At 43.9% G+C, this 72,089-nt stretch overlaps 1 protein-coding gene across 4 annotated transcripts; it reads right to left on the minus strand.

Moving 5' to 3' along the window:
• Positions 1-3,126: 3,126 nt before the first annotated feature.
• Positions 3,127-52,599, minus strand: runx3 (RUNX family transcription factor 3). Of its 4 annotated transcripts, XM_080042872.1 has the most exons (8): positions 52,413-52,596; positions 51,915-52,012; positions 33,818-34,059; positions 32,892-33,048; positions 31,251-31,355; positions 18,001-18,147; positions 11,839-11,913; positions 3,127-6,310 (listed from the first exon to the last, which is right to left on the minus strand). In XM_080042872.1, the coding sequence occupies exons 2-8, from the start codon at positions 51,970-51,972 to the stop codon at positions 5,838-5,840; spliced, it is 1,257 nt and encodes a 418-aa protein (XP_079898998.1). In that variant the 5' UTR covers positions 51,973-52,012; positions 52,413-52,596; the 3' UTR covers positions 3,127-5,837. The 4 variants fall into 4 exon arrangements, with proteins under 4 accessions (XP_079898998.1, XP_079899000.1, XP_079898999.1 ...); XM_080042874.1 differs by lacking the exon at positions 18,001-18,147 and having other exon boundaries at positions 52,413-52,598; XM_080042873.1 differs by lacking the exon at positions 11,839-11,913 and having other exon boundaries at positions 52,413-52,598.
• Between the last annotated feature and the right edge of the window lie 19,490 nt (positions 52,600-72,089).

Genomic DNA, 72,089 nt, shown 5'->3' on the forward strand with positions numbered 1-72,089 from the left:
CGTTGCACTTATCAGTACGATCAGGAATCTTCTTTGTAAAACTGCTACCTTGTCTATATGGGGGCAAACATGTTTTAACCTAAGATTTAATCAGTTTCTTCAAAGTGTTATAATTTTGGCATATTTATTTACCAAACGACTTTTAGACACAACACAGTTTTAAGCGGAAACTTATTATTTAGGGCTGTAGCTAACAATTATTTCCATGGATTCTCATTTTAATTTGTTTAATCTGCAGACTATTTTCTTATATTGTTTATAAAGGTAATATCTTACAATTGGGAAGCATTAGTCCAAAGCCTGAAAGATATCTAAATACTGTATCTAACACACGCAGAAGCAAATCCTATACTGGAACGTGACTAACTGTCTTACAGCCTAACTGTACAACAGCTGTGCCTTCTGACCTTCTATCTTTAAAGGGTTGCACATCATCTCTGTCACACACACAATGATGACCTTCAATGTGCGATTGCAGCTCTCTCGATTGATCTGATAGAGATGCAGATTTCTGCAAGTGCCAAGCTTTCAGCGATCCTCTGGGTTCTGAGCGTGAACCGAGTGCTAGCCCCATGGAGAGGTGCTCTACTGTGGGAACTGGGAGCTGCCTTTTGTATCAAAGCACAGATGGGTCTCTGTAGACCCAACATGGATGAGAAACTACCTTCAGTGGGATCCCTCTTTACTGGAAGAGCCCTTTTCCCTCTCTCCTCATCTCTCCCTCCATTGCCCCGCTCTCTGTCGGGGAGGCAGCACTAGTCATCAGTGTGAGAACGGTTGCATCACAGCTCTCGTGGTTTCTTAGCCCCTGGCCCCTGTGTTTCTCGGTCAATCTGTGGGAACCCTGATTTTGGACGGCAGCCTCTGTTCCCACCACCAGTCTGGTTAGAAAATAGACTTCTGGTCATGTACCAGGCACCCAAACCAAGCCGGTTCTAGCCCGCTCCTTCTCACGGGTTTGGGGGGAGGAGAGGTCAACGGCTGCAGAAGAGGCCCTAATGGGTTTCGTATGCAGGTACCGCAGAAGCGACACGGGATACTGTGCTCATGAGAAATGAGAGGGTTTTAACGATTCTCTGCTCTTTCCAAAACACTCCCTCTCTCTCTCCCATATCACTCTCTCTCTCTGTCTGTCTCTCATTTAAAGTTATAAATAGTGTTTGAATCTCTCATCTTTCTGATCCACTGAAGATAAAGGCGTGTGAGGAACAAGGCTCCATTAAGTTGCAGAAAAGGAGTTGTGTTGTTCATGAGAACAAATTATTGACATTTCTCATTGTTTTAGTTTTTCTTTCCTGTGACTTTCACAATCATGCCTCCAGTTCTCTTTATTGTTCATCCACTTAAAATGCAATTTTCTATGTCGTCTTATAAACCAATTCATCATGCCTTTGACTACAATTAGATCCAGACGCCGCAGCCTCATCCAGGGAAACATTTTCCCCTCTTTCCTGGAGAGTTACAATTTTCGGAAGAAGAACAGCGTAGCGGGGAACAGAGAGAAGTTGAAAAAAGCAGCTCAGCTCATGTGCGTCCATGACAAAGACGGAGCCAGATGAGCGCTCCTCTGCTCCCCACATGTGGACGAGAGAGTCGGGTCTCACAGAGTGTGTGAAGACAGCTGGAAAATTCCCCTGAGCCCAATCTAATTGAAAGCTTATCATCTTCTCTTTGTGCTTCCTGAGCGGTTGTGTGTGTGTGTGTGTGTGTGTGTGGGAGGTAGGGGGGCAGCGACGCAAAGAGATGAGACCTGGAGGAGATAGTTGGGAATGTTTCAGACGGTGCAGATCTGTCATACACTGTGAGGTGGAGTTCAGGCCGTGTGTGTAGAGGGTGGTGTGAGATCTGTCAGCAGGGGATTCTGTGTGTGTATGAGCCTTCTTGTGCGTGTGTGGAAATGCTTTGAGTGTGCAGACTTAATTGAATGCAGTGTGTTTCAAGGCTGTGTGTGTGCGTCCTAAGGCTTTGTTGTTCTGCCAACATTGCCCCCATAGAAGGCCTGACGCAGACACAGCAGCGGCAATACAGAAGGAAAGAAAGGATCGAATTGAATGGGCAGAAAGGATAAGAGTGTAGATACCGGAGAGTATAAACATGGAAGATAAAAGTAATGCAAAGAAGAAAAACAAAGCGTTCAAAAGTGAAAGTCCTTTCATGGTACATCAACAGTTGGCATTAGTTTAAGAGTGAGGCATTGTGGGTATTGTATTTCAGGTTAACCACATGAGACATCTGAAATCAGACCACCCCACAAGGTAGCATCTCAAGTGTTTAATCTTTGCGGCTTTGCTTCAAATGGGCCAACCAGATGCCATCAGCGCCACATAAATTAAAAACCACATAGCTGGTAAGAAAGACGACCGACATTCCAAACTTCTCCTGTATTGTTTTTAACAAGTGACAGCTTGCCGACGTGCGCTAACATGGAGGCTGCCAGGGCGGTGTTGGATTCCTGAGTAGCGCTTTATTTACGCTCTGGGTACCACCGCGTTGACAGCCGAGGCATTTTCTTACCAATGAGAAGTCTGGCTAATTGTCAGCGAGAGTCTCACTAATGGAAGAGAGGAGGATAATCACTAATGGGGTTCATTTGGAACGAACAACCAATGAACAGCCAGAGTTATGAGATGGAGGCACTGGCTCGTATGGCATTTACTTACTGTTTGTGGCTAAAGAAGCAGAAGTTAGGAGAGCAGAATGTACTGGCATGAAGTTGGGTCGCATGAACATTTATGTTTTTTTCTTCTTTTATTTTCACTTGTGAGTCAATGTGATGGTGTCTGGGTTTCTCGAGGTGAATTACACCCTGTGTTTAACGTGCTCGCCCTCAACACCTCCCCCTGTCAAACCATAAAACTCTACACAATTTGGGCACTGCGTTTCATAACTAAAAACTCTTATGGTATGCAATTGTTTTTACAGCAAAGTAAATAATGTAGATGAAGGCAGCCATAAATACTGAACCTTAATGTAGTATAGGCATTATATTCTCAAGAAGGCAGGTGGTACCTTTCAAGCTCATATAAAAATAATGCGTTGCCATAATTCTCTCCTGGAACTCTTTTAAATTATTGTCTTAATATATGTCATGTTCTTATTTAATAAACAGCAGTTGGGAGAACAGAAATGAGACAAGTTTTTTAATTAAAATGATTCAAAACTACATTATCCGCAAACTTTACAGGCACTCATAATGGAAGCATTAACAATATCATTACATACATAGATGAGATTCTTAAATTAACATATCAGTTTCAGATGTACATGCTTTAAGCATAAACAGAAATGAAAGGAGCAAGATGAATGCACATTTTGTTATATGAAAAGAAAAGGGGGGCATCTTGTAAAAAGTTAAAAATAAAAAAAAGTATTGTGCTCTTCAATCCAACATACAGTAAAATACAAGTCACTTGTAAATTTTTGGCTTCCTAGTTTTGCATAAAGAATTATATTAGAGATCAGTCAAGACGGGATTCATTTGCCACACACCTTTCCCACCGTTAACATCCTGACAGTATTACAGGCAGTTGTCAATATCTTTGGTTTTTTATTTTGAAGGAACCACACAGGTATAAGTACACATGTGGCTTCTCTAGCTGCATGATTTTTGCCCATAATAAAGTAAGGCCTCTACCGTATAAAGGCTCCAGAGGAGAGAGCAGGGAGAAATGCTTTTCATCTCAATCACAGGGGTATAGGAATGAGACATTACTGTTTTTTAAAAAAGAGGAATAGGACAGAGTGTCTTAATGTGAGATCTGCAAAACACCTTGCATAACCTATTAGTACCTGAGCTGCAAATGCAAGCCTTCTCTGGATCACTATTCACTTTGAAATTAAATCTCACTTTAATCGCAACTTAAATACCCATCATTCAGAGTCATGGATGTATTATAGTAGACATAGGAAACCTGCTGTGGGTGATCTTTGCAGGCGTATGAATAATTGGCAGAGCCATGAGCCCCTGGCACTGATGATCAGTAAATTAGAGTAAAAAAATAATCTGGGTCATAAAAGCTTCAAAGCACTAACTGATTATCCAGAACAAAGGGACCTGTGCACAACAAGGGCAAGGTTTTCTTTTTTTGCATAACTGCCCTTGGTGTTGGTAAGAAGATACCACTAAGAGACCTAACCCCCCTCCTTCTATCCCTTCATCCTCACACTCTTTCTCCATCAGGGATGGAGGGATCAAGTGTAACTGCAGGGGAAAGGCCCTCTGAATAGGGGGAATGTGCACACACACCTGTGGTGCAGGAATGTGTGTGTATGTGTGTGTGTCTAATCATTAATTACTTTGTGAAGTATTTTTTTAAAAGGACACTTTAAGTGTGTTCAGCAAATATACTGTACGTGAAGGAATATTTAATAATTAGTTTCAGTTATTATAACAAAAAAAAGAGAGATGAAAGTTCAAACATAGTGCAAAAATTAAGCGAATGGCTTATTTAGCGCTGGAAGGCAATTTTGGAAATAGTTTAAAAGATCATGGCTCTAAATACACCGTCTCACTAACAGAAACTGTTGGGCGTGGTTCATAAGGAATAAAGGTTTTTAGTGCATCAAAGCTACATTAGAAGACAAAATAATTACATTAAAGGTTTTGTTTTTTTATAATTTAGTAGCAATATATTACACAAATTCCAAATTTATACTTAACAACAAAATATGGTATATATATACTGTAGATATATAAAAAAAGTAAAGGTAGAGAGAAATGCTTAAGGATTTTTGGTATATGCACACATTTCCTCACAATTTGGCTCAAATAAATATAAAAAGTAAACTGTGTCATCCAGTTGAACAAATTCCAGACTAGGACTTTTCTTTAGTCAGAAAGGGCTTGAATAAGAAATTGAAGGTAAAAGTATAGAGTAGACACAATAGGACTGAAATATTCCTGCAGAAAAAGAAACCAATAAACACCCTTCTGCGTTGGTCTTTGACATTCCTCCAAACATCAGCCATTGTCCCGTTGAAACTCAATACACTGATGACGCAGCAGAGGAGAAATCATTTCTTAAACATGTGAGAGTCCTGACCGATGAAAACGCTTTTCTTTCCAAGATGCGGCTATCGCTTTGACACACCCGCTGCATACCGAAGCACCAAAGGCTAAATGCGTCCATTTGGATAATAAATTAGACAATGAGGTGCCGAACACATATTGTGAGCACATGAAATAGCCCTGAATGCAAATGATGTCACAATATTTTTAGCAATATTCAAATCTAACAGGTAATTAAAGCTTTTCGATTTATTTTCTGATTGCTACAGCAATGCAGCCATGAAAGCCTTGGAAGGACGTCGGAGTCATTCGGGAGCAGACATCCAGTCCAACTGCTCTTCTTCACCCATCAAGTGAGTTAGATCAACCCAAACAGTCTGTTTTATGAGTGTCTGCTGGGACTTTTCAGTTCATAGGCTGTACCTAATGATTGTCTTTTGTTTTTCATGAGTACCTTTTTTACACCAGACAAGTGATCCTGAAACGTTACTATGGCTTCTCTGGGTTTACCCTCAAGTCTATTTACAGTTTCAGCTGAACATCATCTCAACTTGTATGGCTTTGAAAGTCCTTTTTTAAGAGTACATGTTTTAGCACAGTGCAGGAGTTTACTCAAAATGTACGAAATACATGAAAGTCTCGAGAGAGTCGGTAAAACGCAGAAAGTCTTTATAGCGAGTGCCGTAGAAATAAAAGACAAACATGCAGCATTTCTTCTTTTTTTTGTTTGTTTTTTCTTCTTTCAGTGTTCATTATTTTTTTGATCATCTTCTTCCTTACTCTTTCCTCCCTCACTTCTCCCCCTTCTGATTGTCTAGCCGTCTGTAAGTCAATAAGGCCTCCAGACGGACTCATCCAAACGGCCTGAGGCGCTCATGGCGGTTGGGGAGTTGCTGTGGCTGCCGTCGGCCTCCACCCCGTCGCTCTGGGCGTTGAGGCCCTGGTTCATCAGGCTGTTGGTCCCTCCGCTGCCCGAGCAGGACAGCATGCGGGTGGGGGAGCGCTCGCCCCCGCCGTTCCCCGGCGCCACCATGGAGAACTGGTAGGATCCAGAGCCTGCGCCGTAATACAGGTAAGAGTTGGACTGGAAGTTCTGGCTTTGGTTGTTTGAGTAGGGGGGCGGCAGGTAGGTGTGATATCTAGAAGAGGCTGACATGCTAAGGCCGCTGATGCCAGTGCTGGAGGTGTTGGTAGAGTAGGGGAAGGCCCCGGGGTAGTGCATGCGGGGGTCTGAGAAGCGAGGGTCGGTCAGCGGTGACAGAGACGGGAAGCTGGTCCTCTGCTGGAAGAGATCTGTTGTCCCTGTGGGCAAAAAAACAAAGAAACAAAATGTTGGTTGACAGTCAACATTCAGCCATGAATGAAAAATACTGCTGTGACTAAGAAAAAATGGGCTCAGAGATTTCAAATTTTTCTATTATTCTAAAAAGAAAACTACCCTCATCTCCAGAGCAGCAAACTTCCCCAAACCCCCAATTCTGAGCTCAAGTTTCTTGTGATATGCCTGTCCATGGAAATGTTTGCTCAAAGTAATGAACTGAGACATTTATTTTGCCTAATAACAGTCATCAAACACTGACAGCACATCATCCCACAGCCCTGTGCACAAGACCAAAGTTATGAAAAGGCCCCCCTCGCTACGACCCTCCTACCACTCGCTCAAAACCTAAAGCAACGTACAGTATTCCGTATTTCTCGGAGCAATGAAAAGGGGCATTGTCGGTGCTGGGGGGTGCTTAGTATAAACACAGACGGCTTGTTGCGATGTGCAACTCATCGTAAATCATACTTGAGCGACGGAGGCAGACGGTCACAATCGGAGACAGACAGAGAAGCAGGAAAGGAAAATTAAGGGAAGAGGGGAAGAGAGACAAAGTAATAGGGGTTGTTTCTGTGCGAGTATCCGTCAAACTAATGTGTATCACATACCAGGACCTGTCAGAGTTAACTGCTTAGTATAATCTCACAGGTAAGCGAGAAGCGAGCACTGTGAACGCAGCTGTTCGGACTTCAATTTCACTGCAAACTTTCAAATTTATTCAGCTGACAAAGGGGAAATAGAAATATTGCCCAAAGGTTTAATTTGGCAGTTTGCGTCGCTGAGATTTGGGGCCGCTACTGTCACCAACCTACTCCTTAAGTCAAACACCATATTGCCCCCCTCACTTAACTGAGGAGTATTATTGGCCTATCTCACATCCTGAGCGTTGGGTACACACGCATTCACAGTTCTGCTGTCGTGTAGGAATTCTGAATGCTGCCTGTTGCCACCGTCCTGGTACAGGGACTATTATGTTCCATATTTCTGCTGCATAACGTAAGTTAAAGGGTAGTATAGTATATAGATAGTATATATACAATATAAATGTTACAGTTTAAAGATACTGAGGAAATGCTTGGTAGGCCTCTATTGTATCTGCCTATGGAATTCTCTCTTCAGTTTTTAGGTTGAATGTCACTAGAATGCAACTGTCACGTAACACAGCATAGCTGTTTTGGCTCCAAAACACTGGATTATAATTCTCATTCAGACGGTATGAAAAATAAAGTCTTGCCTGATGAGTTAAGCGTGTCGAGTCTTTGCTCTTATGACTCGCAGATATTTTGGAAGGAGTTAAGGTGGCTAACAGCCAGACGCAAACAGTCTTGATTCTGTAAACGCCCTTCACCTGGTTTTCACCACAATGACGAGGGACAGTTCCTCATACCTGATGTCAACATACAGTAAGCTCCACGCCTCAGCCCATGGTTACTTGTTTGTCCGCATGTTACTTCCATGGGTCCAACGTGCCCACATGGCTGCAAGTGTAAAATGTGGATTTGGATGGCAGAGAAAAGAGAGCTTGTATTTGTGAAATAGCAAGCGCTTGCACGCCACAGCCCTGAGGGGGGGAGAATGCCAAACTTGCGTGCCACAGTCTTGTTGAAATGTCTTTTCCCTATGTCTGGAGAACTGGGTCCATTTTCAGCTACAAAAAAAATCTGTTCCTTTGCAATTTCCATGGCCCCAACTATACTCTTTTTTTATTATTTCTTTTTTTTCAACAACACATTTCTGCAGTTGAATTTCCTCTTCTTTTTGGGATGAGGGAGTCTAGTGATGGTGGGGGGGCTGTTTCTTTTTCCAGAGTCTTACCAGGCACCGGAGTCGGGCTGCATATCTGATTTCACGCGAGGAAAATCCAAGCCGTCAGCTGCTGTTGATTCGGGTGAAGTGGAGTCGGCCCACTAATTCCTACCGGACGCCCAAAAAGCCTTTGCTCTCTCACTGTCTCTCTCTGTCTCTCTCTCTCTCTCTCTGTCCCTTCATCTCTCTCTGTCTGTGCTAAATTTAGGCTTGAGGCTGAAGCTGGGGAGGGGATGTTCGGCGTGGGGACTTGATGGCTCTGGCTGCTGCAGCCCACCCCGCATATGATCTCCATTTAATTGGAGTCGGTGGAAATGTGTTGGCTAAACTGCGGCGGGGATCGACTCCTGTGTTCTGTCAGGGGAAACTGGACTGGACACTTATCACAACACCTTAATGGGCTTGTGCAGTATCAAGCGCTTGGCTTGGAGCCAGGGGCAGCTTGCTACCACCTTCAACTCTCTACAGCACAGTAGCTCCCTCTGGAGGACAGGGCTGAACAAACTGTTTTGTAATTGAGAAGCAAAGTTTTGCCGTCTGCTTTTTCTCCTTCTTAACCATGTTGCATACCTCACTGCATCCCCACCCTCCCCCACCCAGTATAAGTACAGGCTTCGCCGTTGTGGCTGCGGTAGTCGTGGTGTATCTTTGGCAGAGAGGTTCTTCCTAACTGAGCTTAGTAGTAGCTGCCTGTAACCTCTGCGGCCCAAAAACCACACATGATCTCCATTAGGCTCATCTGAAACGTGTTGACTAAATTGCAGGGACAGGAGAGGGGATGGACCCCAGAGGGTGAGCTGGCACAGTCCGCTGTCTGTGATGTTCCCAGTCTGAAGCGAGGTAGCTGGGAATCGGGGCTTTTATAGAGAACATAGTGTTCCAGCCTTTTCTTTCCTCCTCTAGCTTTGAAGCCTAGCGCCACGGACTTCTTTAATTCCGCAACACCAAGGGTGGAGTCATCCTCTTTCTTTTGCTTAGCTCAAGAAGTCCACTAGTTCACAGTCAAGCGTGTAACCCAGATAGGATGGGAGGTTTGCCTCATTTGCGTATGGGAGAAACAGATTTTGGTTGTTAACATAAGGGCACTCGTGTCTGTGTGTGTAATTGTGCGTTATGTGAGTTATGTGTGCGTATGCTTGTGTGTCCGCATGTGGTGGCTGGCCATGGGGAGATGCAAATCCAGGCGCTCACCTGTGAAATGTTTACTCAGGCTTGATGCAAACTGTGACGGCCAGCGCCAAGGGAATGGTGTCTCAGGCAAATAAGTGGAGGGAAAGAAAAGGGAGAGAGAACCCCCCCGGCTCTCCAAGCTACAGTACGTAAAGATACACCGTGCTTTACATTGGGATTGTTTTCTAATCTTCTCCCCCATATTATCCCTAATGAGACATTGCTGCACTGACACTCCGGTCAGAGGTATAGACTGTCTGTTTGATTTATTGACTGGTTTGGGTGGTTTGAACAATGGATGCGATGGAGATGAGCCGACATTGTTGATAACAAGGTGATGATGACGTTGCAACACTAAAGAATAGGAGACCCAAATCAACACAAATGATCTCCAGGTGTTTTTTTAAGCAGCAGTGCTTTGGGGCCGGAGCATCATGTCCAATGCAAATGATAATCACCTCTGGACTATGGCACCATGGTCAACAGCCCAAAAGCCTCATCCATGTTAGGCACTACTTCATCATGTGAGCACAGAGGATTTTGCATGTCCCCAACTTGTGACATGCAATACAAGCAAGAGTATAGGATGTTTGTGATTACAAAAAACTGAGATTTTCCTAATGCACCAACAAACAAGGTGACCTGATTTATATGTTTGTTAAGTAAATAATTTTTCTTTGGAGTGGATGTGATACTTTGTCGTAAAACACTGACTTGATGTGTGTTTTGCTCACCCTATATTATGTTGACGATGTTGACGATTGTAAGGGTAAAGGTATACAAGTACCATCATAATATATTTTACTATACTGTCATTGGCATCAAGTTTAGGCTGTACCGCCTCAAATATATGCTTTTACTAACCATAACTGTCAGTCACATTTTTCACACCATCATTATGGTCTTGTTCGGCAGTGAATCTCTGGCTAGAAAAAGCCCTTGCACGAGCAATATCATATGTAAAAATTAGATTGCCCCGTCTCAATACTCTGCTTCAGGCATTGTGTTTTATCTGACTGTAGAAAAGAGAGAAAAATCCATTAGCCAAATAATCGTTCTTCTATGTGTGTGTCATCACAGTGTGAGTAGATGACTCAGCACGTCTGGTGTGGTGTGGTGGTTTCTGGGTAGGGGATGATGGTAGACGGAGGGGGCTGTTAGACAGCAGCAAATATCAAGATAATCAAGAATCAAATGAAAGAGTGGGAGGAAAGGAAGAAGAAGAAGGCAGGCAGGGTGGCGGCGTCATAGGAATGTGCTGGGGTGTAGTAGGGCCCTACGGGCAAAAACGAAACAGACTCCAAAATTGTCACAACAAATGACACACCCAGTGTAATGCCCGCATTTCCAGCTTCTCCTCTAATGTGTTGTTTGTTTCAATTTGAAAGGCTGTCATAGTGTCTACTAATTAAATTGAATTAAATTGCAAATATTTTGTTTGTTCTGAGATGATCGTAAAGATGTACCAATGAAAGCCGTAAACTCTTTGTCAGTCCAAATTGCCTTAATTATCTCTTCTTTAATTAAAGAAATTGCTTGTGAGTGACCTCACCCCTAATTCTGCTTGTTGATTGGGCTGTGCATTATGAAATGTCGCAGCTACCAACAAACACCCACGACAACAACTTTCACGACCACAATAGCACAGAAATGCACATGTGCAGACTTTCCTCAAATTCACATCAAATTTGTGGTCAAACTGAGAGAAAGGCTTTATGTGAAAAAAGTTTTAGAAAAAAGGCTTGAAAGAGTAGCCAAAAGCATTGGTTACACAGTCTACGGAAGGGGTGTCCAACCTTTTTTCAACTAAGAGCTACTTTGAAAAAATTATAGTGGCCAAGAGCTATTTGCATCAAATTGCTTATATTTGTTTACATCGCACACATCAACTGAATTAAGCTTTTTGTTTGTACATGTGTGAAATTTTATACCTAATGCTTATCAAAAATAATTTCCCATCAAAGGTCCAAGAAAACATCACTACTTTACACTTCTTTTGGGCCACATTTACATCACTGAAAATTGACATCAATGTCTATACTACATTTCTAATTGTGACGCAAATCAGTGTTCCCCCCAGGACATGTCTCAGTCAAGGTGGTCACTGCCCAGGTGTAAAATGTTGGGGGTATTTGGCTCAAAGATGCCAATACTCATTAAAGAAATAGACAACTTTTTAATGAATACAACAGACAACTAACCTTACAGTTGTGGAATTTTGTTTGCTATGTGCATGTACAAATGTTGTACAAACATGCAGACATTACAAAATACAATTAAAGAAAACTTCTACTGTTTTGGTGCAATATGCAGACAAACTAAAGACATATAATGGACCATACACTTAACATTTGTACCCACATCAAAGTGCAAATTCAACGTTTTGGATGTTGGGCTGTTGTTACCGTTGTTGGATTTTAAACTTAATTTTTTTTTTTCAATAGTTGGTCAACCTATCAGGCGAGCTACTGGTTGGAGACCCCTGGTCTACGGCATTAATATAGTAAGAAAGAAGGGCATGGCAATGTCTCACCTGGCCATGGTCTCAGGTCCTCCTCCACTTTGCATGTCTTCAGAGCAGGGGTGTCCATTTGCTCCTGCCACAGAGCTGGTGTAACACACAATATGAATAATAGGTTAACACTAGAATCTGCTTATTGAAAATAAGTCAGTTGAAGAATTCTGTTCGTGCAGGAATGCAGAATTGTAGTATTTTGTGTAATTCAGAAGTTGTTTATGTATGCAGGGTTAGGAAGTCACTGCCCCTGCCATAGAAATCTGAAGCAGTGTCCAAAAAACTCTTCATGACAGACGTGTCAAAATTGTCTTGACATCTGGCGGTTTGGAGATGTGTCTTCCTGTCACAGGTTGGCCTCTGCTGACTGAGCAGCGAGGAGTGGGAAGAGGAGGGGCGGTTTTTCTCACCAGAGTGAGACCAGGCTTGGAAAAACATGCTTGATGGGAGCATGGGAGATATTTTTGGGTCTTTCAGACGAGACACTGGAGGGGCAGCGGGGACCTGTGAAGTGCAGGACCCTCGCTAGCCCGTCCAGCCAAGCTGTCAGGAAGCGAAGGAGGGTCGAGGACCTACTGGCCCAACGCGTGGGACCCTGCTTCACACTCAACGGCCACACCGCAGGAGGGCTGAAACAAACAGGGGCTGTTTGCTCTAGGTCTGAGACGGTTCACTCGTTACAAGGCAACTTGCACGGAGCTCTGTGGACATGGGCAGTCTCAGTGCATTAGTTGGACAGATGTCTTGTCTATATGCCTCTGAACAGTGTCACATATCTAAAATCTATATAATTTTCATCATAAAGACGTAAAGCTGCATATTATATAACCATCTATCCTCAAGTTGCTTTACTTTTAAAGACAGCAGCAGTCAGCCATGTGGTATCACTATGAGTCTACCCTCCGCTGCTGAGATACCGCAATATAGTAAACTCCTAACCTCCTGTAGTGGCAATTAGGACCTAGAAGGATGCCAGAAGGAGAGAGGGGGGTGGCACTGGGCGGTTCACCTATAGCCACACTGGGCTCAGCATGTGTAAGATCTGTGCTTCCCCTGGAGCTCCTCCACTTCCTCTGCAAAGGCCCAAATCAGCACTCAGTCACCGAGAGGTCCTGCACTATGCCTCACAATGGCAAATTCTTACACATAAATGGCCTTATTCAGAAAGGCTTGCAAGCAGCTGGTGCGATTCGCTCAAGAAAATAAACATTTCCTTCAAATATTTTGATTGGCCTGCAGACAACGTCAATACCAGAGGCACAGATTACCCCTGTTAATAAGAGGACCAGCCCCCTGGGCGGAGCTGAGGAGTGGGAAAGGCAGGGGCTCAAATGGGAAGAAGCAGTGGCGACTGCGTCACTAATAAGAAGCTTTGGGGTGGTGCCAGTGTAGTTTTGGGGAGGACACAAATAAACACATGTACTGCTTTTGAAGTGCATGTGTAGATGAAAGGGGTGGCTGAGAGGACGTTTGAGCCAAAATGGCATCCATCCTTGTGACTCCGGATCCAGCAACGCCTCTGAGACATGTAATGCGCCCACCGTAATGAAGCGTGTCATTGAGACACAGTGAATGCCGGTCCTTGTGCTGGCTTCCTGTTTCGCTTAGGCCTTAGGCGTCGCAACGGGGAGAGAATGTGAGAGAGCAAGCAAAAGAGAAAGACAGACGCCAGCGAGGAAAGGAGAGAGACAGAGAGCGTGTTAGCAAGGGGGGGAACACGGCCTTGGCTCAGCTATGTGGGACATTTGATATGTCTTTTGAGCCCTCACTTATAACGTGAGCAAAAACAAACACATGGGCTGAAAAATCCTATGTTCTCTTTGAGAGCTCGTCGGCCTCCCACCCTTGCCATCTCCCCAGACTCAATAGAGACTGTTCATGGCACACATGTAGTTTCTGTAATTGCTGAAATGTAAAACTCAGCCTGACTCTGATGTGAAATTATAACTTACACAAACAGTTGGGTCTGGTAAAAAACAACTTGCTCTCACTTCTCTTTTTCTCCCTTTTTTTCCACAAAGAAGGCAGCTTCAAAAGATTCTTTTTTTGTTGTAGAACAAAACATTTTCAGTTTGAATTATTCATCTCAGGGTCACAGAAAGAGAGTAACCACAAGTGAAGCTTTCAGGCACCATAACAAATAAACTCTGTGGCGGCCATTGACATATTATGTAAATAGCTGAGTGCAGAAGTAAAACAGAGTGTCTAAAGGACTGGTCCAGATTCCTGCTCGTTTTGGTTGTATTGGCCTCTGAGGGCCAGCTTCCTGCTTGGGTTTGGCATAAATCAGTATGAAACCGAACTTGCGTGACGGCTATACTAAAAAAGTCCACACCACAGCTACCTGACGGTGCTAATTTCCTGTCTCGCTCTTGCTTCTAATTGGCTGATCATGTCATCCTGGATGTGTGAATTAGTGTGCAGCGGCAGTAGCAGAGTGCCGCCTCGAACCTGGGGGTTCGGCCAGCTTGTTTATGTGGAGTAAACAGTGTGGTCACTGTGGACGAGGCGGGAGGGGCACGGCTGCATCAGGCTGGTCCTCCATCAAACAGGACTTTCTCAAGTTAAGTCCAGTCCAGAGGCCACAGCCTTAACATACTGAACAAGAGGGCCAAAACACAGCTGTAGCAGATATGTGCCAGTTGTGCAGGAGGAAGCCAGAGGTACCAACACTTGTGTCATTAATATGAAAGGTTTGCTTGGTTGTTGTTTTTTTGTGGGGGGTTGGGGGGGTGTTAAATAATTTGCAGGGTGACTGCAGTGAGTACATTTAAAAATTAATCGTGTGATATATTTTTTCTGCAAGATTCTACTGATATTTTTTATAAAATTGCCACATGGGCACACACACACACACACACACAGACACACACACACACACACACACACACACACACACACACACACACACACACACACACACACACACACACACACACGCACACACTTTTGGGCCTGCATCAAAGCTTTGAGCACTTGACTTGATGGCAGAACGTTATGCTGCTAGTATCTGATATTCATCTACAGAGAAGAACACACAGGTGTTGGAACAAATAACATGTTAAATGATACCAGCTCAAAAGGGCCAAGACTTTTTTTTCTTTTTGGGTGATTAAATTGCTGCTGTATTTTTTTCTTTTCCCCCACTCTCTTACTGTTCAAACACATTTAAGTTAAAAGAGTCGCTTTGGTCTGGGCTGTAGGTTGAAGGCTTTGCCAGGAGCTTGTTGAGCTTTGTCTGCATTTTAAAATGGAACAAGGTAAAACTGGATGCTGTTTTCCACTATGAGGAAAATCAAATTTTCTCTCATCTGTTTGCTTTCCTTAAGAGTGGAAAGAGCTGTGTAGATATCACAAATGCAATGTCACAGTTTGATGTTAAAGGATGAACTACATTCTGTATCAAAGGAAGAAAAAAACCCTGCCACCCACAGACACATATAGTATACACATGTACCTCACTTGAGGTTTTGAAAACCAGAATAACAATTTAGTACTTGATTGTCTGAGTGTCAGATTTGCTTGACTGCACTAGTTGAACTGTGCATTTTCAACCACACACACATGCATGCACGCAAGCGCACACACACACACACACACACACACACACACACACACACACACACACACACACACACACACACACACACACACACACACACACACTAGCACTCCCTCCGCCCCTTGCTAAGAATCATTCCACATGTCTAGCAGGCTTACCTGTGGCCACAGAAGAACAAAAACAAGCAGTGAATGCAGAGTCTGCCAGCGTGCAGGAATCCTGTCACTGCATGTACTGTAATGAGCTCTTAATTACCCTGTCTGTCTGCGGCACTAACAGAGAACTTGCAACACTAGCACAGAAGTGTGTATATGTGTGTGTGTGTGTTTTGTATTTTCAATGTACCTGTGGTGCAATCATCTGTGTGTATGTGTGTGTGTGTGTGTGTGTGTTTGTGATTTAAGAATCCTGGGCAGCATTGAGCAGATGTCTGGAGACACGTACTGTTGACAGGAAAACTGAGACAGTATTTCATACTGAGACTAGTAAGTGAAGCAAGGAGGCTTTGGGAGGAGATGACGCTGTATTTTGTTCTTTAGGTGTCTTCAAGGGGGAAAATGCAAGGTTCCAGGATAATGGAAAACATCTTTTGTAACATCGAGACGGGAATCCATTTAATTATAACGTGTTGATGGGTGATCTATCACCCGGCAATTTTCAAACAAACAGGCCCGGGGATTTAACGTATCTGCAAAATACAAAAGTGTCTGGCAGGCCTGCCAAGAGCAGAGACGTGTGTGCTGTTTATACGTAAACACCTCCCTGTGTCTCTGAATGGGATTTATTACAACATGTCTATTTTTGTTTGAGCTTCGTTTGTAATACCATGGTGTTGTTGTCTGCACACGATTCCTACACATACGGGAGCGCTGTGTGTGATGTGTGACGTGACATTCATTTCCATTGGGCTGCTCAGACAACTCCCAACAGATAGACCAAGTGGGAGGAAAAGGGCCCTCCGCTCTGTTATTTAATTATTTTACCACTCTTGCCCTGCGGTATTCCGTCATGATGGTAATACCACAGATTAAGGTGTGTGGTTTTTACAGCTCTTCCCCTCGTCTGTCTCACTCTACACACACTTCTTATAGGCGGCCTCCAGTCACTGGCAGCTGTAACGTGAAGCTCAAGGCCTTTACCGTCTCTGACAGTTCCAACCGATGTTAATGTGTTGTGTCTGCTCCCTGTGTATGTACTGTACGCATGTGTGTGTGTGTCTTGCAACATTGCAGCCCTTTGAAGCCCGACAAGCCTATGACGCTCTAATTCCTGCCCTAATCCTGTGTGAGGCAGACAAGAGCAGAGCAAAGAGCTGCTCTTGGTCTACTGTCTGGACCAAGTCTGTACACCTCTCCCTGCCGACCGGCCGCACTTCCCCCCACAAACTTCAAGTCAGCCCTCAAAAACTCCCAGTATAAGCTTAGCTGCAGGGGGCTTTTTATTGGCAGACAATGTACAGAGCTCACGCCAACCTCTAAACCATCAGAAAATTATCATCACAGTAGCTGTATTGTTTTGAAGCTCCGCCACGTTTATTTTCAGCGCAACCGGTTAGTGGTGTTCCTAAAATGGCCGGTACAGTCTGTGCAAACGGACAAAATCAATATTAACAGTTTATCAGGACATGGGGGAGCTGGGTGAAAGACCCTGTTTTTCTCTGCAGTCAGCTGTTAGATAGGCCCATACTGGTGACTCAGCGCTGGCTAAGCTAAGCACAAGGCCAAACACCGGTGCATGGCTGTGATACACACTGATAGAGTAACACCCACATACGGCCCAGCTCCCAAACAAGCCCTCCTGTAAACAGCAACATGCTGATACAAAGGTAATGAGATTCATTAGCTCACATGAGAACTAGAGAGTGGGTGGGAGAGGAGTGTATGTGTGTGTGTGTGTTTTGTCTGCATGATTTCAGACATGGCATCCTGTTAAAGAGGCACTGACATATGACGGAGAGCGAACACTCATCCTCACTCCAACCATCACCCACGCAGCTGTCCACAGCACACACATACAAATGCATTTAACAACCCCCTCCCCTCCATCGCACCATCTCAGTCTAAGTCGCAGACCCCCCCACCCCCCCTCGCCCCCGCACATTCGACCAGTCTGAGAGTGACGTGATTGCCAAGGTAGCGGGCGGCTGTTACATTCCAGAGGCTGTAGTGTGCGGCGTGCGGAGGCCAGTTTCAGCACCCAGGCCAAGCTGGGTTGGCAGCACCCGCCGTGCCACCTGGCCACAGAGTCAACCCTGCATGCTGTGGGGCCCGGACCCACCAACGCAGGGCATCCGGGGACAGAACTGACATGAGCTTCCCCTCGGACGGCCAACACATACATGCTCCCAGTTTGGTGGAACAGAGCTCGAAAGCCCCCCCGAGGAGGAAACGCACATGAAGGGCTCTTGGCGGAGTGCATTGCGTGCTGAACGGAGTGTGCTGTACTGTGTGGGTGTATCACAGATTTGTATTACTTACCCTCTGGCCAAATTAAATATGTTTTCATCAATGGGGTTATTTACTTCTAGTAACTGCTGTTCATCTCAGATCATTCTACGGTGTGGTGGTGATTTATGGGAATGTTGGTTGCTTGTGGTTGTATGTATCAGTGGTCCTCACCTTGTGTGGTACTGAGGTGGGTTTGGTGGATGGGGCGGGGATTATTGTTCACTGGGCCTATTCGCATACTCCGCTGGTAGCGCTCGATCTCTGACAGCCTGTCCGAGAACTGCATCTTCTGGGGGTCTTCCATCTTCACTCTGTGCCCTGAAAACAGCGACATGAGGAGGATGGGTAAGAGAGAAATCAAGGACTTTTCCAATTTACCACCTACACAACCAGGAAAATTTAACATAATGGCACTTCTTATTTCCAGAGTTGTACAAAATTTGCAAAAACAATTACAACAGTCCTCTTGGAAAACCCTTCCTTGTCCCAAATTTCTGAATGGAGCCAGGCAGTTTGACAGCCCATGGCAAGATGCTATTGTTCGCCTGTCTAAACTCTAATGAGTAGAACATTGTATTGGGCTGTGAAGACCATCAATACCCTACACTGCAATTCATAAACACTCACACATTATAAATCGAGGCGAAGAGACACTGTCACCATGTTTTCAGCTTCCAACTACAAAAATATTATTTGAATGTTAGCAGACCTTGAAATACATTGGCTAGACACTAAGTGTTACCCAAGCTGCACCTGCTGCCGCGTCATCCGCAGATAACGATAGCATAAGTGGTTGGAAATGATTGCCCAAGGAATTCTGTTTTCCCTCAAACTAAAGTCTAGGAAATAATAAACTCTGAGTTGTTATATAAGGCGTTTCTAAAAACTGACAAAGTGATCTTTATCTTGCCACCTCGCTTAAAAAACAAAAAATACTGAGTAGATCTGCCCCTAAAAAACACCCCTCTCTCTCTCTCACTCACGCACGCGCACGCACACACACACACACACACACACACACACACACACACACACACACACACACACACACACACACACACACACACACACACACACACACACACACACATACATTCAGGTCTGACTGACACAGCACTTAGTCAGAAGGAAACACCCAGACAAGGTTAGCAGACCATATAGTCATCAGTTTTATATATAACGGACAAAACAGAGAGAAAGACAGAAAGAAAGAGAGCTTTTGTAGGTCTGAATGTGTTAGTGTTTGTGTGGGAGGTGAGAATTTACTCTGAGTAGGTGAAGCGTATCTGCTGCATCTCTTTTATCCACACCCGGGAAACTAACCAACACACTTAGCGCCCCTATCACTTTGATTTCCCGTTCAGGGAGATGGTAAGAAAAAAAAGAAAGACCTCTGATCATGCCTTTTATGTAGACACGCACATGTATGCAGACATGTACAAATACACACACACATACATGCACATGCTCTACATGTGAACACACCTTAAATGTCAGACGTGAGTCCGGATGAGGGCTATGCCTCTAATGGGAGGAAGACATTTTAATGTAACTATCAATGCACCAAAACTGTGTGTGAACCAGCATGTATACATTCTGTGGTTTTCTCCCTGGCATCTCTACAGAGTGGCCTAATGTGAAGTAATGGCTGGATTTGAATATTTTATCACTATATAAAGGGGGCAAGGCAGACGGACCAATATGGATTTTGCCCGTCCTTTCTCTCCACTGACCCATGGGCAATATATCTTTCCTCGGAGGCTGACCCATGGGTAAAGTTTCCTCTCGTTTACCGCTCTGTCCATTTATTTGTGCCCACCACCTCCACTCCATTCTCGCTTTACGAACCATATAGAAATACCTAGCAGTGACCGCCCCCAACACACACGTACACAGATACGCAAAGTGTATGCAGCGCGCATTGATGCACAGACACAATGTCTGAATGCAGATCCTTCCCATCCATAGTCAAGTGAAATCAATTACATTTTTATTTATACAGCTCAGTATCACAAATGGCAGATTGTCTCAGGGGGCTTTTCTATCCGTAAAGCATACAACACCCTTTATCCTTTTACTTTCGAAGTTGCAGTGTAGCACAGAATACTTAGGTTCTTTTTTTCCCCCCACACCCACTGATCAACAGTTACGTTGCACTTTTCGTGTGTGAGAAAAAGAAAGAGTCAGTCATGACTAATCCGTCTGAGTTCTCTTTCTGTTCTCCAGCTGTTTTTTTTCTCTATCTTAAGCATTAGGACGTTGGAAGCCGAATGGAAGAAACGCTGTGTATGATTTCACCCACTGGCCCACCAGTTTGCTCCGTGTCGTTACTCTGAAAACATATCCTGGGCGGAAACACGCCCGGCACACACACTCTGTGATATCTTTTTTATTCACATGTGGCAAGTCTGCCTTCTCTTTAAACTGTGATGGAAGGAATGAAGGGCCTGCGTTCTCTCTCTCTCTCTCTCTCTCTCACACACACACACACACACACACACACACACACACTCTTTGAGTGCCAGGTCTAGGCTCCATCACCCACATAGACACTGTGGCAACTGTCTGTTCCAGGCCAGAGCAGGGGCGGTCAGGGGAAGCAGCCCTCCAAATATAGCCGCTATATGTGTCCTTGTGTAGTTATTAAGAGATTTACACCACCTCAAACGGCTGAGGTCAGGGAAATGATACATCCCACTGCTCTCTTGCTGGGAAAAAAAAAGACTGACAGTATGGGGGAAAAAATTATAATTGGTCAGTTTTTTTGTGGCCAATGGTGGTCCGAGATGAATTGGCTGGCTCTTTAGGGATGAACGTGATCATTCAGCTGCCCACAAACACACACACACACACACACACACACACACACACACACACACACACACACACACACACACACACACACACACACACACATACACACACCATTTGAGTGTACGTAGCTTTGAATCTCGTGGCCCAGTTCCAATTGGCAGGGACACAGTGTGTTTGGCGACACACTGTTCAGAGTTTAGAGTAGGGGCTTTGGTGGGCTGTGAGAGGGTGATTTTTTTGGGGGGGAGCGCAGAGCAGAGGCTTCATTAGAATGAGGCCTGGAGCTCATTAACCCAGGCCCGTAGTTGCTGTTAACACCAATAATCAACTGGGAGGTGGCTCAAAACTTTTGGTTTCTCCTTCTCCTCTGTTTTTCTCTCTGCTTTGTCTCTTGGATACTTTAAAATGAGGCGAATCGGAAGGACAGCACACTCACACATACTTCCTCTACTCTTTCTTTAAGACACCTTGTTTAGGTTTTTAACTGTAGCTACTAAAAGAGGACTGCACCAAAATTATTTATGTTTATATATCCACTGAACAATGCTGTTCATATTTAATCAATTCAGAGGCTTTATATGCAACTTGTCTTAATTTCTTTGGAGTTTGGAAATACAGTAGTCCCTTGATGAGTCAAACAGTTTACATTAACGTTAGAATACTGTATGAAATTTAAAATGGAAGTGTATCATGTGAGCTCTCCTGTAAACTGTTCGCTTCCAGTCGCTTCACTGCACATTGATTCTTGTTGAAAGAATACAGCGTTGTTCACTAAGAAAATAAGTTTGTAATGTCCATCTAAATAGCTCCAGCCTCTGCAAAAGTAGCACCAGAGAGACTGAACCTGTGTCTTCCAGTTAAACTTTGTGTTAATGCGCTGTCTTTGGCCGGTTGACCCTGCCTGTAGCCACAGTGTGTCTGCTCCGACCGCCAACATTTGACTTCTACTCTGCAGGGCCGGGGGCCAGAGGGGTGCCGGCGTTGCACACCATCCCCATTTCAGAGGGGTTTCTGTGGTCGGATGAATATTTAATGTGTCAGGGTGCACTTAGGAGAGAAGGCCCTTGTTTTTCTCTCTATGATATCATAACCACAAGATAGAGCTGGGAGATGGGGGCCAATGCACACATGAGGCCTAAACAGCAGCGCTCAATATGCACCCAGAGCCGAAATGGATGCTAAAGGTTGTAGATTTACTAGCCTCCTCTCTGAGTAGCGGTCGCATCATCTGAAAGCATTATGGAAGTCTATGCAGAACAAATAAAATGCTTGATATAAAATGTCTGGCATTAACGATGTACTGAAAGGCGGTGGCTGTGTTTTGAAGAAACGGGTGTGCCTTTCTCAGCTCCGCTTTGTTTTGTGTGCGTATGTGCCTCTTTATTTCCTGATCGTGTTTTATCTACGTGCAGACTCACTGGAAATGTTGCTTTGTTTTTGAAGCGCACAGAGATAGCTTCAAGTGATCTGAAAAGTATGAAGTTATATTTTTCATGAGAAGGCACCCGCTGCTTTTAAGACCAGACCACATGAACAGCCAACTCCACAAGTCTTGCCCTGCCTTCCCTCTACAAAGCATATGTCAGCTCAACACAGAGACAGTGTTTGCTCAGTAAGGTGACAGTCAAGCCTTAAACACTGACACCCTAGCTGAACGATCACCCAATATGACCTGTTTCCTTCCTTAAATCCCCATCATTTCTTTTTCTCTCCTCTCTTTCTCTCTGTCTGTTTGTCTCTGTCTCCATTGAAAGAAAGAAACATATGTTCCCGTCCAAAGGGAGACACATTAAACACAAGCTCTTTTTAGTAAAGGGCTGGGCGCTTTTCCAGGGGCTACGTGAAACTCTATCTAGACGGCAAAGGGCAATACGTGCTTTGGCCCCGGTCCAAGTCTGCACTGAATATATTTGAAGTGTAAATATTTGTATTCGACATATAAATGGACTTGATAGGCCCCTGATAACAGACTTGAATTGACTTGGACTGCAGGTATCAAACTTAACGCTGAAAACTATGTCTGGACTGTGGAGTCTATGTAAGTGCGCTATAGGATTACATACAAAAATGTCTGGGCTGTGTGATTCGAATAGGAAGGCTGCTGTGATAGCAGCTGACGTTGTGTAGGGTTAGAACATGTTTGAATGAGCTTTTGTTGTGTTGATGAGTCAAGGCGGTAGTACCACAACTTGAAATGCATCTAGCTTTCCTCTTAGTAAAGGTAATGCTTTGTGTTAATGTATTGAAAGTAGATGTGAACACAAGAGCAGCCTCCTTATCTCACGTTTGAAACTGCAGTGCAATGTGGGGTGACAGTTGAACATATGTTGCAGCGAGGCCTACTTGCCTGCGAGCACACTTCCGCTCGCCCTCAACAGACACTGGGGACGTTTCACCATCTGTTGAGCAAAGTCTTGTACACCTGTCTTCCTCTTCCTCCTCTCTAGCAGACCTGAACCCCCATACGTTTTCGTTCCCACCCTGCTTCTTTTCGCCGCTCTCTCTCGCACTTCCCTTTTCTTTCTATTATTTGCACCATAGCGCGGCTCAATGAGCATCTCTGCAGAAGTGTATTTGGCACCGTGTTTCCCAAGGCCACCAATCACACAGTTGGGTATTTTCAGTGGGACGAATCAAAGTTCTTGTTTTGAGGCTGACCCTGAAGGATGTGGCTTTTACCCTTGGCTGGTGATTGTGGCTGTCTCGTCTGGGCCTAAATGAGTCGATGCTAGCCACACACTACTTTACACTCATTTACATAACACTCTTCTAACACTTTCGGTATGAATGCATTAAGTTTTACTACTATATCATTACCCCGGATTGTATGCACACAGATTCATTTGTGAGTGGCAGCAATGAATACAATAACAAGGCGGGGTTTTGTGAAAAACAAAATATTTCCATCTAAGCTTTTAGGAGGTCAGTAAAAGTTTTGGCACACAATTTTTATCTGTAGTTCAGGCTTTCTGACCACAGCTTAGGGGATTGTCTAGTCCCCAAGGCAGATGCATCAGTCTCTCTGGGGACATCAGCAGTGTGAAAATCCCCTTTGCAGGCCTGAAAACAAGCTGCACACAGCGGAAGTTGCTACATGAGACTGTTTGAGCAAAGAGCGCAGCCTTCCTTTTCTGATAAGGGGATAAAACTCTTTGCGTGTGTCTGTTTCTGTGTGCGTGTGTGCGTGTGTGCGTGTGTGTGTGTGTGTGTGTGTGTGTGTGTGTGTGTGTGTGTGTGTGTGTGTGTGTGTGTGTGTGTGTGTGTGTGTGTGTGTGTGTGTGTGTGTGTGTGTGTGTGTGTGTGTGTGTGTGTGTGTGTGTGTGTGTGTGTGTGGAACAGAAGCAGTGCCACACAAGGACAACCCTACAGCGAGGCAGGTTGAGGCAGGCAAAGAGAGTGAAGGGGTGCCAAAATAAGACCCAATGCACCCGGATTCTCTAACAATACAACAAGACCCGTAGCAAGTTGAGAGCAATCATCCCTCTTTTGTTCCATCATTCCATAGTGTGTGTGTGTGTGTGTGTGTGTGTGTGTGTGTGTGTGTGTGTGTGTGTGTGTGTGTGTGTGTGTGTGTGTGTGTGTGTGTGTGTGTGTGTGTGTGTGTGTGTGTGTGTGTGTGTGTGTGTGTGTGTGTGAGTGTGAATGTCTCCTACTCGGGGGTTGAGGCATGTTGGGGTTGATATGAGCGGGGCTGTTTTTCAGGCCTTTTTTGGCTGCTTGCCTACAGACTTTGTAGATTTCCCTTTTTCTTTGGCCTTGTCGAGCACGAGAAAAAGCCTATCTGAATCTGGTGACAGATCATATTAAAGCAAAACGCTGCTTCGAGTGTGTTATTTTAGCACTAATGGTGAATAGGGTTGTTGTACGTGACCGTATACGTGTGCATGTTTGTGTGTATTTGGTAGCCAGGTTGTTCGAAGCAGGACGAGAGGTGGGGGGCCTCGCAAGGCTGTGGGAAAGGAAAGCAAACTGCCGCTGTCACATACATCAATGCAACGCCAGCAGATGTGTCAAACGGCTCTGCATTCACACCTCTATGCATAATAGCTCACACACAATAATGTGCAACAAGTGTGCATTTGCCCCTTTAGAACCAACACACACACACACACACACACACACACACACACACACACACACACACACACACACACACACACACACACACACACAGTTCCACAGAATAACAAATGATATTTCAGGTGGGTCAAACTAAATGTGTGAAATGTGTGAATTTTCCACTGTACATACTTTACTACAGGTTACGCTGTTAGTGGGCTGTTGCCTGTAGTGTTGAGGTTACAAAGATTGACCTCTCTGTTTCTGTGATGTTTGCAGCCTATTTTTAAGAGCCAAGTCTTCCCTCTGTGTTTACTCTGAGGATTACAACCTTCTCCACTCCTGGAAGCAAAAGAAAGATCTCGCTACACCTATTATTTGCTCACTGTTCCTAAGCATTAAGGCCTGAGGAAATAAATATCCAGAACCGCAGGATGGTGGTACACGGCGTCTTTTCCAGTAACCAGCAGGTGCCTTCTTCCCACAAAAACCGCCCCCCCCCATCCTCCCTCCAGTCACCACTGCCCCAACACAGAAAACGGTTTATTGTCATAATGCAGCGGGGGTGAAAATATTCCTCCACTCATGGGCCATTTATTTTTCTAAATGCAGAACGGAACTTTTATTGAATTACGGCTGAAAGGTCGTAATGGCTCCCTCCTGTATGGGTCAGTGTAAATAAGGAAGAGTGAGAACACAGAGTGGGCATTTTACTTCCCTTCATAGGTAGGTAAACAGGAAAGACGCTTGGCTGGTGGAGTTTAGAGGGGAGTTTTTTGGGGAGTAGGCGTAGAGACGGAGAGAGGGAGAGAGAGGCCGGGGTAGCGACGCTGGCCGAGCTCGTCAGAGATTCTGAGAAAATGTCTTCTGCTTGCATCATCGCAGTGAATTAACAGTGCTGTCTGGGGCCCTCTCTGTAAATAATTCGGTAATAGGTCCTGCTGTTCTTTCTGACGTCAGCAAATATGGGGTGGAATTATTATTTTTTTCTTAATGGAAAAAGAAAGGGCATTTCACCCCGGGCTATTGTGCGTGTCTCTGGCAGTCATCAACTGGCCCGAGGAGGAGACATTGCACCGTTTGAAAACTTAAGACAATGTTCTTCTTTCTCCCCCTGTATTTTAGCACAGACTTGAGCATTGCCACTACAGCAAACATGCCAAAGAGCAAATAGAGGCAGCAAGGTGAGAAGAGAAGGAAAAAGGGCCAGTAAAAGACTTGTGGGTATATTTTTCTTTGTTTATATATCTCAGTCTAGTTGAGGTATTTAGACTAATTAGCTCTGCTTTCACAGGAACGCCTTAGCACAAAAGCCTGAGTAGGATTACCAGCAGCTGTGTGTGTGTCTGTGTGTGTAGCCCTCAAAGGGAGTTGGCCTCAAGGCTTCTAGATGTGGTTAAGGTGGCAACAGTGGTCAAAGAGCTTCCATCCCAGTCCTTTGTTTACTCTCCCACAACAAAATTAGATTATATTACAGATGCTTTCATGTCTGTCCTATCTCGCTTTTACTTTGACAGCAAAAGTCTCAAATTCATCCATATGGAACTTAAAAACAAATACAAATGTCAAATTACAAAATAATTTATTAACAATGGAGGGTTGTTGGTTGCCTTTAAATCGCAGACATATTGCATAACTACTGGAGGGCACTGTCCTCATCACAAGCCTCTGACCTCAGAGTTTGGTGAGTGTTGGGCCTCAACACACAAGTTCCTCTCTGAAATCAGTCCAAACTTATTCAGTGTGGACTGCTTCATTCCACTGGATTTATCAGTTGGCCAATATTTGTTCCAATTCTAATCACTGAGGCCATGTGTGACGCGTCTGGACTGACCCCAAGCAAGAGAAACACCACAAACGACGGCAGACGCCACTGAGTGTCATATTTTTTTGAAGAAGTTATAAAATCCCCACGTTATCCGTTCAAATCTGGCTGTCACTGGTTATTAGGGCAGACTGTCTTCCTAACCAAATCGTTAATTTGTTGGTCATAAGTTTGATGGTTGACTCTAGCCACTGTTTGTAGGCATGTGTGTGTGATTGTGTGCAATGCGTAGGCAACTATGTCTCCAGGTTATACATCTGGGAGTCATGGCGAGCCATTAGCAGTCAGGAAAGCACCCAGCATCAGACATGCCACTGGTTTTCCCCTCCCCTGGCACTGATTCACCTGTAGGCCTTTCTTTCAAAGACACCCATCTCCATTTTCAAACATCAAAGTGGCCTTTGAGAGAGCAATTCGCAGCAAAGCAGAGCCTTTCATGTGATTTGTGGAGCATGGGCGTGGTCGACTAAAAGAGATGGACGCACCTGGCAGGTGTATGAGCTGAGCACCCACACACGCAAATACATACGCAACAACATGCATGCCATCTTTTTTGTTGACTTTGCAGAGACTGCAATATCTCAGGAAAAATAACACAGCAAATGTCATTGTTTGTCTATTTGCATACTTTGTACAGTCTGTGTGCCAAATGCAAATAAAATCAACTCGCCAACTCCAACATGCTACCCCACCGCCCCGACTCCCCCCACCCTCCTACGCCCACCATTCTCCTACTAGAGCTGTGTGAACACACCCAGCCGAGTAAACAGAGGCAACAAAACACGACAGCACTTGTGCGATTTCGGTGGATGTGTGGGCCCATGGGTGAAAAGCTGTGTGAGCTCCCTCTCAGTGTATGCAGATATTGCATGAACACAGTATAATTTTTGTTGTGGTTAGGGTGTATTCATGTGTATACATTTCAAGTCTTATCATACAAATTGCGACTTTGACCTCACGGAGGCACCGTGCCACAAGCTTCCACATCCTCAATGAACCGTCTCAACCCAAAGGCACACATGGGGGCTAAAAGATAGTTTCAGCAAATAATGTGAATGAATAATAAACCACAGAATCATTTGCTGATTTTGTTCCACTAGGTTTAAAACCTTTTCTTACTGATTCCCCTGTCAAATTCAGCTCTAAAATATTCCTTGCAATTTTAACATCTCTGAATCTCTCTCACCCCCTCACAGACACACACACGCACGCACAATTTCAATTGTCTTGTATCTTTCTAACATATCTAAATGATATCTGTGCAAACTTTCTGCAGATTCATAAATGTCATTTTTTTTATTAATGTAGTCACACATTAAATGGATCTATGCTAATGATTATAAATGTTTTGGTTCTAATAGTTGACACCCCCTCCCTCCCCCAACGCTGTGAAAATTATTTCTGAACATCATTTCGCAAGCTCAAAATATTTCCATCCCTTTTTTGATCTCTCTGAGCGAGCCTGACCTGCGGTGAGTTCATCTTTTCTTTCCCGGGGACTGATTCATTTCAGGTCGAGAGATACAGAAATACAAACAGCCCCTCCCCCGTGGGTAAATAGGCAGTGGCTGATGTCATATGTAAGTGAGGAACTGAGAAGAGCACCCAAACTATACTTGTTGGATTTACTGGTGAGAACAACCCTGCAGGGTGCAATAAGTGTGTGAGCGGACAAGGCATCTTATGGCCGCAACAATCAGGGAGGGTCCAAACACTTAAGTCATCTGCTTTCCTTTTCTTGTGTTTCTCTCTTTTGTAACTCGCTGTGCTCTCTCTTGCTGCTTGGATGCGGTTGTATTGTTAAAGCTGCTGCTCTGACAGTTGTGGAAGGAGAGTTTTCAGTTGCAAGAGTTTTGCTTTTGGTTTGGCCACAGCATAAGTTTGATCATATAGTCTGACGGATAGATCAGGGGAGGGGGGGAAGATGACGAACGCCGGATGTGTGATGAGGAAATCCGCGGCAAGGGTGACAAAAATACTTAGCTGCACATTTTGACTACTTTGTGTTGGGGAACTGAACAAGGCTGTGTGTGTTTTTTCATAAACGTGTGTGTGTGTGTGTGTGTGTGTGTGTGTGGGCATGTGAAAATACATTATAGTGTAAACATTTGTGTGTGTGTGTGTGCTCGCTTATCACAAGTGTTGTCAGAAGGCATGGTGCTCTCTGATATGTCGCCACAGGTGAGGCACCGCTGCAGTCCTGTCCGTCAGGTTCTCCCGGCAAACATTAATAAAAACCTCCCTCCCTCCCTCCCTCAGTGCCAGCTCCTGCCGTGGCTCGGCTGCCAGCCATGCAAATGCAGGCCCTACACAAACAGGCCGTAAAAGCCCCGTGCAGGCCGGGCTACACACAGCCTGCCAGCCTGCCAGCCTGCGGACAGGTGAGCACAGCGAGGCCAAGTCTGGCTTCGGGGCTGTCTCCACTCCACCAGCGACAAAGCCGAGATGTAAAAGCAACTTCTGTGGCATTGATAAAAGAAAAAAAAGACTGGGATCAAAGCACCGTTGGAATATATAACTGCCTCTGAGGATTAGATTTGTAATGAAAAAATGCTGTTAGTTTTATGTGTTGGCAAAAGTGCCTCTCAGCTCTGGCTCTAAACATTGCACAGCCGATATAATGTGGAGCCTTGTGGTTAGAGAAGAATGTGATTATTTTTATGACCCTAATAATGTCTGAATGGTAGTGTGTGTTCCTGTGCTTTGACTGATATTATACCCTTAGAATGTGCTTCTTGTTTAAATATGAGAGGTCCTTTATCGCATTTCGCAAGCGATTTCTATTTTGAGGCTATGAGTCCTTCGATACACTGACACAGACTGAAAACGCATCCAAACCTCGGATCTGACAGCTCATACAAACCATTATAATGAACAGTATTAATGTGCTGCCTTTAAAAAACAGTTATTCCATAAACTGCAATCAGCTGTTTGAATGTTCCGGTTGACACTGGATCTGTTTTCACTGTAGACTAACTGGATGTATTATTCATATTCCAGATAAGCTTTGTCTTTTAGCCGTTTTGACATTTACACAAATCAAAGACCCTCTGGTTCCATGGAGTTAAGCTGTAGGAGGATCCAGTTAGCACACATTGAAATCATATTCGCAATTGGATTTTTATTTTTTATTTTAAATCAGCCTTTGCAGAAGTTTATTTTCTACCATGATATAAATTTCCTCTCAGCGCCGTGCAGCAGAGTTTAATGGAGCCCTAAATACCCCCTGCCCTATATTAAACAGTGTCACTTTATAGCACCTAGCGCCAGTGTAAAAGTAGCACGGCCACTTTGACGCCTCAGCTGGAGCCGTGACATGTTGACAGACAGACAGGAGACAACCTTAATGTACACAGTTATTTCAAGTCGAGGCACTCGCAGATGCACATGAGAACGCATTTATGCACAGACACACACGTTAGGCTTTTTTTCCCCTTCTTTTAACTAAAGAAGATCAAATTGAAACCATCCACACACACACACATACACATGCAGTGTTTATTATTATCTATTCCCTCCCTCCTTTGAAGTCACTGTTCTCTTTTAATGCCTCTTCAAATAACTTCAAATCTCTGCCAGCCGTATCCCCCTCGTGTGGCACTTGCAGCAACTCTCTTTCCCTGCTGTGGTCTGTTTTGACTGGGCTAACTGCACCCCGTCCCAAATATCTGCCCTCCAAAGACATGAGCACAAGTCTGTTCAGAGACGTCTACAACCCTGGACTTTCAAACTAGTATAAACACTGTGCCTTCCGTAGGTACATCATGAAATCCTACCCATCTCTTCTAACCCACATTCGAGCTCGAGTGAAAGTCATACTCCTATGTGCATGTATGCACACCAGCAGCATTCAACCACATGAGAATGCAGCTGCGGGGTGAATGGCGGCGCTAACAGCTTTAGCACGCGGAGGGCCTCGCTGCCAGGGCTAGCAGTGGCCTGAGTCTGCCCTGTGTTAAATCAACTAGCCACTTATGTGGTACGGACCCTCTGACCAGCACTGGGGAAGGTGAGGGGTGGGTGAGGAGGAGAGAGAAGAAGAGGGGGAGGGGGGAAGGAGGGGGTCGATTGAGCTGAGCCACCTGCGGCTTGGAGACACACTCAGCTCCTCTTAGTGGTCTTGGGTTATGTCTTAATATGCTTTACAGTTTCCTCTGACTGGGCCCTTCCCCATGCCCCTGCATCACACGCACGCACGCACACACGCGCGCACACACACACACACACACACACACACACACAAACAAACTTGCACTACTATACTTGTGAGGACATTGTGCTGCCCTACATTCATTCTCTAGAGGTTTACCATAACCACTACATGCCTAACCCCAACCTTAACCTAGTCTTAATGCTGATCCTCACACCAAAACCCAAAAATAAATCATGTGGAAACCGAATTTTGTGAATATGTGACCGTGTGAATATATTTCTACCTGTGCAGTGTGGTTTATGCACAGGGCGCGCGCGCACGCACGCGCACGCACGCACACACACACACACACACACACACACACAGTGTTGGTTTATCATATTTTATCTAGCCTATATGACTCGCAGTTCTTTCGGCACGTATGACACCCACCACTTTCAGATCCAAGATTAAGGCTAACCGGGTGGCTCTGCAACATTCACATAACACCGCAATGCACTTTAGCAACAACAATAGTAGTGTTGGTGGGCGTGTGGGTGAGTGCGTGTGTGTGTGCGTGCTTGTACTCACTTCGCGGTTCCCGGGGTCCATCCACGGTGACTTTGATGGCGCGGTGGTAGGTGGCCACTTGAGGCGGTCCGGTGAACACGGTGATGGTCAGAGTGAAGCTCTTTCCTGCAGCACAGGCAACATGTCCGTGAGAGTTTTGAAAAGACCTGGCGTTTTACATTAATAGAAATAGAAAATAATTTTCTCCGAGTGATCTGTAAACTATTTCTCCTCTTGTTTGCAACAATACCTCGCTTGTTCAACTTCAAATCATCACCGGCTTTTGTCCCGATGCAGCCTTTGAATTAAGTGCAGGAAGAAAAGAAAAAAGGCAGAGACCACCTCTTTTGATGGCCTGACTGCGGGTATGATTTAGATTATTGGGCAAATGTGTTCCAGATTGTCCGAAAGGGCTTACAGCGATAGTTTATTGTTCAACAAGGCAGGATCTTGCTCCCATCTGCATGAAAGTCCGTGCAGGGTGTGGGGGTGGAGCGGAGCTGTCTAGTGCAGCGGAGTCCGGTGCTGGTCCCCGGCTCTGAGAAAGGCATCTCTTGTTAAAAAGAGACGGCGTGGGAGGACAGACGAAAACCAATTCTCGGGTGGGGTAATTGTCTACAAAAATGAAAGGTATGGGCTGCTTTGTTGTAATATTTTTTATGGAGACGAGACCCATCAAATAGTAGGGCTAGTTATTTTAAAATAAAAATGTAAGCTGAAATGAGGCCATAAATGGCACTGATAGGAAGCAGAGAATTCCCTCCTAGTTGAGGATTTGGGTGAGCAATAAGGCTATTATTAAAATTAAATGTAATTCGGGGCATTGTTGTGTATCTGTAGTTTTGATTCACTCAATAGGCTATAGCACAAACACAGTATTGCTCAACAGAAGTGCATTTACCAACAACAGTCCATCATGAAAACAAGCCTGTTCACGTAGGCTATGCTCTTGTTATTATTACAGTAATTAGACACAATGCACATTATAAATATCAGGCTATACGCTTGTTGGTGGCGGCGATTGTCTGACAAATCGCCCCGGGACATTACATTCGAAGTGGTATTTTTTTCCCCAATATTTTTCAGATCTACACCACTGTGGAGAATTATTTTTATTTAATTTGGATTAATAAAATTACAGCCACGTCGCAACTGTTCATCGTGACGCAGGCCAGATGTTTTGGATGACACCCATGGACGTCATTTGGCACAAGTGTGGGCACTTGCATTATACCCGTACCTAAGCGATTCCACTTTCACAGTTTTTATCTCTGTAACACACGCCAGGCCAACATTTACATAAAAAAAATATAATACAGACTATATTTGAGTGCATCAGCGTTTCCTATGTGCGCGTCTGTGCAACATATTTGGCGACCTAGACGTCCAATAATTGTTCACATTCACTCAAAAATAATAACATGCTGTCAGATGTCAGTCGCGACTCCACTTAGACGCAGAAATATGATCCATCGTATTATTATAAGCGCGTTTCCAAACGTTGCTGCAAATGGCATTCCAGGCAGTCTGAGCCAATCTCTCTGTCCCATGTGTGCAGGCCTAAGTTTGTGTGGGTGTGGGTGTATATGTGTGTGTGACAGAAAGAGAGAGAGAGAGAGAGCGAGAGAGAGAGAGAGAGAGAGAGAGATAATTTCAGCTCACCTCGTCCACTCCTGCCCACAAAGCGCAGGTCGTTGAAGCGTGCCACCTGGTTCTTCATCACGGCGGAAGCGTTCCTCAGCTCGGCCGAGTAGTTCTCGTCGTTCCCGGCCATAACGGTGACCAGAGTCCCGTCGGGGACATCGCCGAGGGCCACCACCTGCAAGACACAGAGCGGCCGGTCACTCTGGTTCACCAAACCGAGTGTAACCTACACACACACTGCGCGCGTAAAACCGCATCCGGATCCCATAATATGAGGAATTAGGCTATATTTTAAGATTTCACTACCATGTCAAAGATAAACCATTTGCACAAGTTGCATATCTGGGAGGTTACATTAAAAAGACACCCTCCAGTGTAGACTAATGACATTGAAATAGAAATTATATTCTAAAATGTATATAACGTGTTTTATCAGCCTACCTACTCTATTACTGTTATTTATTTGTATAATGCATCAGATCTGATCCAAATCCAAATTGTAATATTTCCGGTGTAAGACAAATGTTAAGCTTTTAAATTATCAAAATAATATATGTAATAGGCCTACATAAAATTATGATGATGGAAAAAATGATTTCAGATTTATTTACTCTGAATTTTTGTAATTTCTTATCTGTAACACTCTCTAGGACTGTTAAGTGTGTTATTATTTTGAATAATGCCGTTTAAAGCCAATAAAAGCAGAGCTTATCTATGTGTTTAAATACCTTAACATCACACACATAAGTAAAAGGAAGAAAGAAACCTAAAAGCACAACTTCAAGAGACGCCTCTTATTTATTAAATTACCCCCTTAAAATCTATTTAAATCAGACTTTTTTTGTTGTTGTATTTTCTCATGTATTTCCCGCAGTTAAAAAAAACACAGTTTGTGTCATGAAAATATAGCCTATTAAATGATAAGAAGAAGCCATGTGTCTTGCCTTGAAAGCCACGGGGAGCGTCTTGTTGCACCTCCAGTGAGACGGGAGGACGGAGCAGAGGAAGTTGGGGCTGTCGGTCCGGACCAGCTCGCCCGCGTGGTCCGCCAGGACGTCCACCACGTTCCTGGTGTCCGGTCTTGACCTGAGGGGCCCCGGGGTGGACATGGCCCCGTTGCCGTCTCCAAGCTTACTGCAGGGGAAGGACGTGGAGGGCGGCGTGAACCGTCTGGTGGTGGGCGGCTCTACGGGAATATGCATCACAACAGCTTGGGTCAGTGCCACCTGACTGGGGTAGTATCAGAGGAGCGGACGCTGCTGGTCTCAGGAGTTCCACTGTGTGAGCGCACAGGATGGAGGCGAGAGCGCACTAAAGTCTGAAGGGGGAGAGAGAGCCTCGCTGCCTTAACACAAACAACACGCGCTGATGACTGAGAGCTAGATCATCTGCACAGGACGTGTTAGCCCGAGGAACATCAGGGTTCCTTTGTTTTTCACTGACTGCAGCAAAGACGCAAACACAAAATCTCCAAAGTCTGTCAGTGGTGAACTTTTATCGGCGCCCTTATCTGTCGCACACTTGAGGGACAGTCTCAGCCGCGTGTACACAAAATACACCGCACTCTACCAACTCTCAACTCAGTCAATGAATAATGTATGGCCGATCAGTGACAATCTGTTGGCAGTAATCAGGTAATCCAGCCGCGATGCAAAAAGTGTATCAGTCCAGCGGAGTGTCTGTCTCGGCTGAGGTTTTTGAAAGAAACGAATAGACTACAAAGTCAAACTTTGCCAGACGCCTTCAGATTTCACCACACTGGAAACAAGAAAACAAAGCGCAGCCTATAACTAATCGTATCAAACTCAAGTGGAAGTGCAACAGTGTCCTTCTGTTGCGTAAAAAAGTTCTCGCAACTTTATCCTGGTTGGAAAAGTCACCCACGTTATTGTGGCATGAGAGGAGCTGTCCTGTGGCTCCAGTGGAGTTTCCTTTAAAGTTATCCTTTAGCGCAGGGTTACAGGGCGCGAGAAGGAGCCGTGAGGCTGAACGGAGTGCAGAGTGCTGCGATATTATTTTACCCGAGTCATTTTAGTGTTTAGTGGTTGGGAGTGTGGAGATGATTTCCACCAATGAATCTGCTGGGTTGGGCTTTCACCAGACCAATCAAACTCCACGTTGCTACTTCTTCAGCCCCGCACTGTTGTTACACACGAGCTGAATTATTGATACATATCTGTGCTCTTCTCTCTGCTTGTGTTTTATACGGCGTAGACAGACGTTAACATGATGAGGGACAGAAGATTTTTTTAAGGAAAAATAAAAGGTACACACAGTTTTAACAGAACGACATCAAAATAAATATTTGGACTAAGTTTATTTTTAAATTACAGCATTTACAGGAAGCACCGATGGCATGCTTATACGAGTGTTAATGTGTTGGATTTAAGTAGCCGATTTGTAAAAAATATTTTGGATTAGTGAAAGCAACCTCTGTGTTGTTGTGAACGATTAGTTATTGAGGGTGCCGGTTGACTTGATTTAATTAGATATACACAAAGGTGCCGAGCTTTATCCCCGTCTCACTGTTGTCACAGCACCTTCTCTGACCTACTTTTATGAGAGAAGATTTATCTAAAATAGGGATTTAGACTGAACAGGCCTGTGGTTTGACTCATATTTATATGGAAAAGCTTTTATGTCTGGCGGTCTCACACCTACTTTCCAGGTAGCATATAACATTTTCATCATGTGAAATTATGGGTTTAAAATACAGATCCGTATCACTTTAATTGCCGGAGTGAATTATTAAGAACATTAAAGCGAACAGGCAAACGTGCTTTTCCCCACATCAAACGCAACGACAGAGTGGCGTGTGTGTGTGTGTGTGTGTGTGTGTGTGTGTGTGTGTGTGTGTGTGTGTGTGTGTGTGTGTGTGTGTGTGTGTGTGTGTGCGTGCGTGCGTGCGTGCGTGCGTGCGTGCGTGCGTTCATTAGAAACCTGAAATGTTGAGGGTTACATTAAATGACGGCACACCCCGCCATGCTGCTTTCTGACACTAGTTGGCGCATTTGCCTTTTCAATCGCTGTCAGCTCAGCCTCAGGCTGTCTGAGGCATACATTTCACATCTGCAGAGAAAATGAAACTTTAATCTGAGATAGTCGGAAATTTGAATTAATTTCGACTAGTCAAACCAGATGAACGAATTCCTTTTGCGAGGCGTACGCTCGCAAAACTCTTCTTTTCACACAGGCCATAGCCTAAATTGGATTTTTTTTCCTGAATCACAATCATCTTAATTATTGTTAAGAAATGTGGTTATTATAAATGCATCGACATTTATTCGTTTAATAATGATATCTTTATGCCATGTGATGGAGTAGAGTTAACATTTCCATCACAAAATACGTTAGAATTCATTGGTTAATTGTTTTGTGTCTTAAATTGCAAAGTAGGCTACAAACACCTTCTCAAACATCGCTCAAAATACTGTACCGCGTCGTGTTTAAGAGCAATTACCGCGTTTATTATTGAGTATAATAGTAAACATAAGTCTGAAAGATAAGGCGATTTGACCTCTAACAAATCTAATTTAGACATCTCGGCCAGCCCTGCGGTAACAAAAAAAAAATCAAAATTCCCCTAAACATTATAAATGAACAATGCTTTAAACTCATTTATGCAAACATTAAATGTAACAATAAAATAAATAGGCTACTTAACCAGTCAAACTGATTTTCCTTGAAGCGCATTTAGAAATGCATTGAAATTCAGTCAATCAACGTTTCATTTACACATTTTATTTTCGTGTGCGCGCGCCTCTGCGGGTGTGCATACGCGTGGAGTTTTAATTGTTTACTTGCATGAGAATAAATTAAGTGCAGCTTAAGTGGCTTGAGGAGTCATCGGATCTTCCCCTTAATTTCAACCTTTTGCACTGAATCAGAGCCACTGGCAGACAGAGAGGAGCAGAGGAAAAAAAAAAAATAAAAATCATAATAATTATCCCTAATACCAAAAAACAGACAATTCCTAATTACAGAAATGTTCAAAAAAAGGCTTGGATATTGTTATTTCACAATTTCTCATGTGGGATCAAACTAAGCCACAAACCTCAAACTATGGAATGGCACAAACAATATATGGAAAATAAAGTGTATATTGATCTAAACAAGTAAACATTGGTTATTTGAAGTGAAACCTTCATAAAACATCTATCTATGTCTCTCATCTGAATTTTTAAATTTCATCTCTTTTTTATATTGTGTATATACTTATATATTTAAAAAAAATCTGAGTCTCAGAAATACAACCTATCCACTTTACTAACCCTAATGACACTGCTTTGTGGTTGCTAGTCATTTTGGGGGTAGGAGAGTGTTTCAGTGGGGTGTGGTGACTCAGGGGGTTTACCAATAAAAGTTTTAAAAAGTCTCACTATTTTGAATTTAAAAATGTATACTGATTTAAACCAAAAATAATAATTGTTATGATGATGGAACCATTAACATCACACTGATTTGTATTTAGAATGATTAAAATACCTTTTGGTCCCTGGACTAATGTGTCTTTTTGATTTTGGGAGATATTGACTAAAAAATTTAGGATAGCTCCAAACCCCAGAAGCGCGTTCTTTAGTCAAGCTCAAACCACTCGGTACAACATGCAGCAGCTGAATGCCTACAATGCTAACTGCTAGAAATCACCTCTGATCAGATCGCCTATCATGCGGCCTCTATTTTGAGTGCAGCTCGACTTGGACAATGACAATGCCAGTGATATTTTAGTCTTCCCCACTGCCTTAGTTCATTATTAATATGTGACCACACGCCCCAGCTATACCCCTGCTCAGCCGTAATGTGCGCTCCGGGCGCCTGTCACATTTAGACCTCTACTCTTCAACACGCAGTTTCTACAGTTTCAGCCGCACAGGCATTGAGGACAGAGTCTGCCGTGCCCCTGAACGCTTTTTAATGATCCGGGCAGGTCGAGCCCTGAAATCAAGACAGAACCGGTGGAGGATATGTGAAACCCCAGACCCGCCTCAAATAGACCTCGGCATACATGATTCTTACCATTCAAGGATAAAAAGAAAATGGATCCTTCAGATGTAAATCACATCATATCATTGTTTACTGATGGTTGCCGTTGTGACTGATAGGTTGCCTTCATCCCTGTACTCCTGACCTGGATCTTAATGCATGCTCGTGACAGATAAATAGAAGAGTTCCCTCTGGTATCAGAAAATGGTTTGGCTATAAAAACGCCACAAGGTCAAATGATCCCTAAATGGGACCAGAACAAAATGTACAGAAGGAGGTTTAACTAATGCTAAAGTTACTTCACAGTCCTCGCAAAGTAGCACAAGCTCTTCTGTGAGAATCAAACAAAAGGAAACCCAACTTACTTTAGGTTATATGTGTAATGAATCAGATTGCAAAGGCTAATATGAGTATGATCCCCATTAGCAGAGAAGCCAGTGGAAGCCTTTGGGGTCCGTAAACTAATACCTGACTCTAAATGCCACCCACACAGCTTCCAGTACCACTTTAAAGTCACTTTGAAGATGGGGACAGTCTAAGATACTTGGAGATCCCTTTAAAGTTCTTAATTTTTTTCTTTTTTGACTGAATATGATCTATTAGCCCAAATCAACTCCCGGGCTATTTTCAGATGTGGACACTTAAGCCCTTGGATGGGTAGCTATTCATTTGAGAAAAGGGGGCTATGGGGGCAATTAGAAATAGTTTGAGGTTCGGCGATGACATAAGACAAAGATTTCTATCTTTAGAGGAGCTGTGGCGGTCACACATTTCTGTACATTCACAAATTACAGGGCAAGCTTTGGCCCTCAACCCACCGAATGCATTCCTTCCGAAAAGTGTCTGCTCGAATTTCAGCCGGGGGTTTCTGCTCAGTGGAAATATGAGCGTTCTGAATGGACGACTTCTATGAAATGGAGTTTTATTCCTCTTGGATTAAATTAGCTCTACTTTGGGACTGAGGGTATTTTTTTGTATGAATGATGAATTCTGCGGTGGCTGTGGAACGCGGGGGCTTGTTTACCCTTCCCTCCTTTTTTTTGAGACAAGGCTTGCTATGAAATGGACTTTTTCTGCTTGATATGACAGGAGTGTCTGTGATTAGACTTCCAAGCATGATGTAAGTCACCAAAGCCATTTGTGCCAGTCCCCTCAAAGCCAAATCATATTCTAGCGTTGGAGTGTTTATATACACAAGTATATGGAGAAACTTTTAAACAACAGTGAGTGGGTACAGACTGTTTGGATTTTGGGCTCTTGCAGCTCTGATGGCTGATTCTCTCTCAAAATTTGATTACATAATGTGTCAGCACATCACAATTGGTGGTCATTTTTGTCCATTTTGATGTTCAGACAAGAAAATAGGAAACACATTGAACAATTTTGATCATATAAGTTTGTATGTTGCTTTTTCTCCACCGGGGCTGTCTGTGTTGGTTTTAATGATGACTGGAATGCATTTGTGTATGCAAACGTTTTGGCTCTTGATGACTTTATGCCCTATTTTTATTTTTTCTACAATTTGCCCCTTGTATTGCTTCATATATCCAGTAAGTCATGAGAGTGTCACACCCCATTTGCAGTTCCTTGAAGGCGATTAGAGCATATACTGTATGATCCTAAACATCATGAAGAGGATGGTGACATTTCCAAACCCAGCCGCTAATTACTATGTAAGCGTGAAATGTGTCAGTTACCAGAGGAGACAATGAGCACATTCATCTCATGCATCTTTAATATTCTGCTTACATTTTATAAAAGGTGCAGAGTGGAGCCAAGGGCTTATAAAAGCCTTCGGAATCAATTGAGCAGCATAATGGCTGTTGGGGGACGACTCCAGCTATGTTTTTATTTCTGTCTGCTGAATGTAAATGGACTTCTTAAAGAGTGCATTCATTTTCCAACAAACCAATCATGTATTTGTCAATCTGACACATTTAATTTTATGTAGGATACGTTATGGGATAAGTTTGGTTGTGGTGCCAGTTTGATGATCTTCAATCTTTTAGAGCAGAGGTGGAAAGTAACTGAGTAACTACATTTACTCAAATACTTCACTTAAGTAGGCCTACATCTAAGGTATTCAACTGTACACTTTTACTTGAGTACATATCTAATGGGAAACTATTGTACTTTCTACTCGCCCTCAGGTATTTGACTGCTGTAGCTGAGTTACTTTCACATACAATTGAATATTGATTAAAAATATATTATTTAAATATTAAATATATTATTAAATATATGATCAACCAATAAAATACAACACACTACTTAAGATGGCATTGTTACGAATATTTTAGTTTTTTCCAAAAAATCATTCTATATGACTTCAGATATCATTGAGTAGTTAGTACTTCCATCAAATAAAGATTTCCCCTTTAAACTTTTCACATAGTTTAGTTAAAATAAGTTTGATGCACTTGCTTGATAAAATCCTTAAACAGCCTAACTGTATATAAAACAAAACCAGCTCCACCTCGACCACCTACAGCAGTAAAATGCTACTTATGCGCTGATGCACCAGTATAGACAATCTACTACTATTACTAAAAATAATGCTTTACTTCTGCAGCACGAGGATTTCACAAGAGAGTACTTTAAAGTGACACTGTTGTTATAAAAATTATTAATAACACAATCTTTGTCTTACAAATGAAAAGATTTAAACTCTCCAAAGTGCAATCTTTCTCGATTCAGTACGCTCCGTAGTATCACTGCCACAGCCTTTCTGGTTTGGTATGACCATTTGGCTTCCCCGTTAGTTCATGATAGCTAACTTGAGATGGATATTGCTGTGTAACTGACATTAAATGAATTATGTTGTGCTACTACACTACATTACGCTTCACTACGTTGTACCGTTTAATACTATCTGATCCTACTTATACGAACAATTCAGCAAAGGTAACTCAGTTGTTGCACTGTAAAATTAGCTGATACTACCTTTTGCACTTTAACTGAAGTAGGATTTTAAATGCGTGACTTTTAATTATTATTTTTATATGTGTGTGTTTTTTGCTCAGATAAAGGATCTAAGTGCTTCTTCCACTCCTGCTCTAGAGGAATCACTTGTTCCTGTTCACAACAACCAAAAATGTCATGAAAGACCCAGTGACAAACTCTGATGGCTGGTTCACTGTGATCGACATTCAGGGGTTGAACGTGGTACGGCCCCTTCCCTGTCCTTTCAGTGGAAGTTCAATGGCACACACCCAATCTGAAGCCAGCCAGGGGGGGGGGGGGGTTAGGGGGAACTCGCTGTAAACCCGGGTGTCACGGTTGCTCCGCCCTCACATCATCCATCGGGTACACTCACCCAGCGATGACAGTCAGCAGCCTGTGATGTGGTTCCCCAGGCCTGTTTATTCTTTGGAAACCCACTAAAAGTAGCATTGGATGGTAAGCTCACCAAAAGGCCCCAGTGCTATTATAGGAGCACTTTGGGTTGAGTTTTGATCTGGTGGGTTTGTAAATAAGGCCCTGCCTTGCTTGCGGGGCACCACTTTTTGGGCTATATTGTTTAGTTTGACCTGAAGGAAGCTTTTTGATATGGATGGTGATTTGTAACCTGGAACAAAATGTATAGTCCAAAATTGATATGACTTGTGGTGTTTAGGATTGTGTACTGCATGAGTCCATCAGTGTATGTTTTTCATAATGTTGATGTTGATGGACAAAGGCCTACAAAATGTACCCTGCTCTACTTTCCTACATCTTACTGAAGGATAGATTGTATTCTTTTCCAGGGTCTTTATTTACCCCTGAAAGTCAGTATAACTTTTAAATCTAAATGAGTCCCATAAATTCGTCAACTCCCCGAATTTTTTTCAGTTGTGGTTTTTAGTGTGAGCTATAATCATTTCTCATCTTTCTTTGTCTCTGTGTCTATCTGTCTATTTGTGTGTAACAACACACACACACAAATCCACAGACACACACTAACACACTGTGTTTCTCCTTTTCCAGCGAGAGCTTCTGATGCAAGGACGGCAATCTGTAATCTGTAGTAATTGCATGTTGCAGAAAAACATTTTTCCGCTGTGGTAATCGCTGCAATATGTGCAGTTGCGTTGCCAAAGTGACAGCACCCCCACCCCCTACAGACACACACATGCACACACTAGAGTATCCTGACTCACTCTGACTTTGCCAAATGTGTCCAGCTAAGATTTTGAAGCCCGCTGCTCAGGATGGCCGGGAGATAAAGACATACAGACATGCAACTAAAGCATTGTGACAATCTTGCAACTGGTAAGCACACACACACACACACCTGTGGTGCTGTCATGCTGCATTCACCTTCTGCAAAAGATTTACAGTTCCTGCCAGTGACAGTTTAACTGCCATGCAGCCCCGGTGCCAAAGCCCTGCCAGAGCCCTGCCAGAGCCCAGCTGCCACACACAGATCAGGAGACAAATCTTTCACAGGAGCCACATCAATTCACTCTCCCTGCTCCTTTTTAACAGTGCAAGCAGGTGATGAAATTACCCAGAGTCTAATACTAATCACTGAATATCACTTGTAAATCCATCTTGGAAGATTCAGTCATTTGTCAGAGTTCCCCCCCCTGATTAGTGGAAGTTGTAGCCACATTAAATGTAGAAAGTGTAGTGACGGTCTGTGGCTGAACCATTGATGCATATTTATCAAACCATTGTCTACCATTTTACCACTCTGACACCAGTGTCTACCCTGCTCTACTGGACTGCGGCGCAGGTTTATGAGGTCATCACCACCAAGAGACTGAGGGAAAACTATGGTCTATATTTCAGTTGCTCTTCTCACCACCTCAGCAAATAATCTCTCACACTTTCTCGCTCTCTCTCTTTTCTCACTCTCTCTCGCCCACTGTCATTGCAGCTCAGTAGCGCTGCACACTTATGATATCATTATCCACTGCGTCATCAACAGAGCCCCAAAATATTTCAGACCAGTTGGGCTTTCTTACGTTGCACTCGTCAATGTGTAACCACACACAACTAGCATAAGGACAAGTAATACTCAGAGACATTTATAGATACACAGCACAGACACCAAGATTGCAACCAGACTGTGTGTGCAAACCTTTTCCTCTCTGGGCTGCTAGTCTGACTGCTGAAGCCATCCAACCTCCCAGCAGTTGAACTTCCCTGTGTCTCTAATGGAGTCTCTCTGTCAGATCAAACAGCGCCTACTGACGAGGAGAGGAGACAGATCGCAGTGCTGGAAGCCGTTCAGTCTGACAGCCCGAACACGTTTGACTGGCAACGCAGCCTGTGTCTCTTCCATTGCTAGATATCCCACACAAATATAGTAGCGCCACCAGAGAGGGGAAGAGGGGCTGAAGAGCAGGGGGGGGGTAAAGGGAGCATGTGCCTGTCGGCTCAGAAAATAAGTTGTGAGACGCCCCCCTTGCACAAAGGCAAAGCCCCACAGCTCAGTCTTTTTCTCAAAATGAAATCGCATGTGAGTTGAATATTAGGAAGTACGCATGGCTTCCAGCAACCACCAAGCCATTATAGCAGAGCCTGTAAACCACATTTCACCAGCAGACAATGCCCCTTTGTGCTAGCTGTGTGGCTGTCCCCTCACTGGAACCCAAAAAGAAGCCATACGCGTTTAAAGACTTTGGAGATTAGAGTGAAGACGTGAGGAAAAGGGATGAAGATGAAGTGTCAGTTTTAGATCCCTGGTTAATTAGTGGCAGTCATGTCAGGAGGGGCACGCAGGACAGTCTGCCCTCATTTAGCCCCATTGCGAGGGGGACCTTTGATGTGGTTGCACATGGAATGCTGTTGTTCATTCCTCTCTGCAACAAAAGCCACATGTTTTTATTTTTTGAGACTAGGTCCCTGTTACTTCGAACTATGAAGGAACACGGTGAAGTCTGTAACGCATGAAATGAATGGCATGAACTCTAACCAGCATAACATAAGTCAGAAAGGACTCTGCCAACCAGGCATTAGGCCAAATGTATTGTTTTTAGCTGCATTGTGTATTGGATTTTAATGGTTTTAAGGTGATAACTCTCTGCTGCTGTGTGCATGTATACCACTCCACAAACACACTCAAGAGTAGCCTCATGTGAACACACGAGTACACATCATCTACACGTTTCCAACTTTTTAAACTATTGTCATCCGTGTTTGTCCCTTTCAACTCCTTTCATCGCTCTTAAGGGACTCTTTCAAAAAGGGGTCATTTCAGGTTCTGCCAAACTCGTTCAAGTAGAAATAGACTTCAAAGAGGCCCCAAATTTTGAATTTGCATTTTTTTCCCTCTTCAGAGGGGTTCAGCCTCCTAAGAACCATCTGACTCGCCGCAGAATCCAACCAGAGTTGAGCAGGAACCTGGTGCTAGTTTCCTGACAAGTGTCCGTGCCACTTTCCTCTGTAGACGTGAGACAACTCTTGGAAAGCACTCGACTGGCCCTCTGGGCTTTTCGTTGTAAGGAAACAAGGGTGTGGCGACTCTCAGCCTGCAAGCCAAGGAGCTCAGGAGAGCACTTAGACACGTAATATTGTCATCCCTAATTTCTAAACTTTTGCACATTAAGAGATTATTGTCAATCATTCCAATTGATTTCAAATGAAATGAATCATCTCCAAATGTCAATGAGGCGTTCAGCCGAGGCTGCACAGAGTCACTCTGTTGCATAGCTTACTACTCCGTTTCTGTGATGCTTTTGGGCTTCATTCCCAGCTCTAGATTAAGCAAACCTAATTGGAGGCTAAAACTTATTTTCAATGGAGTCCCTCCATTCAAAGCATTGCTTGACTCAAGACTTGGCTTAATTGAAGTCCGGGAAACCAACCACCGGGGAAACCTGTGTGTCCGAAGTGACTGGATGTTTCCTCTCATCATCTCCTTTGCTAATCAGTAGTGGCGTTGCCCATGTACAGTTAGCACTCCTGGCCACACGGAGCTAGCATAGTGAGGCAGGACTTTTCCCTCTTTGACTCAGAGCCTGAGGCGTCCATTGAGGCTTTGCTGTAACTGCACACTAATCCCCTGATTGCTGTGTTTAGGCCCGGCACGTCGCTGCTCCACGTCAAGGCGGCCGCGGCTAACGACGAGCTAATGACACCACGATGACAAGGAGCGTTTGTAAACCCAATCAGTAGCTTGGAGTCTGGCTGCCTGGTGATTAGGTTAATCAAACTCCATACTGACTGAATGACTGGCTCGCTGTCTGCCTCTTATGTCATCACACTGATTAAAGGGGAAAAGTTGTGTTCAAGTCCGTCAGGCCTCAAACACAAACGTCTTTCTGCCAGGTTGGCAGCTTTAGCAAAGCTAGCTGTTAAGAGAGCTCTGATGACTCCCGGTTCAATTGAGGACCATCTTAATCAATTTATTTTCTTCATTCACTATTTTTTGGATACTGTTGGGTTTGTTACCTTGCCTTTAATCACGTTGTATCTTACAGGAAAGGCTCACTGGTTAAGAATGCTTCAGTCCTGTCAGTAACCACAATATAGGCTACAATAGGTTAAATATTTTTTTAAGGAGACACAAATTGTCCCTTTTATAAAATCAAGAAAGTAGCCACTGATATTTTTCAGTGTAGTCCTCTGCTGTTTAGTCACCATGTGAGCTATTTTGCTCTACTAAGGCATCGGGAGACCATATGTTATTCCTGACCAGCTATTACAGTGAGGTCAGACAGCATTTAGAGGGGGAAATCGTCACGGTCATCATGTTGACATACGCTACTCCTCTCTGACTCAGCATGGTTAAAAAAGATTCAGACGTGTGCAAGTACACGCAACAGTTGCACCTTGCGCGTGTGTACCGTCAACGATCCCGGTACGTTTCTGCTTGTGACGGCTGCGTCTGTGACCGTGAGAAGAGTATGTGCAGCAGACAGCGTGACCTCACGGCAGACACACTATGGAGAAGAGATGGAGGGGCCACTTCTGCTGCACAGCTGAGGGGGAATCCCTGGTGTTTTCTAGTGAGCCAATACAGAAGTGAGCAGCTGTACGGGCTCGCTAAAGTTTACTTCAGGGCAAAACCCGCTGCGATACACCGATAATAGATCATTTGGTAAATGTTGTATGAATTTCAAAAAGTTAAAAAGTTCACATAAGTGTTGTCAATTTTCTCATCTGACTCTTAGCTACAAAGCAAATGCTCAAATTTGCGTCCTCCCTCTGCAGTGGAGTGAGTCAAAAAGCACAATTAGGTGGCCCATTACCGATGAAGTGAAAACAGTCCGTTATTTGTACCCCCCCAATGAGTTGGCCAAGAGAAAACTAAAATCCCAACGCTGTCTCCACAAAGGTCAATTCCTGGTGGTTAAAGTTGGGTTTGAGGGGAGGGAAAAAGCAGCCCCAAAACATCTTTTATTGCAGCAATGACAATTAACTGTATGTAAACAAGTTGAGAAGAGAAAATTCTGGGAAAATGGAGGAAAATGGAGAATCCGAAAACATTTCATAGCCTGCAGCCAGTCGCATCCTATCATTAGCTGCATTTTTCCTTCACCATAATTAAGTTTTTTTCTTTATTGCTTATGGGAATAGGGATAAGCTATAAGGATGTTTTGAGCAAGATTAAAGTTGCTCATAATGATGTGAAGATTCAGTCTGGAGGATGGATTTTGTTTGTCTGTGAAAAACATTCCTTTTAATCCTTTGATGGTGACAGAATGAGTTCCTCTGGTCCTTAGATCTTTGCTAAACTTTCACACATGATAAAATAAAACCCTCTGCACCTCCTGTGTTCCATCTGATGTTAAAAAAAAGAAAAGAAAAAAGTTTCTCTCTGCTGATATGTTTCTGAACATGTGGGATCTCCATAAGTTTGAGTCATTTTATGTGCTGCCGACCAGACCCATGCCCGCCCATTAAAGTAATTTGTGGGTTAGAATGCATCTGTAATGTTAAAAACAAAAGTGCACAGCAATCGACGTTGTGCTTAGTCACAGAGAGCTTTTGCTTCTCCCCTTTCTTACTGTAACAGAATGGTTGTTGTTGACAACATCTGTTATAGGGAGGGGTCTCAACAATAAGTCTTCTCCTTCTGAGTCAAACCCAGGTCACAGTTCTCTTATTATTCTGGAAATAAACTGAACCTGTGATGAAACAAATGTTTTACTTCAGGTTTAACTGAATGGCAAATCCTATTATATGTATGTCGTAAATCGCAAGCAACTTTCACACACCAATGCAATTGCCGCATAAATTTAGGTTAATAATACATAAATTAGCTTACAATAACATGTGTTTTTTTCTACGAACCCAGCCTTACCATGTAATAAGCTGTGGGGCTGGCCTGTGGTTTAGGGCGTAGGTTTAAAACAAAATTAAGCAAGAGAAATTTGCGAGAAAGGCTTTTCCTTAATTTAGTCGTCCGCCATGCAGAAAGAATGACATCATGAGGAGCCTAATAACAGTGATGTGGGTTTAATCTCTTTAACTTAAGTTTTTTTTTTTATGAAATATTATCAGCTCGTAAGTAAAGCAAATGAACCATAACGGAATGAGTCACAGAAATGGAAGAGCCTCATCCGGTATGGGCATTACATTAAAAATAAAAAATAAAACATGAAGCTAAAGCATTTTACATTGTGATCATTTCCATCTTATCCAATTACGCAAGCATTTTCAAAGTCTGCATATTTTCCTGGCTACATGTAGTTTGTTCCTGTTTCGACGGCTTCAGTTAAAGAAGCTGGTCTAGACATTAATAATTCCTCTTACAGCACTTGCATCATATCTGGACATTTCTGTCTTTCACACCAATTATTTTAACCGCCTTTTTTTTTTAAATGATCATTTAAAACTGTTGTAGATATTCACTCCTTTTTTGGGGGGAGTGGGGGTTCCATCTGAAGGTGACCTCGGTGAATGTGTTCAGCATACATCCCCCATCCCAAGTTCACTGCTGCCATGCACAATCAGATCACAGAGTTTAACATGCAGACTAACTCTGGATGAACTGTGTTAAAGGGGGACGAGGCGCCGCACCGAGTGCTCTTCCTGCCTGCTTGGCCCAACACCAGCCTCTAGATCATATTTGCACCCCACACTGGATACTGCTTCAGGGTCCACGCACCTACAGTTTACTTTCCAGGCAAATTACAGAAACAACCCCACCACCCTACCTCCAGGATTGTTTGTTGATAGAAGTTTCTCAACCTTTCAGAACACTTTTTATGAAAACTAAATTAGAGAAGAAACTTTTGCGGCATAAATCCATTTTATCAGATTGGCAGTAAATCTAAATCTGGCCCCCGCGGTCGCTCAGCGACCACCAGAAAATTGTATTTACTACTACACTTAGCACGACTTTAACCTTGACCAACGCAACGCGGAGCATAATGGTTCGAGCCAAGAGTGTACAAGGGCGGAGGCAGGTTTGGGGATTAGTCGACCGCATAATCAGAACGCCCCTCTGCATACTCTACCTGGAAGCCATCTTACTGGCAACCCCTGAAAGTGTTCCCCATGAAGTCGTGTTGACAGACGGTGAAAACTGCGAGGCGGACCAAAAAGTAAATAAGTACCTCGAAAAACGTTTACAGCCCTAATCAAGTCCAGAGCATTCCATCTATCCAATATGCCTTCAGAGTTTTATAAATAGATATTATGCTCGGCTAAATTGAAGACAGGATTTTCGCCGCTCTCTGGCTGTCATGAGTTTTTTATTATTTGCTTTCACTTTAGAATATTGAAACTCTTAATATCTGGTTACAGATTCCAGCCCGCTCAGCCCGCTCTTCATGTTTTGGCCTCACTCGGGGGGCCTCACACTCAGCAGGATTTGGAATGGGCTCCAATCAAGCATGTTAATTTAAGAGAGGAGGAAAAAAGCATCACCATATGACTTTGTTATTAATAAATTCACCAGAGGCCAGCCATGTGTTCTGTCAAATTTATAGCCCTTTCCTTTTTTTGAGCTACTGTATAGCGCCTTTTTATTTGTCAGTGGTTCTGAGCTAGAAATTCGCCTTGAGTTTTATCCCCTGCGAATGACTCATTTTGATGCATTTATAGTGTCCTTTTCTCACACTCTGCATGTGTCTGTCCCCGAAAAACTACAACAAACCAACCAGACCACCTCCCAGAATCCTCCAAAATAACCTCGCTACAACTGTGGTGAGGCATGGCGCGTTTCTCACACACAAGCCCTCACTTCCATTCATAAGCCAAACATATAAAACCATTCCCACCCTAATAAACCCGGGCCTTTTTCTCTGCTGCCACAAAAGGGAGCTGGCTCCCAAGAGCGTAACACTCTTAAATAAAAATGGACCCCTGTATTAAACAGCTTGCAGGGAACACGGCGCACCTTCCAACTGGAGGGGAAATGTGGTGACAGAAACTGAGCCAAAAGAGCCATGACCATGGCCCAATCACAGCTGCTATAAACCAGGTACCCCACATGATGCAAACGCTGCCAACATGGCAGGATCGGAAAACTCAGTAAAGTTTATACAATTCTGCTTCACAGGGGGAAAGTCCGGTGCTTTTTTTGGAGCTTACTGATTTATAAAAAAATAAAAAAAGTGTGAAAGTGACTCAAAAAATTTTGCTCTCGGATTAAATAGTGCTGCTTCTGTGTGAGGGTTAGCAGGTGTAGCCTCATTGTGGTTATTATCAGTGAACTGCAGCAGCACTGCGAGTCTGCATCAGATTAACGCCTGCTTGACGCAAAGCTCTCTCGCTCTCTTTCTCTTTCTGTCTCTTCGAAGAACGTACTATTTGTGAGACCATTAGCTTTTTCTCGTGCTCGATAACCGGTTTGAAAGCCATGAGAACGAGAGACGCTCTTTGTGACTCTGTGTGCATGTGTCATATGTTCTACGTGTGTGTGTGTGAGTGGGTGTCTGTCTGCCTGAGCTTCAGCAGAGGACTGAGGTTTCTGAGGTGAGGCGTCCTCTCGCTTCTCACGCGAAGTGCATCTGATGTTGCACATCACATGCCTACATGTGTTGTCTGTCTGCACTGTGAGATAGGCTGAGATGTACAGTTACTAATATAACACCTACACTACACACTGATAGAATATGTTTGGTGCTGATATTTGTGATCGTGCCTATAGCCTTTTTTTTCTTGACAAATGACAATTTTGCAAGACTATTTAAATTACTCAATTTCAAAGAGGAATTTACAATTTTATTTTCAGAAATTCAGGAACTTTAATGAGTGCATTTTCTTGTTGTGAAATATTTCAAATGAAAAACAGTGAATGAGTGATTGCTTACAGCGCTGTTTCCTGACATCTGATTAAATGAACACATCATTTCCATAAGCTTCATGTCACAGAGTATTACAGTCAGAGCCCGGGAAGTCAGACATTTAACAGTCTCCTTGATTCTCTCTAACCGTTCCTCTTAATTTCAGTTTGATTTGAGTCTGAAAAAAAGAAGAGAGGACTTGCCAAATTGCTTTGCCTGTGTAATGCAAGTTGTTAAACTAACCGCTTGGGTATTTTGCTTACATGAGGTAGTCCCGATTCAAAATGCTTTTCAGATTGAACTGGCGGATTTAATGACTCTTGGTCTTTGTTCTCTCACAGTTCGGTTTCAGCCTCCTGACAGAACGAATTGTAAAAGGATATTGCATATTCGCTAATGATTTCCAATGGATGATTACAGTTCTAAATGCTCGTCTCGTTCCCCCTGCTCTTGACCTACTGTCTCACATCCCATCTCACTGCTCTTGCTGGGGTTCAAAATCAGAATCAGGCGCCCGCAAGCGCATTACATTAGAGGTTGAAACGGCAAAAAAAAAAAAAAGCCTGACGGACGGCATTGCATGAAACCTGATGTCGGTGACACTCTGATCTGTAAACAGTGAGGAGATAAAGGGCTGCAGATCCAGCGGTTACAGAGAAGAAAGGGGGAGAAGTGAGGGGGGGGGGGGGTGAGCCTTGTCAGGAGGAAACTATAAATGCCTGGTTGTCTGTAGAAGCTGTGAGAACACTGGAACATCATCCCCTGTCACTGCGGTTCCACTGAGGATATCAGAGGATTGCTCTCATGTGAGGCGCAGATGTACGGCGTGTGTGTCTGACTGCACGCGTGTGTTTGTGTGTGTGTGTGTGTGTGTGTGTGTGTCAGGCTCCAGAGATTTTAAGATATACTCTGCAAACAATTAGGAGCTGGTAGTTCTTCTCCTGTGGCTGTCTCTAATTAACACTGCAACGAGGCCTTAATTGGGATAGAGATTTTTTTTTTTTTTTTTGTGTGTGTGTTTTTTCCCCCCGGCTGGCTTTCGGTGGCTGTCTCGGCGGTTGTGTGACAAACACTGGGAACAACTGGCCTCCATCAGATTAACAACTTCTATGTCAAGACTACTTAATGTTTGTGTTCTCAAGGGGGTTCAACAGCACTTGCAGGAATAAACTCGACAAGTATTCTTTTTAAATCAGGCAACACTTTTAAACTCTACCTCTTCTCCACTTAAGTTGCGAGTAAAAGCTATCTGATTGGAATTACCATGGCAACAAATGGCCTCTTCGTTGAGGCCGGCGTTTAGCGTCGCAGAGTATAGTGCACTCACCTCACCACACAGACCAAAAGTACCTCCTGGAAGTAAAGCAGAGTGAGAGAGCTTAATATGTTTTTTTTCTTTGCTCTTTTATTGTATTGCCGGGTTCCAGTAAAGGGTCCAGTCACATGGAGCCTCTGAGCTCGTGTTCTCACAGTGAGAGCGCCGAGTCTCACTTGATAATGAATGTCTGTGGTGAGAATCCCATTATAGCGCTACTCCATCAAGCCTACAGAAAACACAAGAGCGGCGAGGCAAAGGCATTTACGGGGGCCGTATCAGTCAAGTGGACGAGAGGGCTACCGTGCAAATCAGATCCTCCTTTGTGAACCTATATCTCAGCACACGTTGGGTGTGTGTGTATGGACAGAGAGATAGATGCATTCACACACTATTCAATAAAACAACCACATAGTTCAGTTGGTGTTAATGCTTCATTGTCAAAAGAAAGAAGTTGTCAAACCGACACAGCTGCACATTCATATCAATGGGACAGTGGGTGGGATGGAGTGGGGTGAGTAAAGAGAAAAGAGGGGGGGGGGTGAGGGAGGGAGGGAGGGGAGGATCAGAACTCACCTCTGAGTAGACTGCTGCTGTAGTTGGAGAAGGAGTCAAAGATGCTGTTGGAGGCCATGACAGGGATGTCGGAACGGTGCGGAGCCCTCGCTGCAGATCTTGGGGATGGGGAGAAAAAGAAAGGAGGAGAGATTGAGACACTGATACGAAGCACAAGAGAGAAATTATAGAGATGAGAAGAGAAGAGAGAGATGGAAGGAAGGAGAGCAGAGAGGACAAAACTCCTGGAGCTCAGAGCCCCGTTTGCAACCAAGAATCTAGGGTTTGCGACTACCGCAGGAATCCCAAGCCACAAGCCTGCAGAGAGAGCAGCAGCATGTGTTAGCAGCAGCACCGTGCAGGAGACGTTTGAGAGAAGAGTGGAGGAGAAGACGGGTCAGAAGAAAGAAAGACAAGAAAAGAAGAGAAAGAAAGAGGAGGCAGTTGAGAGAGGAGCAGTTTAAACGAAGGCTACAGCGGCAGCACTCACATCTCCAGGTGTCTATAGGTGGAACTCACCAGGGCTGGAGATGAGGGGGGGCCCACCTAGCGGATCCCCGGTGGTGGTGGAAGCGGGCCGGCGTGGAGGGCTGGGTTTGTGGTCCTCTGTCACTGAGGGGGGGCTGAGGGTCTGAGGTTAGGCAGCTAGTCTGACAGCGTGGTCTTTCTCTCTCTCTTTCTCCCTCACGGCGGTGGTGGCCTGACTGGAGCGTCAGTGCTAGTAAAAAGGCTAAAAGCCACAGTCTATCTGCATCCTCCTCGCCATCCTCCACACAGAGACACACACACTCCTCTCCGTGAGTGGTTGGAGCCCACGTCACATGTCACGTGAGGTCACCGGGCCTCTCCCTCCCACCCTCCTTCCCCTCCCTCCCCCTTCTCTCCTATCGTCTTTTGCTTGTTCTCTGGTTTCTCTGCTTTGTTTTTTTTTTCAACTTTTCCATGATTCGTCTTCTCTGAGCCACCGTGCTTCACTCTCACTTTTTTCGACGGTCGTCCAAGTTTTGGAAAGATTCTATTTTCTTTTAGGTTCAAACCAGGCAGCGGCCTGCGCCACTGCGGCTCGCTGAGGATTTGAACAGAGCACTGAAACCACTGTGGAAGAACTGGAGAGGCATTCAACTGTATTAGGCCAAACAAACACAAGAAAAATAGAGAGAATTAAGACATAAGTGAATCAGAGTAGAGAGAACGAGAGAGAAAATGAGAGATAAGTGTGGCTTCAGCCGCTGCTGTAGACAGGAAAGTGTCCGCCTGTAACTGCTAAACTACGCTGAGTGCGTTGTTCCTGACTGTCTGTATGTCCTGTTCTAGTTTTATGTTTCTCTGCCTACCAACACATCTGTGTTTGTAAGAACCGGTGGTTTTGGGCCTCCACCCTCACTTACCACTTGATAGTATCATAATCTAAGTCTCATTAAAAGCAGCACTGCAAGTTGCTCGATTCTACCTCTGCTCCCCTCCTGTTCTCCGTTGTCAGTACCTTTCAGGTTTATACTCCTTCCATCATTTACAATTGTTTTTTTTTCTATCCTTATTTTTTTCCTTTTTTTTTTTTTTTTCTTTTCCTGTATTTCATTTGAATATCACCACAGTTCACTTGGCTCTGCTGCCTTGTAAATATTAAAACCCCACCAGAAACACGTCTCTCTCCCCCTCTGAAAGTGCAAAGCAACTAAACCTTATTGTGGTTTTCACACTTTTTCATAGCCCAGGTTCGTTAACTACCCTCCACTGTATCCGCTTTGGATGTGATCTGCTCAGTGTTGCCTTGGAAAGTATTTTTTTTCCAGTTATTTATTTGAAAGTCTCTTTTGCAGAAGAAAACAGGAAATGATTCATATTGCTTCAGATTCATACAGCAGTGAACTGGTGAGCAGTGATGAATGTGCAGTCAGAGAGAAAGACCAACTGTTTGCTGTGCTACTGTTAACTTGACAGTCTACAAGAGAATGTGTTTGTTTCTGTTTGTGTTTATGAGTGCAAAAATCCCTGGCATTTCCAAAACCAGTGGCATCTGCACTTCCTCTCTCCTTTCTCCTGTCTCTCAGTGACACACTGACCACGTCTGGCCATGGGACATCAGACCCAAACCACCGTCTGGTCACTCATGTGACCCAATTGCTTTCATGGGAAACCTGTGTGTACGAGAGTTTGTGTGTGTGTGTGTGTGTGTGTGTGTGTGTGTGTGTGTGTGTGTGTGTGTGTGTGTGTGTGTGTGTGTGTGTGTACGAGAGTGTGTGTGTACGAGAAAGTGTGTGTGTGTGTGTGTGTGTGTGTGTGTGTGTGTGTACGTTTCTGTCCTGTTTCTGTTTCACACTGCTTTGTGTATGGATGTCAGCCCACGTTGTCCTCTTCTAATTGCTGGACAAAACTGCAACATGGACCACAGCATGTGTATATACAGTACCATGTTCTGAGTGTGTGTGTGTGTGTGTGTGTGTGAGAGAGAGAGAGGAAGAGAGAGAGAGAGTTTGCCGCTCTTCTTGGTAGCCCGCACTGCCCTGTAAATGAGCAGTTGCCGTTGAGTTAGGCGGCAGCGCGGGCTAAATGACACGGCGCGTCGGCAAGTGTGGCCGAACACTGAGGCCACAGCCGCGGCCCCAGGGCTTTTATCAGTCCCTCCACGCGGCCACTACAGGCCTCTGACTTAACCTCACACACAGCGAGGCTTCCTCTTCTCACACCTCTGCTGCCTCTCGACATGGCCCGGGCCCCGGCCTGCCAGCCCAGGGACAGATTACAGCTCTGTGTCTCCCTGCCGAGCAGTCAGGGCCCACAGGGAAAAATGATGACTGAGCCTTTGTGTTGGATTATTTGTTAAGATTCTTTAGATTAAAAGAATTAGGTAGTTGTAAGACATTAGAAGTTTGTTTTTTTGTGCTTTACGCCAGGAGTGGGGGGTCTCTGCAGGGCTCTGCTCTGCTCTCATCTGTGTTTGTTTAGAAAAGGGGACGCTTGAGAGTGCACAGTACTGGTTTCACAGTACAGGGGGCTTGCGGTTGTTTCAGTTTATAATAATTTTTACGTGCATGTATTTGTGCAAAGGGAGACACGCTCGCTGGTAGTTCTGTTTTTTCAGATTTCATTTAAGTGTGTAATATATTTCTCCCAGTTTTCACAAGGGGAGACTGTTCCAGATTATTGTTATTATTTCCTTGTTTTAGGCCATTTGTGGAAAGAGACGTTTCATCTGTATTTTCAATGAGGAATAGAGAAAAGCAAAACAAATATACGGCCATCCCACAGCATTGTGCAAGAACGGGAATTGGCTCCATTGTAGTCCTAACTTGACATTTGAAGAAAGCGCTGGAGTCGAAGCCTTTTTTCTCCGTCCCTCAGTCCGCTCTGTGTTTTTTCTTCTTTGTCTAGGTAAACATCTGCTTCATGTTTTTGAAATGTATCTCTGCACTGCCCATGACCGTGAGGGGAAAAATAGTCTGAAGATCATTGTGGCCGTCGTTCTCTCAATTCTTTTTTTTCCCCTGCCCAGGCCTTGTTTATCAAGCCCCTGTATTTAAGCTTAATATAACTCCTGTTTTGCTGAGAAAACTGTGGTGGTTTAATCACTGTCAGTGGTCCTACGCCTCTCGGGTGTGGCTCGCGAGGCAAAAAGGACCCAGTGCGGTCGTGCGTCCAGCTGCAAAGGGGCTTATTTTGTGGTCTAAAAATTGCAGGCTTCCCCATATGTTCCCTATAAACGTGGAATGCAGCGTGGGACTTGAGGAGGCTTTTATAATGAAGTGGCCGTCATTGCATCAAACACCATGGTCCTGCCTGCCTTGAGGATAGGCCCTGGGAGCCCGCTTTTTGGGCCGCACGCTCGGGTCCGATGTCCTACCGGTTCACTAGCACCTCATACTGCTTCTTTGCTTCTAATTATATTACACCGCTCATTCCATTGACTGATGTTCCTGTCCCCTTTCAAAGCTGCAGACCCACAGATTATTGTTGTGATTAATGAGACAGAGAGAAGGTCTCCGTTTACTTTACCTGAAGTTTTAAATATACTGCTATAACTACTGTAGGTACTTGACGCTTTTAACCGACAAATTTCTTCTTGAAGTTCTCAAGCTAATTCTGAGTATTTTCAGAAGCAGCCCCCCCGCCCCCAGATAGGAAGTTTGCACAAGACAGTGTGAGAAACAAAAATATTACCCATGTAAGAAGTCCAATAAACTAGTGTTAAGACATCTGCAGACAAACTGCTGAAACTGTTACTCCAAAGAGAGAAGTTCTCAGAAAATATATTACAAATGAATTCCCAGTAACCAGCTCAGCATTAACCTGTGTGTGTGTGTGTGTGTGTGTGTGTGTGTGTGTGTGTGTGTGTGTGTGTGTGTGTGTGTGTGTGTGTGTGTGTGTGTGTGTGTGTGTGTGTGTGTGTGTGTCTATATGCGAATGTCTGTGTTGTTGTCATTGTAAGCGAGGCACTCCCACATTCAGTGGTTTTACCATGCAGCATCACGGTTGGAAGCGATAACCGGGCCCATTATTTATTTATTGGCTCCAGCAGACATGGAGACTTGACTGTGGTAACCACACAGAAAGGAGGGGAGCTGGGAGTGTTGTGACGCCACACACCAAGCAGGCCGTATCCCAGAGTTCCCTTGGAGCTTTGCATGTACACACACAGTAACCCGTGGCGGGACCAGGACAAAAGAAAAGTCTGTGCTGGTGCCGTAACAGTCGGAGAGTACAAAACTGTCACTGCAACGTGGATATTTCTGGAGCAAGGCGATACGGCAGAGATCACTGTCAGGAACAATGATCAGAGATAAGCTATGAGGACAGATAAGATTGAAGATCATGATTAAAGGGCACGGCGTAGTGACAGCTGCCGGGTGAGGGATGTGCCAGTGTTCCATGCTGTGCAATATTGCACCTCTGGCACCTGCTGCAGCTCTTAAAGACAAACGTACCATGTTTACAGGTAGTAAACCCTGCTTCCTACCCCCCTTTCACCCAAGCTCTTCCTGTTATTCAGAAAACTGTGCCAACGCAAAGACCGCGCATCCAGCCTTCCTTTACAGCTAGTCAATTCAAAACCTCCACAACCCACCGGTTCAGTTCAAATTTAAATCGATTTTGTTTCATCAGTCATTCCTCAATTGTAATAATTCAGTTGTTTATATTTATAGGTATTCAAGAGAAGCAATTGGAGTTAAGCTTTCAGTGTTTTTTTTTTTTTTATTTATATTTGAGTTAAGGTGATTTCTGGTACTTTAATGATAACTAAGCTGTTGGACTGAATATTTTAAGGCAGAGCTAGGCAAGAGTTTATCGCAGTTTAAAGTTAAAACAATTACATAATTATGTTCATCATCTTATTCTATTTATTCCAAGCTAACCTCAACGAGAGTACATTTATGTATTTATGAATGTTGGCAATTCTTTAAACGTAAGAGAAGCAACACACACCACATGTTTTTCTTTGTTATCTTCACTTAGACAGAGGGTTTAAGTCTGTTTTTAGAAGATCCGATGAGCATAGTAATCTGGGATTTACTCTGATCCCTTTATCTGGTTTTCAGATATAAATAATGCTGCTTTCAAGTGTTGGCGATAATATGCAACACATGTGACATATTGGCTGCTAAATGTGCATTTTATTTAGTATATTACTTTGAGAAGAAAAAAACGAAGCAGGAAGGAGAGTGATAAAACAAACGGAGCACCTCTTTAGTTGAAAGTTTGTTTTGGTTCCGAATGCTTATCGCCCTGTGCCTGTGTGTTTTGTGAACGACTTGTCTTCCCCAGAGTGGTAAATTTACACTCCGCTTTGAGGTACACAGAGGCACCACATCATGGCGGCGGAGCAGCTGTAGGGTGAAGCACTGCAGCCTCACATAAAAGCGCACGTAAACCCTAAACCTCAGTTACCCCAAATGCCCCAACGCTCGTCACACACACACACACACACACACACACACACACACACACACACACACACACACACACACACACACACACACACACACACACACAGCCCCAGCCAGACCAGAATAGAGCAGAATAGTCTTGCCACAAACCCGACTGATCCCGCTGACCTCACCAGCATCACCAGGATCTTTTGAGCAAACACAGGTGGAATGCTGCAACCTTACATTGTCTTTTTTTTTGGTCGTTATAACTCATAAGAACATGCATACTTAGGGGTTTCGCTTTGCAGAGTTGCAGTTAGTACATCTCATCTCATGTTATATTACCTGTGCGTGTAATGCGTGCGCAAATACGTATTTCCTGTGGTGCAGACATGGGTTTGAATGTGTCAGACGAAGCCTGCGAGTGTGGGGCAGGATGTTCCCCTCCAGTAGATGTACAGTGGTTTACATAGAGACACTGTGCGTGTGAGCATGTGTCGCTGCATCTCTGCATGAAACTCTCATATGTCCAGTGTCCCTGCAGAGGCAATGTTAAAAGTGACAATGAGGTCCAACACAACAGCTATGTATCAATGTAATAGGTAAAAGTGCTCAATTGCCTAGTTATACAGTTTTTTATGTGTAAGCAGCGTTTTATGATATAGCTGGTCACAATGTTTACTATTTTACATACTGTTGGGTAGTGAAGCATGTATTTGTTTTTTTTTAAGATGATCATATGTTTTATTTGTAAATGATGAATTTGGTAAACACAAAAGTAACTGAAGCTGTCTGATAAATGCACTGGAGTAAGGAGTACATTTCCCTCTGAAATGTAGTCAGTTATAAAGTAGGCTACAGACAATGGAAAAACTTAAATTTGTACTTAAGTATAAATGCATTTCAAATGGCTGGATCATAATGAGATTTATACTTAAAACTGAATTTGCCAAAATGTGTGTAATGTGATACCATATGAATGAGTGTGAGAAAGTAACCAATTACAGCTGGTTGAATATAGATAGTAGAGTGTTTAATTATTTGTAAGGTCTGTAACTAAAACATCTTGCTGTTCCCATTAAAACCTTTGTTATCCCAAGACTAAACTTACACACACAAGAATAATTAACAAGAAATTTCTTGGTGTCTGGCCGTCAATATTAATCATGCTCATGCATTTATATTGAATTCTAACTCGGTTAAACACAATACTTATTTGTGATGTTGTGCTCCATACTTGCTAGTACTAACACATTTCATAACTGTCAGCAGGTGAGACGATGTTACACTGCACATGATCAAATCAAATAGAGCATCTTTGCCTTACCCAGAATTTTGTGACTCAGTCTAATGGGCAACATAGAAACCTTATCTTTTGCCCCTCTCTTTGCCACTGATTTGTGTGTATGTGTGTGAGTGTTTGTACTTGCAGCAGTGACCTGCTTTCATATTGCAGACCACACATTTCAGTACCTCGGTGGGTTTTACTGACCTAGAACAGGGGAAGGGGCTCAGGAAATCCACATCTATGTGCGAGCATGTGTGTGTGTGTGTGTGTGTGTGTGTGTGTGTGTGTGTGTGTGTGTGTGTGTGTGTGTGTCTGTGTCTGTGTGTCTGTTTTTGTGCTTGTGTCTGTGTGCGTCCATGTAACTAAGTGTAGGCATATGTGCATAAGCTTTTTACAGTCTTTTGAAAGCCAGTAACATAATAGCACACTCCATTTCTCTCTAAAATGTCGTTCTCACTTTCTCTTTCACCCCTCCTTCGCGCTGCCTCTCTTTCATTTGTCTCTCTCTTTGACAAATAGGAGCAACCTCCATTAGGATGCTTTATGGGGTGATGGTGACACAGGGCACCCTTGACGGCACCTAACACGGTCTCAGCTCCCCAAGCACGCGTGCACACACACACACACACACACACACACACACACACACAAACACTCACACTCACTCTCTCTCTCTCTCTCTCTCTCTCTCTCTCTCTCTCTCTCTCTCTCTGCTTCCCCGTTCATCTTCTGTGCTCTTTAATATTGGAGCTCATTGGTCTCTGTCATCCATTGCAATGCATGACTGCGCTGTCTGTGTGTGTGTGTGTGTGTGTGGCTGTATCCTTTGGCTCTGGTGGGCCCTCCTTACTAGTCAAGAACCAGACTCAGCAGACGCAACACATGTCTGATCTATGATCCAGGGCTGGCTTTTATTCTGACGGAGACATACAGTGTTTCTTTGTGTGTGTGTGTGTGTGTGCGTGCACGTGCTTCTGCAGGGGGGTGCTGCTCCTAATGAAGGCCACTCAGGGCGGCCTCTTCCCCGGCCTCTAATGCATCCCAGGCCCCCTGGACTGGCTGGCAGGCTGGATGACTGGTGGGGCTCAAAGTTGCACACCATCAGAGTATAGGTGCACTGCATAGACCTGCTTCACTCAGCCCTCTCCCCACCCAGACATGTATGCTACATAGTGTCAAAAAGCACCTGGAGACCGCCTCTAATGAATCTCCTGCTCAGACTGATGTTTGATAGTGGCTCCTCAGGCTTTTGTAAAGACTGCGTATACTCACAGGAGGAAACGCAAATCAAACGGATCACTAACCTTGGTCCAATTCCCTCCTAAAACATTTAGAAATGTTCAATGAATGCACAAGAAAAATTGTTATTTATAAAATGTTTGTTTGTTTGTGTGCCTCATAGAAACCAGACATTCTAAACCACCAGCTGCACACTGGTTGTGATTTACATGAAGAAACTTCCCCCTTAAGAGCTGGAAATGTCACTTACTTTGTCTGTCTGTCCAAATCTATTTGAACACTAGGAATTGCCTCTATCTCTGTGGCCACAGTCTGTGTTGTTGCTTATTCTGTCCTGTTGTGAACACATGGCATAACAACACCAAAACCAGTATTCTGTCTCTGTAGCTAGAGGCTAAATCCTTATTCCTCTGTGTTTATGTTCTGTGTTGTCCAAAAACACATAAATGAGTCACACCGTTGCACTGGGACACAATAATAACCATGAACACACACACTGCAGTTCATTTTAATAAATACATTTAAAAAATGAACCCCACATAGGTCAACATGCTGCTGTATACACTACAACGCAACAAAACCGCAGCTGAAAATAGTCCCAAACAAAAACAATACTTACTCCTGTTTAAGTAACTTTGGATAAAAACTTTAGAAAATGACTTAGTTTTTTACTTATTAAAATGTATATTTGTGTCCATGACTGAGGTTTTTGCATCCTTAGAAAGGAAATGCAACTCAGAATCTAGTTTGTTGCAAATGTTATCAGAATATTTCCAAAACCTTAGCAGTTAAAAAATAAAACTTTAAAAATAAAACTATACAGAGAAAAAAGATCATTTTCAGGTTGGATGGGATTTCTTTGTCGGAATTTATTTAGAATGATAAAAATATGTTTTACCATCACCCAAATTTCCCCATTACTCTTCAAGAGGAAGCTTTGAACTCCATCTAATGCTGCAATGGCTAAATTGTCTTGTCATTTATGTAATACTTCTTCCTGTTTATCTCCTGCAATCACCTACAAAGACACTCACTCACACACACACGCACACACACACACACACACACACACACACAAACGCACTCACACACTCACACACACACACACACACACACACACACACACACACACACACACACACACACACACACACACACACACACACACAATAAAACAACTATATTAGAATGTATACTCATTTTAATCTATGACCTAACATTGAAATATTAACATTCCTTATAGTTCATGACGAGCAAAAAATAAATAAGGGAGCTGGGACTGTTTACCTGATAAAATATCTCTAAACAGGTGGACTACTTGGATTTTTAGTTACTAATATCAACGCTGGTCGTCGGGCTACGAATATAAAAGCTGCTCAAAGCGATAAGTCACAGTAGAGTACAGTGATGCCATATATTCACAGAGTGGGTGGAATTTCACTAAGAAACTTGTCGCTGTGACTGGCAGGTTTGAGCCAGCGTGGCAAACATTTCCACTCTATGATCTACTCCATCGGTCTCACCATCTACCAATGTGAGCTTGTGTCTCTGTCTTGGTGCATGTGCAGAAGTACACAAATGCACCTTTGCTAGCTCGGAAATAAAAACTTAAACGCATCATGTGCTAACATTATAATGATCAAACAATTATAAAAGAGAGAGAAATATTAGATTTATAAATGTATACGTCTAATCTTTTCTAAAATATGTAGAGGGCATATACAGAAATGTGTTATAGACATAAAGTTCATATGCAGTGTATTGATATTTATGTTGCATGTAAATGTAACATGTAGTGCTTTAGTACGATATCTAAATTTTGAAGACGATACTTGTGATGTTGTTTCCCACGCTCGTGGCTGTAAATAGGTCTGTTACGTTCATCCGTCACACACACACACACATGCACACGCTGACACAGAATCTGTGTGTGTGTGTGTGTGTGTGTGTGTGTGTGTGTGTGTGTGTGCGAGTGCGACTCCCACTGCGATCCATGCATTGCTTCACCTATAGACAATATAGGGCAAGGCAAGGAAGCAGGTGCTTTTCGCATCGTCTTCCTGGGAAGATTCAAGAACAGCCAAAGTGTGCATCTTTTGACGCTTGTGTGCAGGTTGTTGGTTGGTTGTGTGTCTGTGAGTTTGTGAGAGAGTTTGTGCTGTCTGTCTGGAAGCGAGTGTACAGCCAGGTGCTTGCTGACATACTGGGGCTTTGTGGTTGTGGTTGGTGGCTTGCTTGCTGCGCAGACAGCCGAGAAGGAACTGTCTTTTTTTTCTTCTGTATTTCTGTCTGCTTGTGTGTGTGTGTGTCTGTGTGTGTGTGTCTGTGTCTGTTTGTGTGTATATAACGTGAATATAAATGCTATTCTATACGGACTGATTAGCGTTTCGTGACTAGACTAGGGGGGGGACTTGGTTTCCGCTGTAGTGCTACTTGAGTGCATACTGCATAGTGAGTGTATACGTGTATTTTGTGCATTATGCCTGTTTTTTTTTTACGTGAGCCTTTCTTCCTCAATTCTTCAATATTCTTGAACAAAATGAAGCGTGCATCTGTCTAATGCAACAGTACATTGTGCAGACACATCATAATCTCACCTGTCCTGGTTTTTGTCTGCAGTCGCCACAGTGGGTTTTTTTCACGTTCATTTTTCCAATGTAAAAATGCACCGTACGAACACACCAGCAGGCAGTTTTACAGTGATCAGGTGATAGATCACAGAATATCGCAGCATTGGCTCTCTCAAAAGCCCTGTTCCAACCCACATGAGGAGCTCATTGCGGGCTCACTACAAAGGGAAACAAAGGTTTGGAGTGGGAGTAAATATCGCTTTGCCGTTCCCGCAGCCTTGGCTCAGGACCCATGTTGGCACGGCGTCACTTGATGCCCCCGAGGTGAATACGATTGTGGCCTATATGAGCTTGAAAGCAGTGCAGGCAGCAGCACAGGTCTGTGGGCGCATGACAAGGGTGCGGTACTCTGAAGCTTGGCTAACCAAAACTCAAACACAGTGAAAAATAGCTGCTTTTATCATGTGGTAACTCAGCAGATAGAATATTGATTGTGACTATTTTCAGCTCATGATACGTCAGCCACTAATCAGGAAGGATTATGAGTCATGCGTGGGACTCAAATTGCCTTTTTTTGTTGTCTTTGGTTAGTGATGAGTTGTACACTACCACACCCAGATCACATTTTTTTTTAATCTTACCCCATCCTTTTGATTTATTACAACATACGTTTTTTTGATGTGATATTACACAAACAGCTCTGATGTTTTGCATATTTCTTTAACACTTTCTAAAAGCAGCGTAACACCTTCTGTTGATCTGCATACAGAGAGAGACAAGGAGCGAGGCTGACATTGCCACAGAACAGGACATATGTTGCCACATTCTCACGCTGTTGGTTAGCCAAACCTCCTTACCCAGAACCCTTGGCCGGGTTCTGCTAAGTTGAGTCATATCTCGACACAGCTAAAGTCGTCTTCACCCTCACACAAACCACTGCTTGCTATCTGAGTCACACCAATGAAGTGCTTGAAGCTGGCTGCACACATACACATTAAGCACCCAGATTAAACCATTGTCCTGATTTGACCTCATGCAGATGTGTATTGGTTGGTCTTTTTCCTTTCAGTTAGAGCTGTGGAGAGATGTATCAAGAGATTCGAGTGAAACAATTGACAAAACTCATTTGAGACAGTGTTAGTGTGTAGCATCAACCCACGGCTGCTGTTCAAGTGGTTTTCTACAAACCCACACACACACACCACCCACACTTTTCCACTGCTACGTCAAGTTATTAGACATCACCTTTTATTTCAGTGAGTTGTCACTGTCATGATTCATGGGAATGACTTGTCCTGTTGCATCACTAGCATTATGTGTGAAACATTGTTCCATGGAAGAAACTGTTAGATTTTACACCCTGTAGCACACATTAACAAAAACGTTATGACACATATTTATTTATTTAATAAAAGTGCAGGACAAAATATTTTCCGGTGATGAAGATAAGGAGACATCATAGCTAGAAAGCTTCATATTTTGCTGCACTTTACAGTTGATGGTTCTCTAGTGTTCGTGTCTTGGGCCTGCTCTCACACCAGTTGCTTTATGCAAATAGAGTTTTAAAAAAACAAAGCTATGTGGAAAACGTAAAAATGTGCATATGCATTTACAGTTGGACCGAGATATCCATTATTTGAAACCCGAATCCTCTTTCAAAATAAACCGTGATATTAAATATTCATGATGGAATGTCGGCAACCTCTCACAACTCGAAACTTTTGCTTATTGAAATAGAAATAAGTTGGAGGATACAGTTTCTATTTTGAAGTGATTTAAAGTTTTGCTGAAAGGTTGCAGTGTGTGTGAATGTGTTTTCAGTTTGTTTGTCATGTGCAAAGTGCAGACCTGCCTGCTGCAGTTGAGTGAAATCAGAGACAGGTTGGCATGGGGAAGACTTGCCTTGGCACAGCTCAGGCCGCAGACGGGTTCCGGTATGAGTTTACAGTATAGTTTGTCTCTCTGTGGCTTGACAAGTCAGAAAGACTTAACCATGCGACAGACATGTTATGCACTTTCCCACAGCCAACCGAGCAGCTAAGGCTACTTTTTTATGGTTGCTTAACACTTAAACATGCCTACCTACTTGGCACCCTGATATTTCGTCAGCCCTTTTTTTGCTTTTCTCAAGAGAAGCAAGAACCTCGTGGTGAGTGGAGGGCTGTGGTTGTCCCTCATCTTTTTTGGCAGCCAGTTTTGACTCTTCAAGTGACTGATTAAAGGTCAAAGTGTATCAGCGTGGGCGTATCTGTCATCGTCAATCCTGCAGGACCCTTTTCATATTCAAAGTGCAAGCAGTGTCGCAGTGTCTCTCCCCGTTGAGAGCCTGTGACCTTTAAGTGGTTAAATATAATTAAAGAAGAGTCACATTCAGGATTTGAAATTGTTTGCACGAGCATAGTGGGGTGACTCACACTTTTACATAAGCATTGTCAAAGCCAACGGTCAACAGCCTGGAGATGAGAGACAGATATGAATCACCTCATCCAATGCTTGTGGTTGCAACAAAAGTCTCGCTCGTTAGCTGGATGTTTCCATTGTGCTAATGAGGAAAGTAGACCTGCTTCCAAGCCCACGTCTGAGATCAACCCGCTCTCAGAGACAGCCTCCCATGTACCCACACACCACAACAGACATATTCAAGATGCATTTCACTGATAACATTAATGCAGACGATACTGCTCTAATTAATAATAACATAATTGTTGCATTTTACAATTGTGCATGAAATATCTGTGTCTAAATGCTCAACTGTTAAAAAAAGGTTAACTGAGAGTTGTAACTTTCAGTTTGATCAGAAACACTGCACAAAATGAATCATCTCAATTACACATCACAGTATCACATTTGTAAATAAAAAAATCTGGGGGGGGGGGGTAAACTTCCACGGCTGCGTGGTGTGTCTGTGCGTCGTCTCCCCAGCCTTCCCTAAAACAAGAAGGCAGAAGTGAGAAACGGTTGAGAAGTAAGACAGTCTTCCTGTTATGTGTACGTGAAACCCCAGACGGCTGTCTAAGTTGCTCGCACGCGAACGCTGGCCCGGGAACCATGGCAACGGCAGGTCCCACATGCAGAAGGCGGAAGTGAGCCGGCGCGCTGAGGAAGTTATTGGATCTTTGATGGCCATCGCCGTGGTTTCATAAGAAATACCGTGTCCCGACTGCCCGGCCAGCGTGGGAACCTTGTCTGCACAATGATGACAGTGGTGACACGTATGACACGAGTCTGCTAGACTGATATCCTCAAACACGTGAATTAGAACTGAAATCAGCATCACAAAGTGAGTGAACGTCAAATCCAGATATAGATTTAGTAATCAAGTAGTAAAGAGATACTATTTAATAAATCTCAAGCGCTCCCTACCCATCATGCACTCCTTTCTCACAAACATGTATTGCTGCTAACTACAAAGCAGTCCTGCATTGTCTGACATTTCCCCAGAAACTCAACTTCATTGAGCAGCTGAAGTGAGGAGAAGCCAACCACCAGCTGTGATGTCACTGTGTCCATCTGCTGCCATGGAAACAGTACCGCTGGTCTCTCCTAGTTTAAGGAAACCACAACCACCTCACCCTGTCTTTACCTCTGACGTCCTCTCCATGTAGTTTGGTGCGTGTTGATGTAGGAAGCGTGGAGGGGCATTTGCAAGTTATCAACCACAGACATTCGGTTAAAGAAGTTATTTATTTGAGAGATTAACCAGAATTCTCTTAAGATAGAAAGGGGCTCATGCAACCACCAAGGTTTAAAACCACCTGTGAGGCCTCCCGCCGTAGTGGTTTGAGTGGAGTCACGCTACAATGATTTGATGCCTCCAGACCTGTTACTTAAACCCTGAATGAGGTTTATATGGTCCGCTATCATCTTCTCACGGCCTGGAAGGTTTGCCTAATGGCGAGTGATCGTTATCAAATATTGGGTAAACATGCTCAAAGTAACTGCACTGCGGTCGTCTGGCTCGTGCCCGATGTCTCCAGGAAAGGAAATCTTACGACACGGTTGATATTTCATCTTCAGCTCTGCATATCTCTTTTTTTCTCTTCTGCAGATATTAAAGACACTATAGTTCATTATACTGCAGGGGTTCTGTAACACTTGTGACATTAAAATAGTTAGCATATTCTGCACCCTTTTCCTTCCTTTTTTTCTGATATTAGTTGCAGTGCCTTTCAGTTTGTCACGAGGTATGACTGTAAGAGGGGTGCAGTTTTTTAAACGTGTGGAATATTTTAAATCTGTGCACCTGCATCAAGAAAGAGTCATCAGTTTAAATACTGTGGGGATGTTTAGGAATTATTTTAATGATGTATGACGGTGTTAACTTCTGCACTGCAGAGCCCAGGAAGCATTGCATCTTGCAGCAGCAGCAGTGTGTGGCTATGCATGTGGCTGTTTCCTCCCATATCCCATAGCCACACCTGCCACAGCCTGGCTTCTGCTTGGCCTCAAGCCTCCTGTGAGCTGCGCCTAGGTTGACCAAGCATGCCACCAAACACCCTTGGGGGCAGGGCTCCCCTCATTCAGAACCCCACAACCCCCAGAGCGAAAGAGGGAGTCAGCCTGAGGCGACCAAGGGAGTAACCACCCTCGCCTCTAACTGTGTTCTGCTTTGCTCAACACCATAGGCTGAACTGGAACCAAGAAGAGCGATCACATGGAAACAAGCACCTGATACTGACTGCATAGTGAGGGAGGGACGGAGGGGGGAGACGTTTATGGGCTGCTAAATGCCAGACTCACCACAGGTGGGAGCTCCTCTGTCGACCCCATTAAAAGCAGGCAAAATGGAGGGTCTGTTCATCCACACTGTGACTTCACTTTCACAACAATGCTGCAGGCAGCGGCCACAACAGGCGCAGAACAACAAGTCAGCAATAAGAAAGTACACTCACTTGTTATTTTTATTCCTGCATGTTGTTGACACAGTTGTAAATGCCATGCAGTCTGGCTAGAAGAGGGACAGACTGCTAGGGTCTTCTGGGAAGTCCCCCCTGCTGTCAGAGATGTGACTGTGCTCATGAAGGTTACCAGCTTCCAAATACAAGCAGACCACAGGTGACTCACGCATTCACCGAAAAAGGGAAAAGCAAAGGTTGCTGATCTAAATGAGACGTGATTTATTTTTCTTGGACGTTGGGAGTTTCAAAAATCCCCCTCCAGAAAGTACATTGGTTCTAACCACACCTGCTCATCTTACCCTACGATTTAGTGCAAGCATGCAAATTATCAAATTTAGTGAGGATGTTGCTGGGCATGTCAAATCAGCCAAACAAAAGTGTTTTGTTTTTAGAAATGTTCCTTTTCTTAATTACAGCTCTTTTCCGTATTTGCCCTGTATTTTACAGATCTTCCATCTGCATTGTGGCCGAATCTCTTCACTGCCTGTGATTTTGCGGTGAGGTACGCAGATCCTATTGAGTTCCATTACATTGTCCAGTAAAAGGCCATTGCTGTGCGGCCTGGTTTAAGGGCCCTGGTTAAAAAACACAAAACCAAGCCAGGCTTTTAGCGTTGGTGCAGGAAAACCACCACTCCACGACAATGAATATTTTACCTTGCTACCGGCAGTCCGGCAGCATTTAGTGACCACAGGCAGTGTTAAGTGTTCTTGACCAGAGGCAAAGGGGCCACTTAACAAATGATAATGCCCACTATCTGTCAGTGCTATGGGTTGCCACTGCTGCCTGAGAGCTCCGTGGTAGCTGGAGCCAGACCACTCTAGGCCCACCACTGACCTGCCAACTAACCACACACTCCACAGCCTCCAGCAAACACACACCTCTACTTCCTGGTGGGAAAAGGGACACTGTTCATCGGTCAAATGACAGCTGCCATTGTGGTGGCTGGCTGACCCCAGCCATCAGTCAAAAAAATTGCCATCCTTAAGAGGCTTTTTACAATATTACCACAATTGCATTCGAGGAAATGGAGGTGTAGTAGAGGTTTAACGGGGTTACCTTGAAGGTGGACTCTGTAATATTGGACAGTGCTTGTTAACATACAAGTTTACAGAGCCAAGGCTGTGTATTAACACCAGATTTTATCCAGCACACACACGGCACGGACAGGTAGTGAATCCTGAGGAGATATTCACTGATTTTGACTACAAGGGTTCTCCAGAGAGAATCACTCCACCTTTAATCTGCTCGCTCCAAAAATGCAAAAAGTATGAATGCTTTACACAACAGCAGAGAATGCGTGCAATATTTCCTCAAACGTGTAGAAAAGTCAGCTTTTCATACCAACGTGACTAGAGCGTGTGTTTGAGAGGTGGTGGGGACCTACAGTATCAGCCTGCGTGATGCAGGGCAGATACAGGACCACCAGTGATAACTACTGCCTGATTGGATTTTGCAAACCAAGAGGGACCTCCAATGTGAGCTAATTGGTGACTGGCAGCGTGCTCCATGCCCTCGGTCCACTCCAACAGTTTCACATGACACAATAACAGTCTGAGGTCTCGGGGGAGGAGGAGGGCAGCATAGTGGACATGTGAGACGATGCTTATCGGGCATTAGTCAGCTCAGAAGTGGCTGCTACACATTGCTGTACATATAGTGAACATTTAGTAGCTTGCTGCCTAATCCTGGAAAACAGCAACTGACATCATCTGTGTTTTCTTAAACAGCTTCGTCCAAAACAGGGATTTGAATAACCAAATGTGTATAAGTGTGCTGTGAAATAAAACAGAAAAGGGAAAAGGAAGGAAGACCACATCTCATTTTCCTCTACCCCTGGCCCAAAGAGCAGTCTAAGTAGTGAATGGGGAAAAAGGGGAAAAAAAGGAGAAAGAGTAGCCAGCGGGCCCCTCTGTGTGGTCCTCCTTGAGAGCGTGTTCTGTTTAACTCTCGCCAAAGTGTTTTTAAGTGTTACAAGTGCATTAGCGCCGTGGGTCATGCCTTTGCTTGGCTAACCTCTGACCCCCAGCCCCTCTAGCTTGCTCTGGGCGGGGGAGTGAGCTCATGTAGAGGGGTTATGCCCCACTGTTTGGAGAGAGTCGCCCCAGGGAAGCCAAGAGGGGGCGGCTGTAGTGGAGGAGGCCGGGCAGCGGCCTGTAATGATCTCCTCATGGATCTTTAATGGCTCCCCTCAGTTAGTGTCAGTGTTCGCACTTGGGGGACACTGAATTATTCAGCATGCTAAAACTGTGATCACACAGACTTATGCTCACACATACGCAACCCTACTCACACACACACACACACACACACACACACACACACACACACACACACACACACACACACACACACACACACACACACACACACACACACACACACACACACACACACACACACACACACATCCCTGCAAAAACACAAAAAGGCACACCTATATACTGTATGTGTGTGTATGTATGTATATCTATATCTATATATATATATTTATTTATATACACTCAACAAAAATATAAACGCAACACTTTTTGCTCCCATTTTTCATGAGATGGACTTAAAGATCTAAAATTCATTCCAGATACACAATTGTACCATTTCTCTCAAACGTTGTTCACAAATCTGTCTAAATGTGTGATAGTGAGCACTTCTGCTTTGCTGAGATAATCCATCCCACCTCACAGGTGTGCCACATCAAGATGCTGATCTGACATCATGATTAGTGCACAGGTGTACCTTAGACTGTCCACAATAAAAGGCCACCCTGAAATGTGCAGTTTTGTCTCACAGCAAAATGCCACAGATGCCACAAGCATTGAGGGAGCGTGCAATTGGCATGCTGACAGCAGGAATGTCAACCAGATCTGTTGCTCGTGCATTGAATGTTCATTTCTCCACCATAACCCGTCTCCAGCAACTTCGCACAGCCATTGAAGAGGAGTGGACCAACATTCCACAGGCCACAATTGACAATCTGATAAACTCTATGCGAAGAATATGTGTTGCACTGCATGAGGCAAATGGTGGTCACACTAGATACTGACTGGTTCTGAGTCCCCAGACCCCCAATAAAGCAAAAAAAATGCACATTTCAGAGTGGCCTTTTATTGTGGACAGTCTAAGGCACACCTGTGCACTAATCATGATGTCAGATCAGCATCTTGATGTGGCACACCTGTGAGGTGGGATGGATTATCTCAGCAAAGCAGAAGTGCTCACTATCACACATTTAGACAGATTTGTGAACAACGTTTGAGAGAAATGGTACAATTGTGTATCTGGAATGAATTTTAGATCTTTAAGTCCATCTCATGAAAAATGGGAGCAAAAACAAAAGTGTTGCGTTTATATTTTTGTTGAGTGTATATATATACTGTCTACAGTATATATACTGTATATATAGTACATACATTTCTCACGCTACCTGAGAAATGTAGCTTTCCTGTTTATCATTCTTCCTCTTAGTGACTTCATACTGTACCAATAATAGCAGCTGCATAGTTTTTCTGAGAATGTTGACACAATAAATATGCTGAATGTGCAGGTTACAATCACGGTGAGCAATGCATGAAAACACAACGTCCTTGTATGACTACATCAAGTTGCTTGTTCAAAGGCCAGAGATTGTCAAAGTGCATATCCCTGTGTTATTTTACAAATGTCATTGATCAGCATTTACTCTGAACATGCGGCTCTGGAACTTCAGTTTCTGTTGTGATGTTATTGCACTTCTCATGTGTGTGTGTCAGCTGTTTTCACTTTATCAATCAGATATGCAGCAAAATGTCTCACTCATCAAGCTGTGAACATCATAATAAGTCACAATGCTGAGCCTCTTCTGTGAACCTCTGTGTTTTTTTATTTTTCAGGGGTTTGCTTTGTGTGCCTTTGTGTGTTCAAAGTCACCATGCCACCTAGTGGTACTCCAGCCACAGGTCCTTCTTAGCACGGGGTACGCTTACACTAACTTCCCTCTCAAACCTCACAACAAAGTCACATTGACGAGAGATGAAGGTAAAGTACTCTGACAGGCTGCGGAGTTGATAGCGGGGCTTCAAGGCTCGACTGAAGTTTACGGGCCTAAGCGTTCAGGGCTGTGACGACCCCTCTGTTTCCTCCTCTACTCTTGATCCCAAAACCCAAACCTCTCAACATATGAAAATACTGTCAGGACCCACAGACCGTGACCAGCCCTTGTAAAACACACACATTCTCTGACCCCTGTGTCATTAGGAGCGGTGTTAGCTGTGTGAGTCTGAATGGCTGCAGCCTCTTGAGCAGCTCTGGTCTGCCTTACCCTAATTGCCAGCAGTGGGAAAGCAGGTTAACCCTGCTGT

The sequence above is a fragment of the Ammodytes marinus genome (assembly GCF_949987685.1).
Source record: "Ammodytes marinus genome assembly, chromosome: 15".
Taxonomy (NCBI): Eukaryota; Metazoa; Chordata; class Actinopteri; order Uranoscopiformes; family Ammodytidae; genus Ammodytes; species Ammodytes marinus.

Coding starts and splice junctions, on each gene's coding strand:
- runx3 (XM_080042872.1), bottom strand. CDS start 51,972: ATGGCCTCCAACAGCATCTTTGACTCCTTCTCCAACTACAGCAGCAGT. Junction 11,914..18,000: donor CCACCTCAGTACCACACAAG/GTGAGGACCACT, acceptor GTGTTACACCAG/CTCTGTGGCAGGAGCAAATG. Junction 6,311..11,838: donor GGACCTGAGACCATGGCCAG/GTGAGACATTGC, acceptor TTTTGCCCACAG/GGACAACAGATCTCTTCCAG.